At 48.8% G+C, this 70,924-nt stretch overlaps 2 protein-coding genes across 2 annotated transcripts in view; both read right to left on the bottom strand.

Moving 5' to 3' along the window:
- Window positions 1-11,594: 11,594 nt before the first annotated feature.
- Window positions 11,595-37,827, bottom strand: MX2 (MX dynamin-like GTPase 2). The gene is made up of 13 exons (XM_008571218.1): window positions 37,579-37,827; window positions 36,787-36,979; window positions 34,933-35,070; window positions 29,053-29,207; window positions 27,308-27,446; window positions 23,282-23,480; window positions 21,277-21,355; window positions 18,890-19,012; window positions 18,548-18,689; window positions 16,810-16,968; window positions 16,099-16,175; window positions 13,394-13,639; window positions 11,595-12,608 (listed from the first exon to the last, which is right to left on the bottom strand). Exons 1-13 carry the CDS (start codon window positions 37,825-37,827, stop codon window positions 12,366-12,368), a joined length of 2,142 nt encoding a protein of 713 aa, XP_008569440.1. The 3' UTR covers window positions 11,595-12,365.
- A 19,883-nt stretch (window positions 37,828-57,710) lies between these two features.
- Window positions 57,711-70,924, bottom strand: part of FAM3B (family with sequence similarity 3, member B) — a 37,622-nt gene continuing 24,408 nt past the window's right edge. Inside the window, exons 5-9 of the mRNA XM_008571219.1 lie at window positions 69,185-69,243; window positions 68,159-68,209; window positions 66,838-66,925; window positions 65,532-65,664; window positions 57,711-57,844 (exon numbers count right to left, since the gene is read on the bottom strand). Of these exons, the coding sequence (XP_008569441.1) occupies window positions 57,755-57,844; window positions 65,532-65,664; window positions 66,838-66,925; window positions 68,159-68,209; window positions 69,185-69,243 (421 nt within the window). The 3' untranslated portion in view covers window positions 57,711-57,754. The remainder of the gene's footprint in view (window positions 57,845-65,531; window positions 65,665-66,837; window positions 66,926-68,158; window positions 68,210-69,184; window positions 69,244-70,924) is intronic.

Genomic DNA, 70,924 nt, shown 5'->3' with positions numbered 1-70,924 from the left:
ATCTAACTAGTTCAAACCAATTTCTTACTTATCCATGACACTCAACATCCAGCTGCAGTCATCAGACAGAACTGAGTGCATCCACCAATTTTGGCTTTGGTAGAGTCAAGAGGTGGTGACCCCTGGTTCTCAGCCCCCAATTGCTCACAGAATGTGTAACCTGCACCTTGTGTTTGCAGATGAGACTGCAGGGGGCCAGGCATGCCTCCCATCTCTCTCCCTTTCAGCTCTCTACCCCGTTACTGCTGCACAGCCCCACTGGTCAGAGCCTAAAGTGGTAGCTGGTCATACTTTACCCATGGGTGGGGCTAGGTCAGAGGCTCTTCTCTGACTTCTAAGGTTAGAGTCAGGGAGGGGAGCCATTGCCTATTAGGCCTCATGGCTGGCTTAACCTCAGCACAGCCAGGTTAAGCACTTTCCCCCTTCTCCCCCTCACCTTTCCCTTTTCTGCTCTGGGAATGGGTCAGTGAAATTCCTCTCCTGGGAAGGGTAAACATGACTGTTATCATCAAAGGAACGTCTTGTGGGCTGTGTTAGCCAGCTTTGAGCTGGAATGCCTTGTACTAATATAGTAGTGACACTAATTAGAAAAGCCTATGCCCTAACTGATGAGATATTAGTGGACCACGAGGGCTATGTCACCTTGCATAGCACTGATTTTGAAGTTGCCCATTACTCTGCCAGAACCCTCAAAGGCTTATATGCCTCCTGTTTTCTTTCCTTTGAAGGAACTGATCTGGTTCAGTCTCCCTTCCATGTTAGCGGAACAAAGCTTTGGCTGAAATGGTGCCTGGCTTGGATCTCTCTCTCCCTTTTCTCCATCTCATCAAATCTAACACTGCCTAGGTGCAGGGGTCTCTTTCTGTCCTGCCCAAGGCTTGCCTGTGCCCACCCGGGTTCCTGTTTCCCTTGGCTGCCCCTTCCACTCCAGATTTAGGGAGTGGGAGTTTGCCTGTGGCTGGCTTCCAGACCCAGACCCCATCTACCAGCAGTTTGGGCCACAAAATCCCTGCGGGGGCTGGGGGTGGGGGCAGCGGAGAGCAAAGTTTGCCAGGGGGTTTCTATCCTTGTGAGGAAGCTTCCTCAGCTCACACTCCACAATGAGACGGGGATGGAAAATAGGATTCAGCGCCCCTCCTCCAATCCTTAATAAAGACCACTGACCAAGCACATCCGAGAAAATGCTTAATGTGTGGAGAGTCTGCAACTTTCTCAACACAATTCATTTTAGTTTTTAAAATAACCCTTGCAGGCCTTACATTCACTTTTTCTCCTGCAAGTGTTTATGCACCCCAAAAGCCACTGGCATTTAAATTTTTTATGAATAAAAGGGAGAGCATCTTGCACTTTAGACCAAATGCACTGCTACCTACCAAATCCTCCTAGGCTGCGTGTGAAGTCTGGGGAAGGACGGAACGAGGAACGGGATGTGAAGCCTGTTCACACCGCACTCCTGGAGGGCTGGACCAGCAGCTCTGTTCCAAGCAGAAAGGTGACACATTAGACATTTAGGAGCCTTTTGTGACTGGCAATTGAAAGTTAGCATTGCTTGACCCTGCTACCACTAAAAAATTTGATTTAAAATTTGAACAAACAATTCCGAGAATCCCATGTACACAGCTCAGTCGTTGTCCACTGGCGGGGGGTGGGGGAGAGGGACGTCTCAGCAGCGCCCACGTTCCCTCTGTCAGTGCCCAGGGCTGGCCTGCTTCCTTCCATCCCGTGTCTAGTCCATGTCTAGTCCACGTGATCTCGGGGGTCTGCTACACCCGGTTGCACCCAGGGCACTATCTGCAGGAGTCCCCAGGGGAGGAGCTCGCGGGCATTTCTGCTAGTGCCTTGTCTCTGCCGGCCCTTCCTTCCTAAGCCGGGCTCGGGACGCCCCTGATTCAGCAGCACCCACCAGCTAAGACCTGGTACCCCAGCTTGCAAGTGCCCAGCCTACCCCTGACTTGTCAGGCTTGCTCGTTAGCAGGAAATACAAACCGACGCAAAGCGACAGTCGGCCTCTGGGGTGGGCTCACGGCCCACACGGCGGTGGATCTGAAACTTTCTCAGGGCCCCGCTCCCTCCACCTGTGGCCCTGGGAAACCCCCCCCCCCACACTCCCGGCCCTCATCCTCCCCAAGCAGAAACGCCGCAGATGGGGGGCTGTTTTCCATGGGTCACCCGCGAGCCTCAGCACCTTGGTGGTAGGACTAGAACAAGTGGTCTGAGCTCACCCACAGTCGCCGTGGCTGATATTATCACCATGACGAGCACCCGAGCAAGGGCCCACCCCCCGGAGCGTCGTGTCCACGGCGAATGCCCCTCTCTGTGTCCCCGCTCCTGGCTGCCGGGCGCGGCCCGGGCAGCTAAACTCACCAGTCCCTGCGCAGCGCGGGAGTGCGGGGCCTCCGCCCACTCCGCGGCTTTAAGCGGCGCCCGACCCCGCCCCGCGCCCACCCCGGCCCCGCCCCACGCGCATCCCAGCCGGCGCCGAGAAACGAAACTCCGCGAGGACCCGCAGGAGGCGCCGGCGCGGAAACGAAACCTAGAGCACCCGCCGCGTCCCGGGGCTCGCGGGGAATGCAGATCCTGGGACTGGGCAATCCCATGCAAGGGTGGTCTGGTGGGGGAACACAAACTGCCGCAGCAATTAGCAGTCAACCCTCCCCCAAACCCTGCTCAACCTCTCTGGGCCTGTTACTTCCTGGTGGAGGAGAAGAGGGACGCCCGGCCAGGTGGGCTGCGAGCACGGGGCTGCCACCCTCTTGTTGGAGTGAGCACGACTGAAGCCTTGTTGGGACCTAAAGCTGCCTGGATTGCAGAGGAGGGGAGGATTTTTAAAAGGACAGTTTTTTTTCTCTCCACTCTTGCTTCCCATCCCCTGACTTTCTTATCTCACTCGCTAATAGGAAAACAAGGCCGAGAAGCTAATTAGTACTTTGCAAAGCTAAGAGTTCTTTCTTTGAGACTTGCAGAGTTTTGAGAAATGATCAAGGCCAAATGACGGAAGCTGACCTTGGGTACCAGCCAAGTACACTGGCGCAAATCAAAATCTTGCAGGGTCCTGAGATTATAGCGAAGATAAGAACAGAAACCAGATGAGGCTTGGCAAGACCTTGTACCTGACACATGGAAATGGACCCCTCGTAACTCACATCTTCCTCTCTCCTGCTTTTCACCTCCCACATTCCATTCCCTCAACCCTTCCTTTTAATAACCCCTCAGTAAATGCAAATCTTTGAGATAGGGTAGCCTACCATCTCCTTCAGCTGAACACATCTGCTTTTTTAACATCAACCGTTTGTCTTCCGAATTTTTTTCTTTCCTTTTCAAGGGGGCAGGCAGCTGGACCTGAGTCCGGTAACACTCTGAAGGAGAAAAGGTGCCATTGGATGGCAGGGGCAGGTACGAGCAAGGCGCCACATTCAGCAGAGACTTCACTCTGGGTGCTGCCACTGCTTCTTCAAACCACAGGAGGCGCTCCCCAGTGATTCCGGTTCATGCGCGAATTCAGAAAGAGCAGGGGCAAAATGAAACCTTGGCAGAGTCCCAGCCTTAGCCAATGTGGGATGAGGGGAAGGCAGTGGGGTGTCTGGATGCACAATGGCAGGAGCTGCCCACCCTCAGTTGGTGCAAGGATGTACTAGTCCATTTCTGTTGCTTATCACAAAACACCTGGAACTGGGTGATTCATAAAGAAAGCAAAATTTATTGTGTAGTTTTGGAGGCTGGGAAGTCCAAAGTCCAGGGAATGCATCTGGTGAGAGTGTTCTTTGGTGGTGGCTTTACAGCAATGCAGGGGGTCTTATATGGCAGAAAATGTCAGAGCAGAGAGAGGCTCTCACGGGTTCCCCTTTTAAAGCCCTCAGAACCAGACCCATGACCACCATTATTAATCCATTCATTAGGGCATGGTCCTATAATCTAATCATGTCTTCAAGGCCCCACCTTTCAATTACCATAGTAGGATTTCCCACCCTCTTAACAGTCACAGTGGGGATCAAGCTTCTAATACATAAAACTTTGGGGACACAATTCAATCCATATCAAAGGGCCTCCTTTGATTGGATGCCTGGAAGCCTCACTTGCCTGCCTCAGTCCCTCCCTGGCCTTCTATTTTGGTACCTTATTGCTTCTAATATGCACAATATACGGCAGTGCCCTGCAGAGCACAAGTGCTTGTTTTGGGGTGTAATTCAGTAGTAATACAATAATAGATCATATGTACTGAGCCCCTACTATGTTGGGTGCCAGCCTGAGACATTCATGTGCAATTGCTCACCTTTACAACCACCCCACAAAGGGAGTAAGGTGATCACACCCATTGTACACATGAGAAGACTGAGGCCCAAGGACCGGAGTCCCATAGCTAGGAAGTGGTAGTGCTACCATTCCAACCCACATTTTTATTCCCCAAGCCTGCACGCTTCAGCATCTTCTCCCCATGCTAAACTCTAGAAGCAGCTCCTGTCCTCAGGAAGCTCACAGCCTCCCACGTGAATTGCTAATGATGTATTCCCTCTTAAAGATAAGTTCATTACTCTTCTCTTAACCAAATAAATTTCAGACTCTTAGTCCTTGAGAATTGCCCCCTCCCGTCCTCCAGGCAATTCTCTTCAAGTCTCAGCACCCTACTTGCTGTCCTGACCATGGCACACACTTCATGCTACTGAGACTTTGTTTATGCCCCTCCTGCTGGGCTATCCTTTCCCAGTAGACTCCCAGAGGAATTCTCCTCCCCTGCCAAGGCTCAACTTCCATGTCTCCTCGTCTATGCAGCTGCTCCTGGGAGCTCCTTCCAAACCCTGGGTCAGGTCTCTTCCAGGCCCCCACTGGCCTTAGCTCAGGCTACTGCACTTCTGGTGATGTTCTGGGCAGTGTGGGATGTGGCCACCTCTTTGACGGGGCTGTCATCTTCATGAAGGCAGGGTGAGGTCCTATCAAGCTTGTATTCCTTCAGTGCCTGGGGCCCTGCACACTACAGTAGTGCTCAGTACGCGTGGGCTGAACTTAACTGGACTGAAGTGCCCTGCTGTCTGCCTTAGGCCCCACATGGCACAGCCCTGGTCCTGCCTTTTTGGTACTCCTACCTCCACTAAAAAGTATCTGGCAAAAACAATGCAGCCACAGGGGAAGCACTAGCGGTCAAACAATCACACTGACCCTTGACCCCTATTGCCCGTGCAGTCGTGGGTGTCCCAGGGGACTCCAGGTCTCTCTGGTCCTTGTCCAGCCCTCTCACACCGCATGCCCTGGCCTGCCCTGGGCTGGACTTGCCAAAGAGAGCTGAGCTGGTGTTCATGAAAAGCCATCGCTGGCTAGATGTATGGCCTCTGCTCCCTACCTCAAAATTGGTGCACTTCCTGTAACACCTGTGGGAAGCTGACAGCGCGCTGTTTAAATGGAGCGGGGGGCGTGGCTGCGGGGACAGCGGTATTCCAAACTGCTCAGTATGATGTGCAGGACCCTTCTAATCTCGCGCCACTCCCACTTCCTACGGGACCCTCCTACGGCTCAGGGCACCCCTTCTCCAAAGCAATGTCTTCCCCGGTTCCCCTCCAGGCCTGGCGGACTTGCTTCCTGCAGCTTGACATCGCACGCCGGTGGCAGGCAGGGCAGGACGCCATCGCCCCATCACCTCCTCCGCCCTGGAACACGGCCTTATCACACTGCCTTGGCCTCCGCCACCAGGCTGAGGACGGGCCATGGCCCGCACCAGGTCCGTGCTGTTTGCTGCTGCACGTGGGATCCAGCACGGTTCCCGGCAGCTGAGTGTTCCCGTGTCTCTGGGATGAACGCAGCGAATGGCAAGGCTGGTCCCGTCCTGCAGTCACGACCCGCGAAGGACTGTCCCGGGCTGCTTCCTCTTTTCATGCCCCGCGTCGGTTCACCAATCAACTCAGGTTCGGCTTCAGTTTCGTTTCTTCTTCAGGGTTTCCAGAATGGAAAGTCAGGCGGCGCTACGCTAGATTCCGGCATCCAGGGGGCGGTGCCCGGGGAGGGGGCGGTGCCTGGGGAGGGGGCGGTGTCAGGACCTCCCTCCACGTCCCCCACTGGCCGCCCGGCGCATTGAGCGTCCTGCCAACGCTGCCATTCGAGGCTGGACACGGTTCTGCGGTGCCCGGGGGGCTGGCGGGACTGCGGAGCAGCCGGAACCACCTCCCGGGCCCAGGCAGAACAGCGCGTCCCCGCCGCGCGCCCCCTCTGTTCGACCCAGGCGCTCATTCAGGTTCTTATTTGTTTTGTCGGATTTCATTTTCTCTTCCGTGCATGTGACAAAACCCGGTGTTTCTCAAAGGGTGGATCTTGGACCAGTAGCGTTGGCTTCACCTGGGAACTTGTTAGAAATGCAAGGGCTGGAGGTCGACCCCGTGGCTCACTCGGGGGAGTGCGGCGCTGGGAGCGCCGAGGCCGCGGGTTCAGATCCTCTATGGGGATGGCCAGTGCGCTCACTGGCTGAGCGCGGTGCGGTGACACCAAGCCAAGGGCTACGATCCCCTTACCGGTCACAAAAAAGAAAAAAAGAAATGCAGGGTCTGGGGGGCACCTCAGTCCACTGTGTTAGAATCTCTATTTTAAAGGGATTTCCCAGGTGGTGCCTGATAGCGTTTGGATGTGTTGTCCCCTCCAAAACTCATGTGGAAATCTGATCTCCAGTGTGGCAGTGTTGGAAACCGATTGAGTCATGGGGGCGGATCCCTCATGAATGGATTAATGCTCTCCCTAGGTTGGGGGAGTAATGAGTGAGTTCTTGCTCTATTAGTTTCCACCAGAGCTTGTTGTTTATAGGACCTTGGCACCTCCTCTCTTCTCTTGCTTCCTCTCACCATGTGATCTGCTTGTACCTGCCAGCTGCCTGCTGCTTTCCCCCATGAGTAGAAGCAGCCTGAGGTCCATGCCAGATGCAGCTGTCCCAGAATTGTAAGCCAAATAAACCTCTGTTCTTTATAAATTACCCAGTCTCAGGCATTTCTGTTATAGCAACACAAAACGGGCTGATACAGTGCCTTTGCAACTAAAGCAGGAGAAGCCTGGGTGTGGGTGCTGTTTGTCTGGTCTTGTCTGCCCTGGGGCCCAGCCGAGAGCTCTGCCAGGAGGGCACAGATGCTGAAAGCCCACTGGAGCTGCGGGGAGTAGGGGGGGCTGAGCTGATGGCCCTGGGCCCTTGCTTGGTGTACAAGTGGCCTAACCCAATCTCACTGGTATTTACAATACTGGGAAAGGTCCAGTGGCCTTTCCAAAATCGTATTTCCTGGATAGGGCCAGCTGTGCACTGGCATTCACACACAGAAAAGAAATGTGACATTGTAGTGGGTTAGAAATCATGATTCTCATTTGATTTTAGAATAAGGTTTTTAGGTAAATGCATGTATGGGGCAAAAGCCCTCGGACAGGGGGCTACAGCCCATAGATAGTGAGGCCAAAGCCCATCTAATCAACTCTTAATCACTGGTAAGGTACAGGACTGTATACTTTAATTATTTTAGAGATGACAGGTAGTTGTCATACCGGTTCTGTTAAGAGATTTTAAGAATTGCTGAAGGAAAAGTTGTGGAAAAAATGTTTTCTAGGGGCAAACTGTCTGTTGGGGGAAACTTTAGAGATAATTGTATTTAGATTTTATCATTAAAGTGTAACTTTTGTTTAAGGAGAGGTCATACTTTAGATAATGAGCCAGTTTGACAATTAATAGTTCTTTACTAATTGTACTTTGGAATGTCACTTTAATTTACTGATGTTACTAGTTTCCATTGTTAAGCTATACTTAGCCATGGACAACTTTTGTCACACTGGCCATGTCCTTATGTCCTACTTTGATGATTGAATCCACTGGAAGTTTCTTGTAAAACTTCCTTGTCTTGTCAATAAAAAGAAAGGCTGATTTTGGATCGGGGCTGCTCCCCTGATGGGTGGCAGTCCCTCCAGGCCTCATTGATTGTATTTTGAGCGAATTCTTTCTTTCTCTTTTCTCGGTTACACAGAGGAAAGTGTAACATGACATTATGACAAATCCCATAAGAGGGGATCCACTGAGCAAAAGCAATTCTTCTTCCTCCCTTTCTCCCTTTTGTGGACTGAAATCAAGCTTGTCAGAGCAGAAATAATTTTATAAGGGTTTATTGAAAGCCAACCTGAAGGATCCACCTAGAAACCAACAGAATTGGGAAGTGCTTGGAAGTCTATCACTGGGAAGATTTTATAGGAAAGTTTGGAAAAGGGAGGGGGCCTCCTCATACCAGAGTTGTCCCATATTTGTTGGTGTGTGAGATACAAAAGCTGCAGTTATTGGTACAGGTTACAACATACAGGCTAAAAGGTGTCTGTGAATAGAACAGGCAGTAAACTTCATGCCTCAATAGCTCATTGTTTCACTTAAGGTCAGGAGGTTGTACATTAATTGGTATGTCAACCATTTCAGGAACTTACACACATTCTTTACTTAGGGGCAGGTGGTCCATCCACATCAGCTCATAAGACCTTGCCCCAACGTTAAGTGTTAGACAGCCTGCTTGAACCCATGTCATCATTCATCACCTTCTTCCTCCCTCCCTCCTTTCTTGTTCCCTGAACATTTATCACACACCATGCTAGGTTCCGTGCTGGATGCTTGGGATATACGAGTAAATTAGACAAAGTCACTGCCCCTAAAGAGACAGGTGAGTAAACTGAGGAATGAGCTACTCTCAAGAAAGTGCTGCTTTGAATAAACTTAGGGGTGTGGGGGGTGGGGGAGGGGATGGTGGGGCACCTGGGGAACAATTGCAATCTGAGGTGGTGGGCATGCTGATGGTATTGATCTGATCACCACATCTTGGGCACAGGTGCTAATGGTAGGTAGCTCTGCACCCCATGAATACGTATAATCAATAAAAAAAAGAGTTCATGGAAAAATTTGTATTACCTTTTAATTCTATTTTTCCACAAACTCTTTGGGACCTTCAGATTATGACTGACACACTGTCAGCTGCGCTAACCACAAACTTTTTGAAGTACCCTGTATATGTATGAAGTAAATGTGGCAGGTAGCATCGCTATTCTATTCTAAACATATTCTGACCTTTATTTAGATGAATACACTTTCCTGTTGATAAGGATCCCTGCCATGCTAGGGGAACTCTATCCTATTGGTAAAAGGGAGTTATTATATATATATTAAAGGGTTTTAATATATATGCTTATTTAAAAGCTGTAATGTTGATCTGTACCACTTCATCCTTCTTCTGGATGTACACACAGGTCATTCATTAGGCCAGGAGTTCACAAACTGCAGCACACAAGCCAAATCCAGTTTGATGCCTGTTTTTGTAAATAAAGTTTTATTGGGATAGAAAACAAAACAAAACAAAAACAAAGTACTGCTCTAGCGGCTTACTGGGGAGCTCTGGAGGGCCAGGAGAGGGCCTTTGGGGGGTGGGGGAGTGGGAGGGGTGGGCCAAGGGAAAAGTCCTCAGGAAAGGATTCGCGGATGAGGTGAACCCTTCCAAAGCTCATTTTCAGTTTCCTGATAAAAAGGAGAAACGGTGAAAAGTAACAGTAATGTCTGACTTTCAGACTTTCCTTGATCCTTGTTTGAGTCACACATGTTAGCTCAGCTGAGCCCCACAGAGCTCAACTTTTGTGCTGTAGGTTTCTATTCCCCCAGTGCTGAGCACCCCAGTCCATGCTTGGCAGGTGCTCAGGTGAGCGCAAGAATACTCGCGCAAGGCTGTGAGAGAAGAGCTCAGGAAGGGTCGGGCTCAGTTCTGGAGATCCGGGCACACTTCTCCTGTGTATCCGTTCTGGAGAATGGTACTTCAGGTTGTCCCTCCTTTATTCTCATTCCTTCCACCTGAGACACAAGTGCTTACCTGTGCTGGCACCTCTCATGCTAGAAGCCCATGCAAGAAGCATCTGGGGCTGAGAAGAAGAGAGAGGATGGAGCTGAGGACAGTTTCCACCCTCCCCTGCTGAACTCAGAGAAAGAGCCACTTGGAGCTGGGTCTCCCTGTTCCTCGCCAGACCCTCTGAGCAGGGAGGGAGATGTACAGGTAAGTATGCTATTTCCGATAGTCCCACAGTACTGAAAATGTGTGAGTGTCCGTGAACTTCATCCTAAAGAGACTGGGCCTGCCTAACCAGCTTCCAAAGCCACAGTAAGAGGCACTGCAGACACAGGTAGCCGGGCAGCCTTCCTCCACTGTTCTGAATTTTGAAATCCAGTGCTAAGGGAGCCCAAGTTTTCCGTATGGAGCTGTAGTTTTGGGAGTGAACCCCCCTCGGGCCTTCCAGCCTTGTCTAGCTTCCATGGGACTGGGACCCATGGGTGAAACCAGGCGGGACCAGAAGAAAAAACACCCAGACATGCCACAAAAGCCAGAGAAAGAACATGTCACTTGTATCTTAAGCCATTAAATTTCGGGGTGCTTGTTCCTCAGCAGTAGGTAATTGAACCACACCCCAGCTTCCGTGCACTGGGTGTTCAGCAGTAAATCAATGTCAGCCTTCATGATGGAGTTTGGATATTTTGTCCTCCCAGAACTCATGTGGAAATTTGATCCCCAATGTGGCAGTGCTGGAAACTGTTTGAGTCATAGGCACAGATCCCTCATGAATGGATTAGTGCTCTCCCTAGGTGGGGGAGTAATGAGTGAGTTCTCCCTCTATTAGTTCCCGCAAGAGCTGGTTGTTGATAGGACCCTGGCACCTCCCCTCTCTCTCTCTTGCTTCCTCTCACCATGTGATCATCTTTTACCCGCCGCTGCATGCTGCTTTCCGCCAAGAGTACAAGCAGCCTGAGGCCTGCACCAGATGCAGCTGTCCCAGAACAGTAAGCCAAATAAACCTCTGTTCTTTATAAATTACCCAGTCTCAGGTATTCTGTTATAGCAACAGCAATGGACTAATACACTTCACATGATCATTTAGTTTGTTTCAGGCCAGACCTGCTGGCTTTTGAATTAGAGATAAATTCTCTCAAACTTGTGGTCATTGGTCAAATTTTGTGTTTAGAGTCCATGTGCTTATTTTCTCATTAGCTGTTATGGACTGATTTATGCTCCCCCCCACACCATCCATATGTTGAAGCCCTGGCTCCTGATGTGACTGCATTTGGAGATAGGGTCTTTAAAGAGAAAATCAAGGTTAAATGAGGTCATAAGGGGAGGGTCCAGGTCCAGTATGACTGGTGTCCTCATGAGAAGAAAAGAGACAGGCCATATGAGGACACAGTGAGAAGGTGGCCATCTACCAGCCAAGAGAAGAGGCCTCAGGAGAGACCAGACCTGACACACCCACACCTTGGACTTCCAACCTTCAGAAGTGTGAGAAAATACTATTTCAGTTGTTAAAGTCAGCCAGTCTATGTTATTTTGTTATGGCAACTGTAGGAGACTAAAACACTAGCATTTTAATAGAAATCTGCAGGAGACTTCTTGGGGAACACTAGTCAAGCTGTGATTTTCACTGGAACTTTCTTTTCCAACTTCTTTTACAGCAAGTGATGAAGAAAATTTCATGTGTACCCTCCTTGTCTGTACCAAAACTGAATGTTTTCAAGGCACTCTTTCCATCTCAAACTTGGGTTTAAAAATAAAAAATAATATTTATCGTATTGTCTTTTTATTAAGGAACCTATGCTCTTTGTTTGGAAAATACAGAAAAGCATGAAGAAGAAAATAAAATTGCCCACAACTCTCCAATCTAGAGATGATCACTGGTGTGAAGCTCCATATGTTTTAAAAAGTGTTTTTCCTTATTAAATTCCTCAACAGGAGTTAACAGAGGAATGGAAGCCCATCACAATGAGAGAAGCAACTCGGGGAGAGAACATTATCACTCAGGCTCATTCCTCCAGCAAGGCCAAGAAACAGGATCCAGCCAACAACAGGAAGCAGGTGGCATGGCCGAACTCATCTGAAAGTGACCAGCTAAGGGACACTAAACAACAGAGGCCTGGGCTTAAGTGATGGCTTCCGGTGGTGTCCATCCCTTCACAGCACTCATTGTTCAGTGAGACATCATTCATTAAGTGGTCACTCTATGCCAGGTGTCATGCAAGATTCTGGAAGTACAAAAGAATATGATACAGATGCTCCTCCAGGGAGCATAATCTAAAGGGAGGAAACTGCAAATACAAATTAACAGAGAATGCTAACAGTATTTAAGATCACTGTAACTGTGCTACTGGGCCCAAGGACTGGACAGTCGTCACCTTTTCATGGAGGTGGAGGTGGAGGTGACGGCTGAGCCCGCATCTGTGGTGCTTAGTGTGGCACCGCAAAGGTGGACGCGGACAGCAACAGAAGAGTCTGGTTCCAAACCCCAAGCAACGTCCTGCACCAGCTCCACTTACAATGAACGAATGCGTGTAAGAAAACAACCCAAAGCACTGGCGCCCTTCAACGGAACTGCTCCATGGAGAATTTGCAGAGTGCCTGCCGTGCCTGTGTGAGCCGGTAAATTCTCTCCTTAAGGAATCTTCTCTTGGTGGCGGTTTCGCTCTGTTCTTGCAGCAACCAGGAATAGTGGTCTTTTTCCTGTAGTATCTGCATCATGGCTTTCTGCAGCCAGTCGCCATTCTCTCGGAGTATGAAAAACTGAATTATGAATGGGATCTGGTTGGCGAGACGTTTGCTGGTTTCCTGGAAGAGGGAGCAAGAGGGGTTAGCTGGAGGGGTCTCAGCCAAGGCCTGTGGCTGTAGAGAGAAGCCGGGGCTCTTGGATACATGCATGGTTGCCTTGCTAAGTCCTGGTGGTCCACCTCCACAGCAGTGAGTGCTCGGTGTTAAACAACAGGAGGGTTCTATCTGGGCTGTACCCTTTTTACTTCCAGACATCTCTTCTGGAACTAGGAACCCTCCTGGTAGCCCAGGCCACTTTCTGGGCAGCCTGGCAGAAGCTCCTTCCTCCAGTCCCCTGGAGAGACCTGCTGGCCCCGTGACTCCCCCGGCTCCCTTCTGGGAGTTTATTGGGACCCACTGCCAATGCTCGCCTCGTCTCTTGTCTTTATAGGCACTGCTAGTATGCCTGACAGCCGTACCCCCACCACTGGGTAACACACTCCAGTTAGTGTCTGTTGTTCTTGCTGTATTCTGATAATAGTAATTTTGTAATTCACATATTGCATATAAAATACAAAGAACGTGAGAGTAGAAATTAATTTTGAGTACACGCTCTGCTACATTAAAAAACTGATTTTGGGCAAATTAAAGTACCTTCACAGGGTTCCTGAAAAAGTATAAATAATATATGAGTGATTTATCACAGCACAAAAGGGCACAATACGTAGCGAGGATTCTCTCCCTTCTTCCTCAGTTCTGCCCCCCTTCCATCAGAACACCTCTCCTATCAGAACACCCCCTCCATCAGAACACCCCCTCCACTCAGCAAATCCAGAGAGCTCCAATCGGCACACATGGGAACATACCGAGAAGTAGGCATTCAGGTGGACACCTATCTCAGTAATGGAGGAAACTGAAGAGGAATCATTGAAAACAGAGGAATTCAGCTGTGGGGGCTTTCCCAATGGGTTGAACAGCTCTTCTCGGGCCTTCTTCAGATCATCGCTGTAAATCTGATCTTGACAATAAACCAGCTGCTCCATTTGGAACTGAAGTTGGATCATCCTCTCTGCCTTTTCTGCCTGTCTCCTTTTTACGTCTTCAATCTTGTTCTGGTTAGAGAAGAAAGATAGACACGTGACTTATTTTTTTCTACTGTTGCTTAAACATGTTAGGAAGGGCTATTATGTTTATTTATTTTTTTTTAAAGATGACCGGTAAGGGGATCTTAACCCTTGACTTGGTGTTGTCAGCACCACGCTCACCCGGTGAGCGAACCGGCCATCCCTATATGGGATCCGAACCCGTGGCCTTGGTGTTATCAGCACCGCACTCTCCCGAGTGAGCCACGGGCCGGCCCAGGAAGGGCTATTATGTTGAGCCCAGAATTAGAAACAAACCCTCGTCATAAAGGCCTGAGGCTTTAAGTGGTGATGTTCAGAAGGCCCCTTGACCCTTTCCGCTCCCTCGGCCACCTGCTTCTGCTGTCGCATGTCACCGTCCCCACTTCCCTCCCTCACCACAAGCATTCTGCTCCCTCAGTCGGGGTAGCCTACTTTCGAGGGCATCGGTCACTCTTGGGGCTCTACTCTGCTTGGATCTGAGCCTTCAGGAATGACTCCAGTGCTAATGAACATGGTGGGATGACAGCTGCTATATGTATTTCCCAGAAATCCAGATGCCTGCGTCACCTGCACAGTTAAAGGAATGCTGGAAAAGAAAGGGTCGCTATAGCAGAGCAAAGTCACCACAATGGACTGAATGTTCGTGTCCCCCAAATTCCTATGTTGAAATCTTTTTTTTTTTTTTTTTTGTCTTTTTGTCTTTTTTCGTGACCAGCAACGGATCGCAGCCCTCAGTGTTGCACCCGTACCGGACCGGGACCGGCAACGGGATTGCAACCCTCAGTGTTGCCCCCGCTCCACACTCAGCCAGTGAGCGGCCGGTCTGTATGTGGGATCCGAACCCTCGGCGGGAGCGCTGCCGCGCTTCCCAAGCGGCGCACTGTAGCAGCGCGCCACCGGGCCGGCCCCCTGTGTTGAAATCTTCACCTCCACAGTGACGGTATTAGGAGGTGGGGCCTTTGGGTGATGACTAGGTCACAGGGGTGGAGGCTTCATGAATGGGATTAGTGCCCTCATGGAAGGGATCCCAGAGAGCCCTCTCACCCTTTCCCACCATGTGAGGGTACACAAGAAGGTGGTGGCTGTCTAGCCTGGGAGAGGGCCCTCCTCAGACCCTAACCGCGCTGACACCCTGATGTCAGAATCCCAGCAGCCTCCAGAACTGTGAGAGAGCAATTTCTGTTGTTGATAAGCCACGTGGTCTATGCTACTTTGTCATAGCAGCCCGAACTAAGACAGTCACTTCCTGATCTTTGAGTTTAAACAGACTTTTGTAAGCGGAAGGCAGAGGCGGGACAGGTCATGGGCGCTGGTTTTTCTTCTCTTTTGGAATGTATGTGGCAACAGTAGATAATAGACCCTCTCACAGGTTTGGGGCCTGAGAGCAGATATGGCCTGTGCCTCCATGTCTTAAGAGGAGTGACACGGGAGGTGACCAACTCGAGGCTCTGATGTGGCTCATGAGGGGAGTGTGTGGACCATGGCCTTGGAGAGCCCCACAGGCCCTGGTGTGGTCCAGGGTGCCGTAGTGAGGCTGTGTCTATCTGAGGGCAGCGCAAAAGAGGTGAGGTCCCCACCTGAGTTTCTGTGGCCCCAGAGTGACCGGGGCCTGCAGTAGAGGGTTTCCTGTGCCCTGGTGGAGTGGGCAAGGGCTCAGAGGATCCAGGCCTGTAGTCAGGAGCACGGGGGACCCAGGGGACCCAGGTGACCAATGACTAGGGCCTGGGGAGGACAGCGAACACCTTGGAAGCCACCAGCCCGGAGAAATGGGGATTGAAGACCAGGCACATCACCCACCCCATGATGAGACACCCGGGACTCAGACACAGCCCTGGAGAAAGTTGGCAAGATTTGGACCTGAGATTTAATTTTCACCAACTGGCAAAGGATTGTGAAAGGAGACATTAAGTTACATTATGGAAAAATGACAGAAATGATTTTTCTTGCTCTCCTGAATTGTGGAATGAGATTTTAACCAAGCAGCCCAGGCCTGGCAGAGCAGGATTTTATCTAGAGCCCAGGTGGGAGCAGGAGCATCCTCTCTCTTCCTTTTACTGAGAGACGGTTTGGGGCAGAGTTGCTAAGTGGAAACCCACAGAGCTTTTGCAGTAGGACTACTCGACAAAGCTGTCCTTTACGCTTGAAAAAGACTCAAACTACCAACCAGGCACTAGGTGTACTCATAGATTCAGGTTATCTCTGCCAAGCCCACATTCCAGCCATACTGCGTAAGGTCACGTAGAACAGACAGTGAGGTCCTGTGCCTGGTTTCACTTCTCCTGGGGGCTGAAGAAGACTCCCCAGCAGAAGTAAAGAGGGCTGAAGCTCCTGGTGTCGCCAGCTCAGCAACCCACCTTTTCAACCCTGACCTCACAGTTCCAAATGACAGCAGATACCCAACTTCTTTCAGGGGTCAGGTGACTGGCATGTGAACTCTGGGTGCTTACCTGGGCCATTTGATTGAGGTTGGAAAATTCGGTAAAATGTTTTTTGGCCATGTCAGTGAAACCTTGATGGACAATTTCTGACCAAAGTAAGAATAAAACATCAGTAAAATGCAAGTAGGAATAAAATGGGTTAAAGACACAGGTCAGGACACATCGATCCCATTCCAGGGCCGAGCTCCCCAGAACCAGAGACCAAGAGAGAAGGAGAGGGTGGTACCTAATCCCGAGGAGAAAGAAACCCAGCCACCACCCACCCCAGCAGCGCCTGTCAATTTCCCGTCCTCTCATGGGTGCATGCTCGCTCCATGGTCAACACCCGACTGTTCCCTCCATGGCTGTACCGAGGGTTGTGTGTGATGTAGACCAAGCTCGTGTGCACTCTTCTGCTTCCTCCAAAGACAGGAGAAACCATCGCTCTACCCTACCCCTTCATGCATGTGAAGGACAGGGATGGAAGGTTCCTATCACACTAGAGGGCAGTCTTCTCAAAACTAACGTGCTTTCAAGTCACCTGGAGACATTGGTACAAGTTCTCATTTGGGAGGTCAGAATCTGTGGTTCTGACCAGCTCCCAGGCCAGGCCCATGGACCACACCAGAAAGAAGATCTCAGGCTGTGTTTGGTAATTCCATTCCCATCTCTCCCTCCCAGGCAGTGGGATCCTTGGAAAGGGCTGGGGACCATTCAAGGGGCACACACAGAGGTCCTCACCAACAGCTTTCTGGAGCATGTTCAACGCAGGCTCTACCAGCTGCTGGATGTACTGCTGCACTATGGCCTCGAACGTCTTGTAGCTGACAAACCCATGGAGCTCTTTGCCACGATACTGCTTTTCATATTTCGAGACTTCTTCATGAATAATTTTTTTAACTGCAACATTAAGCAAACCACCACAGTGAATTCTAATAATCCCACAGACATTCTAAAGGTAGGGACAGTTTTTTGAAAGTCTTATTCCCAGGGCCGGCCCGGTGGCGCACTGCTACAGTGCGCCGCTTGGGAGCGCGGTGGCGCTCCCGCCGAGGGTTCGGATCCCACATACAGACCAGTTCCCGCTCACTGGCTGAGCGAGGTGTGGGAGCAACACCAAGGGTTGCGATCCCATTGCCGGTCCCGGTCCGGTACGGGCGCGACACTGAGGGTTGCGATCCGTTGCCGGACACGGAAAAAGACAAAAAAAAAGGAAAAAAAAAAAAGAAAGTCTTATTCCCACTGTACCCTAAAGTAGTGTTTCAAAATGGAGTTTTGTTCATAATGAAAACATATTCATAGTCTGATAATGGCGGTTTGAGAAATATTGACTTTTGACAAACAAAAATCTTATTTTATGAAAATGTAATTCAATTGAGAATTATCACTCCTAGAGGGAAGTTCGGTGTTTATTTTCAGTAAAAAAAAAAAAAAAAAAATCTGATTAGTTAAATGAAAACAGAAACTTAAAGATTCCTGTACCACTTACAGACCCTCAAGCACACATCCACAGACCACAGCTGGAGGAATCCTACCACAGGAGTAAACAGCAATGTTTTTATCAAGTGCCAAACAAACAAAGATACAACCATCACCACACACAAGCGCACACATGCACATGTCCTGCTGGCGTCTGCGCTGGAGCACGTGGAAGTTGCAACTCTGCTAGGCCAAGCACAGAGGCTCTTGTCAAACCATTAACCTCTCTCATCTTGGGTTAGGGGTAAAGAGAAGGGAGGAAATGGGGTAAGTGGAATTGTTTAGTCAACCTGGGCACTTTTTGGAAGTTAAACCATCACTTCTTTTAGCCTTTTCTTTGCTTATTGCTAAAACCAGATCATTGCACTCTAGACTGTCCACAGGGGGGAGATGTTGAATGGAACAACATCATGGAACTCCCGCCTCGAATGTCTTGTAGCTGACAAGACAAGACATGGCAGCCGTGCTGTGTTCTGTCTGAACACCACCAAGATGCCAGGTTACCTTTTCTACCAGGCCAAACTCAAACGCTGATGTTCAGCTACTACTAATGAAGGCTCTGTGCCCGGGCGCCACCTGTTACCCCCACTGCCGGCTTGTGTGCTCCCGACACAGCCACACTGAAGAGCTTTCACCTGGGTCTCCCGGGGTCACCTGGACCTGCCTTTGGTGGGTGCTGCCCCACAGGCACACAGGATTGCCTGCCTTGCACCACCACAGGCGGCTCTGCACATTTCTCAGATGGGCATCAAATGACATTTAGCCTCAGAACATAGAAGCAAGAAGTCGGAGGCTGTGGCATTGCCTTTGGTTCAGTTGGCAAGGGCAGTGCTTGGCATGGAAGGTCTTGATGGCCGGGAAGTGGCGACCGATTCCTAAGGCGCCCTGGCCTCTTGCATGGGCACACTCAGCTCTTTGCCCACTTTTTATGCTCCAGAAGTAGCTTCTAGCCTTGGTAAACATGACACTGCTTTTAGGGAGAGCCCCGCCCAGAACTTACCTTTTTTGTTATTGGCATTAAGTACGAGTACCCAGGTTTTAAATTCCTCTCTGATTTTGTTATATAAGCGGGTCTCTGTCTCCTTTACAACTTCTTCTCCTTCTATTAACTTTTCAATGTCCTGATTAAACATCTTAACTTTCTGAAAAGGAGAAAAAGTCATTAGTGTGTGCTGTAAGCGTAATAAAGAGCGGGACCTGGGGCAGGTGTGTGGTATTGGGGCCGGGGCTGTAAGTGGAGCACCCACCTAACCCCCTCTTCCTACGGGTGAGACAAAGGAAGGGCAGGTGCGGGTCCTGGCACCGCGGCCAGCCAGGGGGTCTGGTGGCCCAGAACTCTCACCTCAATCAGAAAGAACATTTTATCGGAGTCCTGGCTGGGGATGTCTGCTCCACACTGACGCAGTTCCTCTGTCGCCCTCTGGTGGTTCTCCCTTATTTGATTTTCTAACAACGGGAGTGATTTCTGCAATTTTTGATAATTGCAAACAGTGAAACTGCAGCTTAATGAAATTATCTGACAGATTTCTCAGATGTAGTGGTAGAATCCCATTTTAAAGCATTCAAGAAGATCTGGAATTTCTATTTCTTGTTGGAATCTCGTTAGGATGGTGCTGTGATTGAATGTCCCCCCGAAAACTCATTGAAGCTTGACCCCCATAGTAACAGTGTTAAGAGGGAGATAAATCCAATTATGGTATTTGAAAGGTATGGCCTTTAAGAGGTGATTAGACGGTGGGACTGTGTCCTTGTGAATGGATTGATCCATTCATGGAGTCATGGGAATGTTTCTGATGCCTTCATAAGGAGAGCGAGTGAGAAGTTTAGCTCTCTGGCTCAGCCCATTCCCACCACATGATACCCAGGTCACCATGCATCCCGCTAAGAAGAAGACCCTCACCAGATGTGCTCCCTGGACCATGGACTTCCTAGCCTCTGAACTGTAAGAAATAAATTTCATTTCTTTATAAATTTCCCAGTTTCAAGTATTCTATTATAAGCAACAGAAATGGACTAATACAGATGGAAACGTGCTAAGGAGCCCAAAGAAGGCATTGCATGCCAGGTGTGAACTGCAGCTTGAATGGCCTGGTTTGGCACTTGGCAGTTCTCCAATGCAATTGCAGTGGTGAGGAATCAGGTGGTGGCCTGTTTCTGTTTTTGTTTTGCTGTTGCTATTTGATTTGGCTTGGTGCCTTGTATTTAGAGAACAAGTACACTTGAATATAATGTAAGATTTCTTAATTCTTAAGTAAGATGCTCTTTTGGTGGTCATTTTGAGTGGTATAAACTGGTCATTTACTGGTGTGTCATGGATGTTGGTGATACACTCCACATCTCATTGAATCCCCACGCTGCAGCACTCTGCCTCTTTTTTGCAAGAGAGGAAACTACAGCTCAGAGAACCTAATCACCTGTCATAGTCACTGAGCTGAAAAGTGGCAGCTTTGATTCCCACCCTGCTCGCCAGCTCTGCAGCCCCCGCTGGTAAACACAGCAAGTAAAGATGCCTGGGGAGCAGTGGCCCCACTCCCACTTTGGTGGATGAGGACCTGCAGCCAGCCGGGTGGAAGAGTTGGCTGGGACTTGGAGGTGGTTTGTGGATTAGCACACCAAGGCTAGATAAGATGGATCACACCAAGAAGTTAATAAGGTCTCACAGGCTTTTTTTTTTTGGTCAGTTTGTACCTGTAGTCAGAAATATATTAAATCTTTCCTGATATTTCAAATTATCATTATCATAATTGAGTCTTGATTTAAATTTTAAAAACTAATTTAAAATATAACAAATTTTAAATTAAAATATTTAAGTGTCGAGAAAAGAGTTATCAAAGAAGTTATCAACATGGAATGTATGTCTTGCAAAACAGATGTTTTTCTCAGGGATATATTTTTCGGAGCCCTCTTTTGCAAACGTAGGGGATTCCACTAGAATCAGTGCTCCTCAGTCTGTTCCTGATCACCTGGGAACTTAAAAATGCAAATTGATGGGCTGTACCCCAGACTTACTGAATCAGAAACTCTTGGGCTAAGGCCCAGGAATCTGAGTTTTAACAAATTTCGGGATGATTCTTGTGTGCACTAAAGTTTGAGAACCATTGATTCCTTCCAAACAAATATTCTTTGAATATGTGCTTCTGGCTCAAAGGATTCCTCGCTTTTGTCTGACACACAATTTAGCAGGGACCAAGACCCAGGATCTGGAATCAGCTCTGTTCTCAGAGTAAACTTACATCTTCCCTGCTGCACAACCGCATTTGCAAAGGCTCAGGCAAGCAGAAAAATATTCTATGTCTCAATAAGCACCAAGCTGCAGTTTTCCTATGGTCAATGATATTCTGATAACCTTGTCTGTAGTTGCCTATTTTTGAGAATCAGTAAAAATGAATTTAATTCTTACAGACGAATTATTTCTTGCAAGTTTGAAGCTGGGAAAATGTTTTTTCTACTCTGAAGTGTTAACAATCTGTTGAAAAAGAAAAATATACCAACTCAGGGGTCATTCCTTTTTGCACAACTAAGCTGGTATCATCATTTTCTTGCTTCCCTTTTTGCTTTTCCCAAACTGACTGCTTCAACTCTTTGTTTCAACATAGTGTTGTTGTTGCTTCCCATTTAGGAAGGGCTCCTGTGAGCCTGTGCCCATGAGCCATGTGGCACGGGGCATCTTAGCCACCCCAGGACTGAGAGAGGGATGTGGGCGGGCTGCTGCCCAGCCTGCTGGCTCACATTGATGTGTACGATGAGCTCGGCGGTGAGTTTCTCTGCCACGCAGGGCACTGTTGCTTTCCCTTCCTCCAGGAGGACTCTGGAACGAGACAGAGAGCTCATGAATTCAGGAAGGACTTGTGGCTATTTTTCCAGCACTGGGCTTTGTGAGTGGGCCAGTGGGCTCAGCTCCCAGGACAACCATTGGACAGTCGGGGAGGGGGACGGGCGTGAGGAAGACATCAGCTACTTATGGATCCAGCCCATTCCTGTGTGAACCTGTCTAGGGAGTTTCCATTCATTTTCTCTTTCTACAATCCCAACAGCTCATGAGTTTTCACTATCTCCTCTGCTCAAGGAGGCTCTCCTGCTGCTTCACAGGATGGTGTTAGGGGTAAATAATATGACATACACAGAGGTCCTGAGGCAAACAGACAGCACTCAGTAAATACCACCCTGGTTCCTTCTGTAAGGGAAAAAAAGATGAACTCAACCTCAGAGGTTATGTGACCTGCCCAGATTGGTATTTTATTTCTTGTATCAAAACTTTATATGGTGCTTACAAAGTGCCAGGCACCATTCTAAAGACTTTGCAAATGTTAATGTATTTAATCATTGAACAACCTGTTTTAGAGAGAGAAAGGCCAAGGCACAGAAAGGAGAAGTAGCCTGGCACTGGGCAGTTGGGCAGCAGGTATTTGCTGTTACCATGAATTCAGGAAGGGAGGAGCCCATGGGGTCACTTTCCCAGGACTGTGCCCTGCACCTCTCACTGCAGGGCTGACTCCCAGCAAGTGGATGCTCAAGGATTTAAATTCTAGTATTCAACAAGACACTTCCTCATGCTTTCTCATGCAAGACTTAAGTCTCTCAAAGATCTTGAGCCTGGTTTCAATGTGGTGCCTGCCTTCACTGGCAACATCGGCCTCAACTGGGAACTTGTTAGAAACACAATTTCTTGGGCTGCATCCCAGACCTCAGGGCAGCACATAGCCAGCTGGATGTTAACAAACTTTCTAACAGATTTTGCCACTTGCTCAGGGTTGAGAACCACGGGCCCGATTATTATGGAATAATCTCCCTGCTCAGTGAGGAGCATTTTCTTCTCTTCATGACCCCCAATGCTATTGTTTCCCCTGTTTTGAGCAGGAGCAGAGAGAGAAAGAAGGAACTGGAGTGGTATTTACTGAGTGCTGGCAGTTGGTGTCCCAGGACCTCTGTGTATGTCATATTATTTGACCCTAACCACAATCCTGTGAAGCAGTAGGAAGGTCTCCTTGAGCAGAAGAGAAAGTGAAAACTCAGAGAAGGTGACCCATTTAATCCCAAGAACACATAGTTAGCAAGTAGCAACCTGGTCTGCTCAAATTCACCATTTTCCCAGTACGTGTATCTCTCCTTAAAGCTGGAGTGACTTCTGTCTTATTATTATGTTCCCAAATTGTTCAGGAATAGCAATTTCCTGAATAAAATGAAGGAAAAAAGTGTCCAATTCAGTGGGGAAAATCCCAACGTCCTGCAAACTGTGGAGTCTTTGCAGGGTAATTTATATTTAATAAAACCAGTTAAGTTGTAGGCTCTAAACATGTGGAGAGTTCCATAAAGCAGATTTTAATGAGGGCCATCATAGTCACAGTTTCTGGAAGTTAGGAGATCTGTTTCAAGTCCTGTTTTCATTCACTAACAATCTGTCCTCATTATCTTTATCTATAAAAATGAGAAGAACCTCACCTGCCTTATGTATCTCTTAAGATTTTGTAGGACCCAAATGAGAAAGGAAGGGAAAACATTTTGGGAAACCAAGGTGCTTCATGCAACATCACATTTTAATTTTTAATCAGCAACATTATTAGAATCCAAGGAACAATAATTTGTTTAAATTTCTTTAAATAAGCCGATAAATTTAACACTAAAATAAAGGCGAGGACAGGTAATGCTATGTAGTATAATTTCTACATATGATTTGGTGTCATCTTGGCCAATTCTTGTGGGAGGGGATGGGTTCCCTGGAGTCTGAGAGTCTCACCTGAAGTACGGATGTGTTTGGAAGAATGCCATTTCTTTCTTGGTCGCCTCTGCCAAGCTCAGCTTGTTGGTGATATCCTGCTGGCCCCGGCACTTCACTATCATGTAGCCCTTCTTGAGATGGTATGTGAGGTTACGGGCCACATTCATGACACCTTTCTCGGTGCCCTTGTCCACTAGATCTGGTTTGGTCAGGATCCCTGCGAGATGGTTAGGAAGGGCAGTGGGAAGGTCAATTCTCCCCTCAGATGTGTTTGAAGAATGCTAGGCTGTGGGCTCCTTTTCTGGCCAGGACCATAGGGTCTCTGTAGCCTTGATCCCGCAATGCCTGACAGCCATTCATTCATTTCATCTGCATTCCCTTGTTACCCTCTTACTTGCGTTTCTATTGGCTCAGCCACTCACCCTCTCAATTCATTCATTGCCTTGTATAATTGATTTGACAGCTGTATCTTGGGTGCCTGCTGGGCGCCAGGGACCAGGCCGGCAAGCAACATGAGAACAGACTTGCTCGCCCACCCTGTTTTCAAGAACACCTTGCTTCCTGCTGCAGGGAGGCCTGCGTCTGTCCCTCTCTAGTGTCTTCTGCACAGACTGGCTCTGCCCCCTCTTGTGGGCACCTCCCTTCATCTCCTCCTTGCTTTCCTCTCCCACTGTCCTGCCCCACACCATCCTGCTCACATTGGATCGAAGGCTTTGAGTTCCAAGTGCTTATTTTTGTCTGTGCTGTTTGAGTGTCAGATCGCCACTGCATCTTCTGTCTGTTTCGGTTGAAAACCTGAATGTCGTCTTCTGATATTCTGTCTTTGGTTTTAATTTGTGGTTAAGTCTGGCTGGCTGGTCTACCATTTCCTAAAACTTTCCTGGCACCCCAGCTAAGCAGTTGTCTTTCTCTCTTGTGTTTTAATCTGTTACCAGAAGTTGTCATTTAAGAGTATATCCTCATAGTCACTAAAATATTTGTATGAGCACAGACTTACATGTTACCAACAGAGCCAAGGTGTCTCTGAATATACCTTTGCACCTTCCATTGGTAAAAGAGAGGGGAAAAAGCAGTCAAGAAGGAGGCCCTTCCCCAGAACGAGCAATCATTCACAGTTGTCTAGGTCATTGCACTTTATTCTGAGATGAGGAAGTAAGATAATAAAAACAGGCTCACCATTAGGATTCACCCTAGCCTGCGAGAGAGAGGTTTCTCACACATTCTCTGCCTCCATTTAAAATAGAGGACTCAGTTCAGAAAATACACACGCGTCCGTCATAGCATCGGCTCTGAGGCATCTTTTAATGTTCCAGCTTAGTACTGGGCCACAGAGGAGAGCACTGTCAGCAATTTTCAGATGCTTTTACTTTTTTTCTCTTTTTAAATTAATTAATTCGTGCATTCATTGTATGCACTTACTGAATTAACAGATCCTCATTAAGCATACTGATCCAGGTGTTGAGGAGGTAGCAGTGAATGGAATTGCAAAATCCCTGGCTTCCTGAGTATCCCCACCCTCCCATGGGAAGAAGCCAGGTAAATTAACCTAGTAATATACAAGAACTCCAGAAGAATGTCTGATATTGCTAAGCGCTATGCAGAGAATTAAAGTAAATGGAGGTGCTGGCAAATGTCTGTGGGCAGGGGTGGATGGTGCAGTTTTAGGTTGGGTGGACAGAGAGGGCTGCTCTGGGAAGCGACATTTGGGCTGAGATATGAATGAGAGGAAGGAACCTGCACAGTGAGGACAGAGGAGGAAGACTCCAGCCCTTGGGTGAGAGTGAGCTCGGACGACTGAGCCATGCTGGACATTGGTGGGAACCATGATCAGAGAGGCAAGCAGGAGCAGGTCACACAGGGCTTTGGTGTCCAGGTCAAGAAGTCTGGGGTTTATATACATGTGAGATGGGAGCATTAGTGAGTGTGAGCATGTTTAAAGGCCAGTGGAGGGCGCAGTGTCATGGCAAGGTGAATACCAGGAGACCAGCCGGAGGAAGCTGGAGTCGTCCGGGAAGGAGATGATGGTGGCTTGGCCTACGTGGTGATGGTGGGGATGGGGAGGAGTGGATGGACTTGGTACTAGTTTTGCAGGTAGAGTCACCAGGACTTCAGATAAATTAGGCATGAAGACAAGGGAAGGAGGACTCAAGTGTGACTCTCAGATTTGGTTTAGACCTGGGCAGGAAGATGTGGTGCTGAATATGAGGTGGGGAAGCCTTGGGACAGAGGAGACTTATGATGGTTGGAGAAACAAGGGTTCTGTTTTGGTCGTGTTAAGTTGGAGACATTCACTAGATATCCAGGTAGAGAGGTCAAGTCTAGCAAAGGTCAGGGTTACAGATATAGATTTGGTAGTCACTGGGGTATAGATGGAATTCTAAACCATGGACGGATAAGATCACTTAAGAAGAATGTGTTGATAGAATGGAGAACCTATAACTAAGATTTCAATATTTAGAGGTCAGAGAACTGAAGAGGACAACCAGACGAGGACACCAAGAACGTGACCTCCAGCTGGCTAGTGAAGGAGAAGGTTTCAGGAAGGGTTCCTGCTGCAGAGAAAGGGAAGGTGAGCACAGAGACTGCCTGCTCATTCATCAGCAGTGACCGTGACAAGAGCAGTCTCTGCCACGTGGGGAGGACAGGAGCTCAGCTGGAGCTGACTGAGTAGACAATGTGCGTTTAGCAATGTACAGATAGGGAACCAGCTTAGTGGAGAGCCTGCCAACGTTTGACTCACTGTTCTTTCTGAAACTTGATATTTTAGAAACCACCATTATGTCTGCATTTTTTTCATTCTTTGTAAGTACTGTATAGATAGATACCTATTCAATTTCCTTGTTTAGAAAAATTGTGGTAAAATACACAGAACTCATGTCTTCAAGTGAATAACTCAATGAAAATATGATCCTCCCACTCTGCCTTCCGTTACCTAACTTGAATTTTTAAAAAATTATTTACTTTTTAAATTTGTGATAAAATGTACATGACATAAAATTTACCATTTTAACCAGTTTTAAGTTTATAGTGAATGGCATTAAGTACATTTGCATTGTTGTACAACCATCACCACTATCCATCTCCAGAGCTTTTTCATCTTCCTAAATGGAAACTCTGTCCCCATTAACAATAATTCCCCATTTCCCCTCCCCCAACCCCTGGCACCCACCATTCTACTTTCTGTCTCTATGAATTTGACTACTCTAAGTTCATCTTCCTAAATGGAAACTCTGTCCCCATTAACAATAATTCCCCATTTCCCCTCCCCCAGCCCCTGGCACCCACCATTCTACTTTCTGTCTCTATGAATTTGACTACTCTAAGTGGAATCACATAGTATCTGTCCTTTTGTTACTGACTTGTTTCACTTAGCACAATGTCCTTGAGGTTCATCTATGTCGTGGCATGTGTCAGGATTTCCTTCCTTTTTAAGGTTGAATAATATTCCAGGATATGTGTATGCCACATCTTGTTTATCTCTTCACCCACTGTCAGACACCTGCATGGCTCCCACCTTTCAGCTCTTGTGACTAATGCTGCCACGAATGTGGGCATATATTCATTTTCCTTTTAAACCTATTACACTTTTCTCTATTTCTATTCTTGAGCTAGAGCATAGAAAATTTGCATTTATGTTATACTATTGTTTTGGGCTACACTGAGATCTTATTGTGTACCTTATGACTACAGCGATACCTTATGACGACAGTGATTTGCCGAAGTCATAATAACAATAGCTGATATTTATTGAGAACTTTTGGTTATCTGAGTTTGTGGCAAATGAAAGGACCAGAAAACTGTCTATTAATAAGAAGCAGAACTAAATCTCTATAGAGATTTTAGCATCCAGATAGCTCTGTCTTCTGGGCAGATGATATTACCTACTCCAGCCGTTAAGAAGACATCCCTGATAAACAAGTGGAACTTAAATTCAATGCAAGATGCAGGGCATCTCTAATAGTGCTACATTCCAGAACCTTCTGGAGATATGAGGAGTCTCTCCCTCCCTTCCCTTCCTCTGGAAGGTTGGTTCCTTCTTCTTACCTATGGTCCTGTCTCCATCGGGGTCCACCTCCTGAGCCATGCTCAGTGCCTCCGTGGTGGCGATGTCCACGTTGCAGGGGACCACAACCAAGTTGATAGTCTGCTGCCTCTGGATGTACTTCTTGATGAGAGCCTTGACCTGATGCCAAAGAATCACACACAGAAAGAGCACACGTCTCAGTCACCTCAGTCGGAAGGGCAGGTGTGGCGGTGCAGAAGCAGTGTGGTCCTGGGGCGTGTCCTCTGGGCTATGGCCTGGCCTCTCCCTTTCCTCTGCCACACCCGCCCCCACCCTGCCCTGTTCTCGTGGGTTTCCTGCTTATCCTTCAAAGCCCACTGCTGGCATTTCTTCTTTCCTGAATTCCCTCTTTCCTGCAACCATGTGTGACCCTTCCTGCCTCTCCAGATCTCACCCAAGACACCTCAGAGACTCTGCCTTCTATTAGAGTGATTTGTGTGTCATATCTGCCCCCAAAGCCAAGAAGTTCCTTTGTGACCAAGAGTGACATCTTATTCATCTCCGTGTCCCCACGCAGAATCCAGCACAGCTCCTGAAGAGCGGGTGCTTGGGATGAACAGTGCCTCCGACCACATGGTTGCTCTAGTGGCAGGTCCTCAGGTGTCTGGTGTCAGTGATATCTCTACTCATATTTATTCCTAATACTACACTTCACTAATGAAACACATTTCTTTTGTAATAATTTAAACAAGAATTTAATAAAGAGAAGAAACGTGGGGTAGGAAATCTGTTTTCCTAATTAATTTTTGCAAAAAATTTTTTTGTTCATTGGCAGTGTTTTCACACACTGTAGCTTTATTAGATATAACCCTTTCTAATCGCCTGGTTGAGGTTTGGTGCCTTTGAGCTGTACACAGTGTTACAGAACTCACTGGTAGTAACCAACCAACCCCATACTGTCCATGACAGGAATGAGGAGCTAGGAATTAATTAGAAGTAAAAGAATGCAGAGAAATGAAACCCTTAAGAATTCTGAGACACGGATGAAAATCTTAGACTGTGCACACAGTTTTCCAATATTTAAAACACCAGCAATATTCTGCCAACTCAACCAACTTGCTTTTGATGAAACTATTTGAGATTAAAGTGCTTTTGGTCAGATTGTCTGATCAAAGAGGAGAAGGTGGAGTGGCCGGAGGGAGCGGCTTGCTCTGACTCCACCCAAATGTCCTGCTCTGGGAAACCCCACCGATTCCTGAGCCAGCTGCCCTCCTAGGGGGGTAAGAAGTGTTGAGTTAATCACTGAATTCGTAAGAGAGGTGAGCTAATTACCCTGCTCCTAGGGAGACAGGGAATGGCGACCTGGATGTTGAGGAAGAAAGCAGAATTTAACTGCCTGAGATTTTGCACAGAACAGCAGAGCTGGCAGAGACCCCACCCAGGAGGATCTCAGGGCTGCCATACCCTTAATTTGGCTCTGGTTGGGTTCCTGACACTGGCAACGACCCCATAAAAGGGAAGAGGGCAGGCCAGTAACCCCAGTCCTAGGACAGGAGGGTCCCCTCTTCTCCCGTCCCGCCCCCACCCTGGCATCCACCCTGCTCCTGAGGCCACCCTGTCTTCTTGCTTTCTTCAAAAGCTCCACAGGGCAGTGTCCAGACAGGCCCAGCCACACAGAAGGTAAGGGCTCGGAGAGGCACACCAGGATCCTTGGGGCTACCAGCAGAGACCTCTGAAGTCTCCCCAACTTCAGCGTGGCCTGTTCCCAAGTTCCAGAAAGGCTCACCTGCTGTCCGATGTCCTGGGGCTGGTTTCCCACAGCCACCCTGGTGATGCCGGGAAGATCAATGAGGGTCAGATCCGGAACCTCGGGGGAGGTGATCTCCAGACTAATGAGCTCATGGCTAATCCCAACACCATTCCCAGCGATGGTGTTCTGGGCTATGGAGCCAAGAGGGGAGAAACCCAGAGTTCAAATTAATGACCTATTTGAGAGGAAGTAGCTGTTCTAGAAGGTCAGTGACTGCTTATTTCCAGGGTATGGGAGCTTTCAAAAGTCCCTGGTGTTTAGAAACATTTCCTAGAAGACTGTTGCATGATCTTGGAAGCGTGTCGGCTGTTTAATGTGTGGGTAACAGGCACATAAACTCTCCAAAAGACTAGAGGAAAACATCCCAATATGCTAGCAATGGGATTACAGATGGGTTCTGTCCTCTTTCTTCATGCTTCCCAACATCATCCAGTGGGTGCTATGTTAGATTTAAAATTTGTGTACAAATTCTTCAATACGCCTGCCTCTGAAAGATGGAGGCTTGACTGTGGCCTGGACATAGAGACTTGTTTATAATAAATAGATATGGTGCAGGTGACAGAGTGTGACCAGGCCATAAAAGGGTGATGGTAATTTTTTATGTAGCAATAGATACCTAATACAGATATATTACTTTTATGACTACAAACTATATATTCATCCACACACACACACACACACAAATCCTTGTACCAGGACAGTTTTGCAGTATGTCCTCTGACTCTTTGCATCCATCTCTCTAAAACACACAAATGTACACACACAGACTAACACATACACATGAACACACATGCAAATATATACACATACACACACACTAATACATGCATATGAACACAAACTAACACATACACATAAACCACACACTAATACACACATAAACATGTACACTCAACAAACACCACACACTAAATTTCAGCTGTTCACTGTGTTTATGGGCATTGTAGATGCTCCTAAAGGTCTGGAGTCAATCTGGAGCTGAGCAGACCCTGGGAGAGAAGCTTCTGCCCTCGACTCCCAGCAGCCCCAGGCCTGCCGGACGGACTGCAGGGAAACGTGAGGGGCAGGACTCGTAGGCTGAACAAGGTCACATAAACAAACGTGCTTTATCAATAATAGGTATTGCCACTATTTAACACTGTTTGCTGTTATTTTTGGTCCTGACATACTTTGCAGTAGTCCTGCTGTGCTGTCTGACGGGAGGAATGAGGGACAAACTACACCTGCACTGCAGAAGGAGAGGGAAACGAATTCTTTCCCTAGTTTCTATCAAAAAATGGATGATTTCCCTACATAGGGTCTTTATAGGGGGCCTAATGGTTTTCTTTTTGAGAATTAGATATAATGTATTACGTACCTAATGTACACTCCACACTCCACACAAATAATACACAGGGATTTCTATCACATGTCTCAAGTGTCCCATCACTATGGAACCAGAGATAACCTTCAATCTCTGCAGATAGAGAAGTTCTGCATTATTCTGTGTGCCCCATAAAAGTTTGTAAAACAATGAACTCTAATGATAGGTATGATAAAAACAATCTGTAATAGTGTTCAAAAGCAAAAAAAAAAAATTTATTTTTCAGCTGGACATGAGCTCTGCTCATACACGTTCTCCTAGAATATAACCAACGATGGTGGTTCAGAATGCATGCAGAGCTGGCAAAGAACATCCCAACAACAATAAAAATGGCCTTTAGGGCCATCAACAGATAGTTTCCATCAGAGCGACAACCAAAGTCTCGGTTGGTGGGGAAAGGACAGACTCAACTGTGGAGAACTGAGCTCTGGAGACGTCCAGGAGACCTTCTGCAGAGCACATCTCAAGGCCAGAAGGAGGACATGTGTGCAGAGCTCAGGAAGTCTCCTGTCCCCGCTCCCATCATCATGTCTGAGCACTTCCGCTCTATATTGGGTTTGCGTGTGCATCCCTTACTCACAGTGATGCCCAGATGCCCACGGTGGGTAGTGGGCACCACACACAGCAAGGATGCCTCACCCCTTCCTGATAGCCCCTGTCTCACCCCTGCAGGTGGGCTGGAAAAATCCAAGTTTTCTCAAGAGGGTGTTCATGTTCAAAACCAGAAGATGGACCAATTGAGTCATCCTGTGCATCCACACTCAGAGCCAGGGCCAGCCCCGTAGGCGCGCCACCTGGGCAGAAGGGCTGAAGTTGGTTTAAAGTCTTGCTTTCACTGTTGTGAAATTCTTCATAATTTTGAAGAGGACCTGCACTTTTATTTTACACAGGGCCCCGGAAAGCATGTAGTTGGTCCTGCTCTAAGCAGGACTTCTCAGATTTTATGTGCCTATTTTAGGACCCCCATTGGGGCATCTGGTTAAAGTCCAGATTCTGGCTAAGCCGGTGGGGGTAGAGCCTGAGATTCTGCAATTCTGACCAGCCCCCGGTGATGCCCCTGCTGCTGACACAGAAGCCACTGTGAGTAGCCAGGACCTAGCAGGCCCATTAAAATCTTGAAACGAATCTCTGACGGTCTAGGAGAAGGAGAGGCATTGACAGCAAAATCAGACGTGTAGATGTACTTGCTAAGGATATGGATATCACTGGTAACAGCTGAAGGGGAAGCATGGAGACATAAGGATAATGCTTCCTTGGGCCTCCCCAGATACCCCGCTCTGTCAGTGAAGAGTCTCCAGTATCCTCGGTAGCTCCCACCTTCCTTCCCCTCTCAGAATCTGCCTTTGGGTCCACCATGGATCAGAAGGTGTAAATCCTGGAATCTCAGGGGTGAAGGGCATTACAACCAGCCTGCTGTCTCTCCAGCATCCTTGCCTGGTTGTCTTCCAACCTCCACCTGCAATGCAATAAGCTCACTGAATGGTGCAATTGATCTGTGACTGGTTCTTCCTGGTGATGGCTGTGGGACTGGGGAGAGGATCCATCCATTTTGATAGAATCCAAAGCTTTAGTTAAAGAGCCCCTGGAAAGGTTGTGCCATTGTGACTTTAGAGGCACTATTGACACTGCAAGTTACCAAAGTGCCTGCACCGGAGGACCCGAGTAGATTCTCTACAGGTGGGATGCTGAGCCTCAGTTGAGAAGAAAAGCTGTGGTGTCTTTCTGGAGCACCAGAAATGAAATCTGCAGGGAATTGCATATTTCACCTACATTCGGGAGTGGCCCAGGTTGGAGGAACAGGGAAGTGGCCCAAGCAACAGCCCCAGTCAATTGCCTAATCTTTCAGAGAGAGTTGAAACCAGGGTTACTTCCTTGCAAATCCTTCCTGTGTTAAGTATCACTTCATAACAACTATTTAAAGCATGATATCTGAAACTTTTTACGGCAGTGTGACAAACTGATAGGAATGTACCCATTGTCACAGTGTGCAGTGCCATGATTTTCACAGGTGAATACCAGCAACAACACCCACAGGAAACAGAACATGACCAGCCTCCCGTGGCCCCTTGCACTCCCTGCCGGTCACTGACCGCACCCCCCAGGAGTGACTGCTGTCCTGATGTCTAATGGGATCCATCACTTCTGCTTGTTTGTGTACTCTCCACTTGGTTCAGCCAAGTAAAATTGCTGATATGTGACCATTTTTGACATGCAAGAACAGTGATTTCATGGGGTTCCATCTGTTTATAAATGGCATCATAAATTATGCACCCCTTTGCCCCTGGCTTCTGTGCTCAGCATTGTAGGATTCACCCATATTGTTGCTCAGAGCTGAGGACCGTGTTGCTGTGTGTTACTCCATGCTGCGCCCATGTATTCATGTCCTGATCCAATCTACTGTTGGTGGACATTTGGGTCTATGGCAGTAGTGCTGCTATGAACATGCTAGAGCCTGTCCTTTGGTGCACACATGCTGGAGTGGAGGTGAGGAGAGTTGTAGGGTGCTCACACCTCCAGCTTTGGAGGAGATGGTCAGTTCTCCAAGGTGATTGCACCAACTTTCACTCCTGCCAGAAGCAGACGGGCTCCAAGATGCTGTTACAAAGATGTCTTAGCTGTGGTCCCTGGCAGCTTCTATATTCAAGGGGTGAACACTAAAATTGGGGCAAGACTTCTCAATTTTGGAAGGGATTCCTCTGAAGAGCCATTTGACTAAGGCAGACAGGGGGTCTTGGGAAGGGCTAAGCCCGGGAGGTCACCTAAAGGCCTCCCGCTCAGATACTGAGTTTGCTATTCAGTACTGCAGAAAACCTCTCCCTTGAACTGAGTTTGTTGCTGCAGAGATTCTCAGTATATTCAGGGTTAATTTTTGCCTGTCCTGGCTGAGCCCAGGGATGGGCAGTGAGAGCAGGAGGGTGAGAAGTCTCACAGGGGTGCACGAGCAGGCTCCAGGGTTGGGGGCAGTTAGGGCTGTGTGGTCTGAGGGGGCATGGCTGGGGACTTTAGGAGCAGTGGAATCTTTTTATGATTTTGCCATTGCCAAGAAGAAGCACTGATAAGCTTTTTTTCAACAGCCAGCTGCTGGCTGTGCTTTTAGGAGAGATGGGTAAGTAGGGCCTGTGTTTGGGGGGGGTCTGGGTGGAGGCTTTCCACAAGATGGCCAGCCAGGTTCAGAGCCTTGCCTCAGGACCAGGAGAGAGAAGCAGCTTGGATCCGGGGCTGAGGCATGGCTGGGGGGAGGATGGGGGTCCTGCCTACAGGCTTGGGGGGAGTGGAGCTTCTAGGAGGAAGAGCAGGTAAACTGGGACCCAAAGAATGAGTTGGAATTAGGCAGGCAGAGAGGAAGAGAAAGCATGCAAGTCCATGGGTGAGCATGGAAAAGCCTAGAAGGAAGAGAGGGCATGCTCCCCTGTGTAGGCAGGAAGCCCCAAGCTGGGGAGGAGACGGAGAGGATGGGGTGAAGTCAGGCATGTGTCTGCAGGGTCACTAGGGGAAGCAGCGAGGGTCTTTAGCAGGGAAATGACTGTGAGACAGGAGGTGCTCTGTTTCCCTGGGTTCAGGTTTCATGACACACCTCTGAGTTTCAAGTCCCTCCCCCTTGGTCTCAGGCCCTCTTCTAGGCCCTCCCCTGGAAGAGAGTCATTGCTGCTCATTACACCTATTTCTGGCACCAACATGGGGAAATTGAGACCTACAGGAGCAGACTTATACAACTCTTGTGTGTGCTGAGCATGCTCAGTAAAGTGGAATTTATCCTTTGAATGACCTTCTACTGGGGGCGCTGGAGAGCACTGAATATTTTTAAATGTATTCGGTGCATGTGATGGAATTTGACCAATGGGCATGCTCTGAAAGGAACCAACTGAGCACATGCAGGACTAGATAATATAACTGGGAACCAGCCCCTTAACTGAATATTCATTAGATAGCATGAATATATATTAGAAAGAGAAACTGTAAAAATTGAATCTGGGAAGAAGGCTGGGCCGCTACTCACTCTCTCTGCAGGCTGTCCATGCTTCCCCTGAGGTGTGTATTTCTTACTTTGTGTTAAACTTGTCTTTAGCAGGCTGCTGTTCACTCTGGAACCATCCACCCTTTGTCTGTGAAGTGCCTAGTTCTTACTTTTATATTAAATTTGGTGCAACTGCTGCTGTCTCTGGAGCTGGGCTGCACTTTCCCTGTGAAGTCTGTATCTCTCATCATTACATTAAACCTGCTTTCATTTTCTACCGTGACTCTGCTCTTGAATTCTTTTTTCTGGTGAAGTCAAGAAACATTTAGAGGACGGGGTGGGTTGAGGCTGGCTATTGGGCTTTCCCAGACCCTCTCCTCTGGTATCAACTGGATGAGAGGTGACTTGGACGAGGATCTGGAGGAATGGCGGAGGTGGCACCAGTGGGCACGGCCCCTGCAGGGAGTGCACATGTCTGGGGGTAGAGCTGCCACCACGGGGAGGGACATGGTGAAGAGCAGGAGCCGCGCAGGCCTACCTTTGTGTATCTCCTTCTCGACCTGGGAGGGGTCCTGCAGCAGGAGCTCTGTGTGGCGGTAGCTGATCTTCCCCTTCCACCCATCCTCCTGCAGATGCTTCTTCAGTTTCAGCACCAGCGGACACCTGGTCACAATTCCTGAGATACAGTTCCCCAAACATCCTAAGTTTCCTTTAAAAGAAGTGTCGCTGTTCCCTTCACACTTGCTTACCTCCCAGGACCTGCCCCAGTGTCCCCAAAGGCCTTGTCTGAACTCTCTGGCCCTTTCTGGGGCTGGAAGTAAGCGAAGGAGGTTCTGGATTGGGCACGTGCAAAGGAGCTCGAGGCTCAGGATGCTGCTGTCCTTGGGAAGCGTTTGCAGCTGTAGAGAGTGCCCTGGGCTCAGGTGGTCACTGAGTGGGTGCCTGCTGGCTGTGGCCACAGTTCCACCTTGCTGCTCTGTAAGTGACTCAAGAGATATCGGGGCTCTGGTGCATCTCCAGGCTCCTGGTGTTCCTGGGCTGGAGTCACACCTCGGTGTCTGCCCCAGGCTTGCATTTGTCTGGGCGGGCAGCTCAGGGAAGGGTGGGCAGAGGGAGTGTGAGGCATGAGACCCACCAGGGGGCCACCTTCCCACTCCCGTTGCTCCCCCACCTCAGGATTGGAGGATGTGGGGAGAAGGTGGCAAGAACCTGGAGGAGAAGCTGGGCACCCAAAAGAGGGGCTCAAAGGAAATTCTAAGGGTGCAGTTTGAGGTAGGAGCCTCTAGATGTGGCTGGAGCTTGGGAAGGCTGGAGCTGTGCTGAGCTTCTTGGGGCTGGGAGCCCCAGGCCACACTCCTGCCCCGAAAGGGAGGTGTTATCCTCTTCTCCAGAGACTTGCCCAGGGTCCCACACCTGCCCCCTGGTGTTCAGACTCTCTTCCCTATTGTCTCTTTCCCCAAAATACTGAACTCAGAGCATAGATGAGGAATGACCATCCCAGATTTTTAATGTCTCCTGGGTCAGGTGCTCGGGCTGATGAGGATCTCACAGGACACTCTGGAGTAAAGGACCAGGCTTCCTGTGGCAAGGTGGGGCCCCTGGCTGGGGCTCCTTAGCCTTGTGGTTGCTGCTGGGGCCTGTTTAGGGTCAGGGCAGCCCTCCAGTGGCCCCCCCCTGCTCTGTGCCCAGGACAGCCCTGGAGGGATTGCATCGGTATCCTGGCCCTGGGTTCTGGTTGCATGTGATGGTGAGCAGCTTTGGCAGGAGAGGGAGCCAGGGGAAGGCAGGATGGGCTCCCTCTGTGCCTCTGCTCCCGTCAGGGCCTGAATACTGCTCCCTGCTCCCCTTCCGCCAGCCCCTCTCCGTGCCAGCCCCACTGTAAAAACCCCTTCACTAACCCTTTCAAGTGCCCACTTTGGAGATTCCATCTATTTCCTTTTTTTCCTTTATAATTGTTTTATCAAATTATAAACGTACAGCAGCTTCTGCACTGTACACACACATTGAAAAGTTTTTTTTAAAGGACACTGCTGTGTTGTCTTACAGCATAATCCTTGCTAATGGCTTTTCAAAGCATTGAGAACATTATTTAAAAAGGCATCATGTGTCACCTGAAACTTGCCAATTTAACCTGATCAAAGAAGAAAGGCTTCTAGGCTCTTACAAAGACCACTAGAAAGAACTAGCAAAGTCCTGCAGGCCTTGGCTCATTCGGGAAGCAATGGCAATTTAAATGGGAATGGGAATCAGGCCGTGTAGGCCCGTGGGAGCTGTCCACCTGGGCCTCCTAGCAGCCTGTTTCTGCAACCACTTGGTGCCCCAAAGTTGAGTGTGGCCTGCAGGTGGCTGCTGCTCGCTGCAGAGCAAAGCTGGCCCTCCCATCCACGCTTACCACTGCCTCTGGGAAGAGCGACTCCCGACAGAGCTTCCAGCACAGAGCTCTTGCCTGAGCTCTGGTCCCCAATGACAGCGATGGCGGGCAGGGCCAGGTCCTGCTCCACGCCCAGGGCCCGCAGGGAGTCGATGAGGTCGATGCAGGGGCGCACCCTCTGCTCGTAATGGCTGAACAGGTTGTTCTCAGGCTCCTGGGGAAGGCAGAGCAGACGTCACCACCTCAGCCTCTGACAGGGCTCCCACTGCCCTTGGGAATCGTGCAGCTCCCGAAGTTGGGTTGCAGACAGGATGCATGAGAAGTGGAAGGGTGGGCCTCGGCTGTGTCCCTTTGTTCTGCTCCTATGGAGGGAGGCCTGTTGTCTGCTGATGCTGGAGGACCTGGCTGCGGGCGTGCCTGCCAGAGGAGGGGCTGAGGGATGTCTATAGGTGGAGGCTCCCAGCCAGAGGGAGGAGGGTGCTGGGCCCTGGGTTTCAGAGCTGGGGGAGGTGAGGAGTGGGGGTGGGCTGGCTATGGTGACAGCAGCAGTGGTAGCTGGAGGAAAAGCTCCCAGGAAGAAGACCCCAGTACATAGAAGAGAAGCCCCCAGACCCATGTCTCAGAGGCTCATTGCAGCTGCAGTCTACATGTCCCTGGGACTTGTCGGACGTGACCATGGGAGCTGGGTACCCAGCTGTGCTGTGCAGGTTGAGGCAGACTGGACGGATCTATTACCATGGTGGGCTTACCCACCAGCCACTTGTGCTGCTGGCCAGAATATGCCCTTTCGGAACATTCCTCCACTGGACTTACCTTTTCCCACTGTTGGCTCCAGTTCCTGGCTGGCGGCTGCTGGTTCAATGTCAGAAAGTTGAAGTCCTGGGCGAGGTTAACAGGGTCCTTCTCTCCCACCTGCCAGTTAGGGGGAAACATCATTTGTCTTGGTGCTGCGCCAAATGCGGGTGGCTGTTGCTGGAAGAAATTCATCTCTTGTTTTGGGTGGTGTTGGGAAGGAAATGGATTTTCCCTCTTGTGGGCCCAAGACCTGTGCATCTTAGACATCTGCTATTTCCTGTTCAGAGCTGGTGGGTGCTTTCTCTGTTGCTCGGTGGTACCTGCAGTCTTCTTGACACGCTCTGCAAAGACACAAGATGAGAGAGGGGCTTGCACATCACCTGGAAATCTTGGCAGCCACAGAGCACAGGTGAGGCTCTGTGGGCTCAGGGTTTGAGGCCAGGGGAGAGCTTCAGTGTCCTCTTTCACATCTGATGGTCTGTGTGCTCTATGGCGTCAGCCTCTCATGGCTCAGGATAAAGCAGGAGAACCGTGCGGCATGGAGAGGTGACAGTAGCACCTTGTCTCTTGGGCTGGCTGGAAACCAGACCTGGGCCTGCAGCCACCATCTCACACCCAGGCCTGGGGAGTCTGGGACAAGCAGGTGTCTGTGGCCGGTGTTCGGATGATGTCAGCACGATTAACAAAGCTGTAGGCACTGAGAGCTGGTCTCACCCAACACCATCTAAAGCACACGTTTCATTTCACAGCAGACATGTGCATGAGCTCCTTGCCTGTGTTTCCAGGTCAGGAGACTGACGTATGAGAGGTCAGGGACTGGCCTAGGCTGGGACTAAGAGCCAGGCCAGAAGTCTGAGCAGGAACCCCCCCTGCTCCCTAGTAATAAAGTGGATCTAGTTGGCTGAATGGTGTCCCCACCCCTCCAAAAATACTTATGTCCACCTGAAAACCGTGCACATGACCTTTGTTGGAAAAAGGCTCTTTACAAGATGTAATTAAGGTAAAGATCTCAAGATGAGATCATCCTGGATTTAGAGTTGGCCCCAAATCTCATGCTAGGTGTCCTTCTAAGAGACAGGCAGAGGGATATTTGGGACACAGAGACGCCCAGGAAGAGGGTGATGTGAGGATGGAGGCAGAGATGGCAGTGATGCAAGCTGAGGGACGCTGAGGTTGGCCACAGCCCTTGGAAGCCGGGAGGGAGGTGAGGACAGATCCCCCTTGGTCTCCAGAGGGAAGAGCCCTGCTGACACCTTGATCTTGGACTTCCAGCCACTAGAACTGTGAGACAACAAATATCTGTTGTTTAAGCTGCCCAGTCTGTGGCACTTTGTTATGGCAGACTAAGCAGACTTATACGAGGACCTGCTATGTGCCGGACACTTTCCGCCATGTGGATGCTGTGGTGACCAAATCAGATGAAGGCCATGCTTCTGGCACATCATTCTAGCAGGGAGATTCCAAAACAAGTGAGCCAACCAGGAACTCTATAATAGCACAACTCCAGGCGATGAAGGAAGGAGGACGGGTGGGGGTTGCAGCACTGGGGTGGGGTTAATTGGGGTGTCTGTCTGAGGTCTTGCCTGTGAATAGGACGTGGTGGGAGGAGGGCAGGGTGGGGAGGAGCTGGGGAGGAGCCCTCCCGGCAGAGGAGTGCAAGTGTGGAGGTCGTGAGGTTGGTGAGCTCAGGGAACGTGAGAAGGTCACCGCGACTATGGGAAGAGAGCGGGAAGATGCAGACCAGGGACTCTAGATTATAGGGTGGGTTGTGGGAAGCCTGTGGAGGGCACACAGCCAGAGTACTGAAGGTTCAGGACCAACAGCTGGGCCGGGTGGTGGGACTCAGACCCTACCATGGTAATGGGCACTTCCAGAGCTCTCCCTCCGTTCCTGGCAATTACCTTTCTGAGCACTTTGCATGTTACTGTGCTGAGTTTCCACCAACACGCATGCCTATTAGGCACGTGTACTCACAGGCGAGGGAGAGGGAGTTGGCAGCTTCCCTGCCAGCCCCGGGAGAGGACGGGGGAGCCATGGGAGGGGGCAATGGGGAAGGCAGGGGAGCGTGTCACATGAACCCGCCTCTGCTGCCTGTGCACCTGGAGGAGCAGGAAGGTAACCCCCCGGGGCAACCTCTGACCCCTGGAGGCCTGTGACGACTTCTCTCTTCTCCCTCCTCTCAGATGGACACGTCCCCACACGTCCTTAGAGGGTCCTTGTGGGATGGAGCCTGGTCATCCTCATGGGATCTGCTGTATCAGCCTTCCCCTGTCCCTGTTCACCAGCCCAGTCCCCCCTCCTGCTCCCAGGGACCCCTGCCCCCACAAATCCATGCACAAGCCCCTACGTGTGCTCTACTTTGCCAGGGATGGGGGGATCAGGCTCAAGCAAAGAGTATCAGTGACAGGCAGGCAGCAGCACCATCTCTTAAGAGAAGGTCCACAATCCAGTTTCAGGACAAATGATTAGAAAGCCGGGTCAGCTCTGACACCTTTCAGCAATGGAGGGGCCGCCCGGCACAGGGAACGTGTGTGGCCCTGAGGCAAGTGCCAGGACCTCTCTGGGTGTCCATTTCCACATCTAGAAAACAGGGATGACAGTACCTCCTGAGGATGTCAGGAGGGTCAGATGCGATTATTTCTGCAAGGCACATGAGTCTCAGACTGGCACCTGGTGCCCATGCTGCCACGCACAGTGTTGGCTTCGGGGGTGGGGACCGCCAGCGTCTTGCCACCCCTTTTCCCAGGGAGGGCAGGAACCCTGGGGAGTATGTGGGAATCTCTCCTGCTCTCTCTCATGTGCCACGAAGGTCTGCAAGACATGCCACTGAGGTCCACCTGGGAGAAGGCCTGCCCATCTCTGTCCTGCTTCACTTCTTTAAATTTGAGAATCTGGAGAAGCAAGGTGCAACCTGATGCTCAGTGCCGGCCTTTCTCTGTCTTTCAGATCCCCCTTGCTGCTGGGGGGTTTGGAAAGACAAGCCAGGGACAGTGGCCTCTGGAGGCGGGCCACGACCATGGCTCCCAGCCTCCCTCTGACCCCCACCTTCTTTGGCTCAGCTGTGCTCTGGCCTTTCCTGTCATCACTGGGGCCAGACCCCACATTTGGATCTGGGCTGGGAGGCGGCAGAGATGCCTTCCAGCCTGTCCTCCTCCCTGCTGATCAGCCCACTGATGTGGAGACCTCCAGGAAAGGGGTGTGCCCCTGGTGTGGCCCAGCTCCCTCGGATGTCTGCTGTGGGCTCTCAGGTGCAGGGGTGCGTGCACCTGTGGGCCACTCTCTGTTCACCTGATTGTCACCTGTTGTTTCATGAGAGTGGGCACTTTGGGTTTCTGCACTGCTGGGTCCCTGGCTTCCCAGAGGGCGCCGGGCATGGGGCAAGCACTCACTAAGCAGTATCTGCGTGAGCGAATGACCTGTGGGATGTATTTCCTGCAGCTTGTTCAACTTCCCAGTCTCGCCCATCTCAGAGAGGCCACCTCCACTCATCGAGCTGCTCTGGCCAAAGCTCTTCCTGCACTCTCTGAGTCCTCTGTGCCCCTCAGCCCCACTGCCTGCCACTAGCAAACCTGTTGACCATAACTTCACAGCAGCCAGAATCCAATGTCTCTCACCACCCCTGCTGCTACCACTTTGATCCAGGCCACCATCGTCTCTCAACTCAGTGCTGACCTGGCCACCTGGCCTGGTAACTTTTACCAGACACAACTCCTAGGGCCACAGTCTTGAAGTGGTCACTGCTCATGGGGTGCCGAGGTGGAAGAGCCTTCCTCTTTAGACAGCCTCTCAGCTTTGCGTACTCCCCACTCTGCCAGACCCTTTTCTGGGCTCGTTGGTGAAAGACAAGATAACTTACGAGTGCTAACTCACAGAGCTGCTAACACCAGCAGTCCCTGGCCGATCTCAACTGTCCCTTGATCCAGGGCTAAGTCACCCCCTTTGTTTATAGGCAAAAGCAGGGCAGCTTCTATAATTGTAATCTCTCCCCCTATGGTGTCTGCTGTCCCCAGAACTCGATTGTATGCTCTGTGGTCCTCGTTACTTCCAGACTGCTCATCTGACTGTTTCTGTCATTTCGCGTTCCACATAACTCATATCCTAAGCCAGCACCCACATTCCCTCTTGTGGATGAAAGTCCACCACCAGATTATTTAGCAGAAACTCAAGAGTTAATTATGCCAAAGTCCAACCTCACAGCCAGCCCTTTAGGTGACCCTGGTGTTTGATATTGCACACGATGGCTCTTCTTTTAAAAAGGATGAAGCCATTTCCTGTGCAGGAAACACTGTCATGCACCCGCCAAAAGTGCTCCACTGCCTGATGCGAGGTTTAACCCAGTGACTAAGCTTACAGCCCCGACTCAAGGCAAAAGAGTAAATGTTTATACAGAGTGTTCATGATTTGGGGATGGTATGGAAACCTTTACCCTAGATCCCTGCATGTAGGATGTGACCTAGTAGCAATCCCAAATCTATACATCATGTACAACCAATAGAAAACCTGAAGTAATTGGGTGGGGCTGTCCTCTCTCTCTCTCTCCCCTTTGACCCTTCCCCCTTCTTGTGATTATAAAATGCTAAGCTCTGCTGGCCCTCTTTGGAACACATTTCTCAGAGTGACCTGATCTGTATGTCTCTCTGGTTGCAATCATCATATTGGCTCAATAAACCCTTGCTATATGTATTTGGACTCCTTTCTTTTTTAGGTCAACATTAAAGTCTTGTGCCCAAAGGGAATACCATCCAACTTGTTCCAACCTCCAGCCTGGTGACTGCATCTGCTAGAAGAGACATCAAGGTTTTAGACCTCTCCTGACAACTGCCAGGACAGTCAAGCTCTGAGGTGTTGACCCACGTATTCACCAGTCACAGTAGAAAAAGGCTACAAACCCAGACCAATGAGTCTGCTCACAAAAATGACCCCAAACTGAGGCTAACCACAAGCTCCCAGAAGCAAAAACACAGACCTATGGATCAAGCAGACAGCTTCAGAAGCGTGCAGCCGCCACTCAAGACAATAGGACGAGGCAGCAATCAGACTTATTGCAATTTCCACTCAAATTGGTTTCTTGGTGTGTCTTTTTCTCAACTTGTTACTGATGACAATTGTTCTCTCCTTTTCAAGATCATATCTCAATGCTGCAACCATGTTCTGTGAATTTACTTTTTTTCATTTTTTCCCTCCCTAACTCACCCCTGAGAATGACCCTGACAATAGTCCATTTGGTAATCTGAGCTCTTGCTTCATTTGCTGCCTGGATCAGTCTGTCCCTGTTGCTTATAACAGAAATACATGTAACTGGGTCATTTGAAAGAAACAAAATTTATACTTATGATTTCAGAGGCTGGGAAGTACCAAGTCCAGGTAACACATCTGGTGAAAGCTTTGGTGGTGGTGACAGTTACACAGGGGTCTCATATGGCAGGAAATGGCAGAGCAGAGACTCTCATGTACTTTCCTTCTAAAGCCCTCAGGACCACACCCTTGACCACCATTATTAATTCACTAGCACATGGTCCTCAGAATAGAATCACCTCTTCAAGGCCCCACCCTTCAATGACCATAATAGGATTTCCCACCCTCACCAGTTACAGTGGGGATTAAGCTTCAGTGAGTTTGGGGGGGTACTCAATCCACGCCACCACCCATTTCCAAACTGAGACCTCAAAAATCATGGGAATTCCCTTACTGAATTCCACTCCTTATTCTTTCCAACATATGATTTGAGTGTCTCTTAATTCCCATAGACCATACAATAAGTATCCTTACACCCACAGACACAAACAGGAGGCCATAATTACACCTATCGTAAAACACAACCAGCTCATGGCAGAGGCATGGGGAGAAAGACCAGCCTCCCACACTCCTGCCTGATGTCTTTAGCATCCTTAAGATCTGACTGTAGTTTCACTGAGAACAATACCACCACATACTCAGATTTCTCATCAGTAGTCATGATTTTTGCTTCCAGCTCTTCTCCACAGACTTGGTACAATTATACAAACAATAGAACCATCTGCAAGAGAAACGTGAAAAAAGGAGAATGCCCATGTGGAGGGAGGCAGGACTGTGAGTTTCCCACAAAAGTGGTCATTCTCACGAGGAGCTTTTCTCTAATAACACTTCCACACTGCCCTACGTGACCTTCCCCTGTGACTGCCACTTTCCTTCTACGGTACTGATGCACCCCCAGCCAGCCTAAAGACCCTAAAGACCACAGTTGCACTCTGGGGGCCCCTAGCAACACAATTGCAGGGTTTGGTTTGATTTTTCTCCTGTCTCACCTTCTAATACCCTTCAAAGATTTTACAGAGGTAACTTTCCTGGAAGAGTTAGAGCCACAGGATTCCAGCAATCTACTAGGTGGTCTTTAACCTGGGGCAGGAGATCCTGACTTAAGAGACATCACAAGCTGGTCCCTTGTTTGGGCTGAAATGACACAGGCTGGGCAACAGAGCCTGCCCTCACTAGAGGTTGTAGGTGAACAATCACCCAGCGCCTGTGCCCTGGTGAACACGTCCTGGTGTTCCGTCCCTCTCACCAGGTCTGGTAGAATGACCTCTTCAAAATATGGACGCTGGCTTTCAGAGTTAGAGAACTGAGCATTAATCTTTTCTGGCTAACGATGGGCTGAGGAGGATGCTGGCTTCCTCATAATTTTCAGACTTTACCGAGGGGTTGTCAGCTGTTTGCTCTGGTTGTTGCATGGTCAATCAGGGCTATGGCACAGCCAGGTGGCTGATTAAAAGCGGAGTGCTGGATGCCAGTGTCAAGCCCTGGTGGTATGGCTGCTGGGAGCACCCTGCAGGGAAGGCCGCTGGGGCCCACAGTCCCAGGGCAGCCTCTCACCTAGGAGGGGACAAGCCCTCAACTAGAAACCCCGTCGGCCCACTCAGTGCTCCCATGAGCCCAGCCAAGTGGCCCAGATCCTGCATCATTCAGTGGTTCTCCTGCCTTGGCATGGAGACTGCTTGCAGTTTTTGGCTGACAACCTGCCTGTTCCCTGCCCAGCCTCATTCCCAGGGCACAACCTCTGTGCTGGCCTGGACTCTTCTCTCTGCAGTTCAATGCTCATGTGGGGCCTACTTTTTTTTTTTTTTTTTTACTGTTTCCTAAGTGAGCTCCCTGACTGAGTCTTTGCCTATCCACATTTTATCCTTGCCCAACATTTGGGAGACCTGTGGATTCCAGGCAGAGCAGGTGGTCCCTGCTCAACACCCCACCCTGGGGCCCCACACCACTCAGAGCAAAGAGCAGAGTCCTTACAGTGGCCCCATTGTGCTCACCCTGCACATCCTGGCATTCCGACCTTGCTCCCTGAGGCCCTGCCATGCTGACCTTCCACGGCCCCTCCTCCCCTGGGATGCAAAGGTCTTCCTTTTCTAAGAGCTGATCCCTGGGTTGAAAAATGTTTCTTGATGTGAGAACATAAAACCAGAAGGGCCGGGCAGCAGTCTTATGGATCTGCTCCACCTCTGGAGGGAAGCTTTCCGGGGGTGATGATGGTGGAGTCTGGGGAGGATTCAGCAGCCCAGAGGTGGCCACCCTGCCTGTGGTGGTCTCAGGCGGCCCCCTAGCTCAGCTGTCTTGTGGGGAGCTTGGGGCCTCACCTCCCAGCCACCTTCATCCTCCAGAGGCTGAGAGCTGAGCCTAAAAGCTGAGCCTTTGGGGGTGAAGTCGGGAGCCCAGCAGCAAGTCTGAGTGCGGCGGGAGTGGAGTCTAAGGTAATGACTCTGCCTTGACTTTTTCTGCTCCGTGGGAAGAGAGAAAAACCGAAAGGAGAGTTCTTCGCATGGAGCACAAAATTCCTCATTTCTTGCTCTTTTGTTTGGCTATTTAAAATGGTTCCCCCCCTGCCCCTTGCTTTCATGGAGGGTGGGTCTCGGGAATCAACACGATGAACTTGGGTATGCACCTTTGGAGAGACAGGAGGGGACACAGACAGGTTGTTCAGCAAAGTAAAGGGAAGAAGGAGTGAGCAGGGGCGGCCATGTGGGAGAAGATGAGAAGTCCCTTGGTCCTCCATCCCCACCGTAGCTTAGGGAGAATTTTGCGATGCAGGCCTGGGTTGTCATGTGGTGTGTGCCTGGTGAACCATCTCTCTCCCCCACAAAATCCTCAGGAACGTCAACCTGTACTTCTTTTTTTTTTCCTTTTTGTCTTTTTTCGTGACCAGCAACGGGATCACAACCCTTGGTGTCGCGCCCACACCGTGCTCAACCAGTGAGCGGACCAGTCTCTATACGGGATCCGAACCCTCGGCGGGAGCGCCACCACGCTCCCAAGTGCCACACTCTACCGAGTGCGCCACCAGGCCGGCCCCAACCTGTACTTCTGAGTGAGTGGATTCTCTAGGGGAGCTGTGGACCCTCTGGGTACCTGGGCAGACCCATGGGGAAACACAGGAGCCAGGTGACGTGTGGATAGGTAGAATGTGGGTCACTCATGTAGGCACCAGGACACGAAAGTGGGGAGGCTCAGGGATGGGGACCCTCTGTCCCCCACCTTGCCCTGCTTGAACAAAAATCAGTGACCAAGACGCTTCTGTATTCAGCAATCACTGTGCTGTGGGTTCTGTCCCCAAGTGGAAGCTTCCAGAAGCCCAGTACAAATACAAAGCACTGGAGCCCGTGGACCTCAACTTGAAGAGGAAGAGCAGGTCTTGTGAGAAAGAGGAACTGAAAAACCAAGAGGACAGCTGGTGAGAGGAGAGGAGAGAAAAGGAGAAAATGGGGCGACTGTCAGGGTTCAGGATGTAGGTCTAAGGGCAGTGGCTCTGAGGAAGGGCAGCGAGGCCTTGACAAAGGAGCTGGAGCCCAGAGGAGAAGGTGAGCTGGTTGAGCTGAAGCATGACCCCGTGTGCTGTTCAGTGAAAGATCTGCAGAGCTTTCAACTTCAAGGCAGCTATTAAACCAGCGAGCTGCCAAAAACCCTCAAGGCACGACCGGGCTAGGAGCCCATAAGATGAGGAACATGCATTTTGGGTAAATCAGAAATCATTAAGGGAACAGGTGGGGGACCCTTCCTTCCTGCAGAAAAAAGCTCCTGGAAGTGCCTCTCTCTGACTGGGGAACAAACAAGAGATTCTGGTTAGTTAAGTCTCCCTGAGAGTAGGCTGTTTGCATCTTCCCGTTGAGTCCCTGAGTTTTACCCTTTGTTCAGCATCTGACAATTTCCTACAATGTTACCATCTTATTCTGCTCCCCCTGTGGAGTCATTCATTCTACAAAACAGCCACTTGACGTCATGCATGCCTTTCTTTTTTTTTTTTTTCCTTTTTGTCTTTTTTACTGACCGGCAACGGGATCGCAACCCTCGGTGTCGCGCCCGTACCGGGGACTGGCAACGGGATTGCAACCCTCGGTGTTGCGCCCGCACTGCGCTCAGCCAGTGAGCGGGAACCGGTCTCCACATGGGATCCGAACCCTCGGCGGGAGCACCGCTGCACTCCCAAGCGGTGCACTCTCCAGTACGCCACCGGGCCGGCCCCATGCATGCCTTTCAGTGTCAAGAAAAAATATGACCTTGTGTAAAAGGTCTCTGCATTTTTAAAAAATAAAATCGCCCTCAAGAACATATCCATTGACTTAATTGCCTTAATTTAAGAAAATTATATTGAGGTTATATTCATCTCCTTAATATAAAACCACCACAAATTACTCTGCAGAAGTCCAGCTAGTGAGTCAAGGAGCTCCCTTTAGTGAAAGGGTAAGAGAGACCATCGTCCCACTCACCCTTTGCCTTGGCCACAAGGAGGCTCAGAACCAAATTCTCTGGTCAGTCGCAGCTGCCCTTAGCTCTCTCTGGCATTGCTGTGCTCCTGTCCTGAGACTCTTATGGGGTTTTATCTTGTTTTATAGTTGTATTGCGGTACTTTTTAAAACAACTTAGAGCAGGTGCACATAAGAGACAGTCTGGAATTCTGTGTGTTCCTTCCTTTCTTTCTTGGGGGGTGGGAGCTGAGGTCCAGGGCAGGGGAGAGGCTGGTTGCTGTGCCAATGTTGAATGGCAGCTGGAGAGGCCCAGAAAGTGAAATATGGAGAAATACCATCATCTGGGCTTCCTGTGGCAGGATGGGTCACCAGAATCACAGCAAGTTAGGAGCATAGGATTGGTCCTTGTTAAGAAGGAGAAAGATGAGGGTCTGTGAGCACGATGACCCAGGTGGCAGGGATGATCAATGTGGGCAAGAGGAGGTTGGGTGGCCTTGTGTAGGCATCGCTGAGGCCGCCCCCACAGAGTGGCTTCCTTTCTTTCCTCTCAATAAGCAGGACTCAAAGCCTCCAAGAGAGACCCCTGCCTGCCCCCACTCCCAGCCTAGACTCCATTGAAGTGCAAATGACTGAAATCCACTTACAGGAGCCTGAGTCAGCAACCCAAAGGAAGAAAAGCCCCCAAGGGAGGGCCAAGTGTGGAACGGCAGAGAGGACCATGACAGGAGGACGGAGGAGAGACCAGGGAGGAGGGCTCCCTGATGCCACAAGGCAGGGCCAGGGCTGACCGACAGCTGAAGGTAAGGGAGAGGATTGCTTTGCAACCCCCAGGACTCTACGGTGTCCCTGGTCATCATCAAGAAAGCATGTCTTGTAACCAATTTGGTTCTGCTCACCTTCCCAGCAAGAGGACAGAGCTGGCGGTGGACCTGCGGAAAAGTCATGGAACCCAGAGGTCTCAGCCAGCGCAGGCCACAGACACCACAACCTCAGGAGAAACAATCTGAGCCAGCCTCCCATGCCACCCCTGAAACCCGACTCTCCCGGTGTTTCTGTCCATGTCCACCAAGTCCGAGACTGGCCGGAGGAGTAGAAGGAGAGAGAAACTGACTGCAAGGAAGAGCGTTGGCTAGAATCTTAGGAGTTAAGGACCATCCCAACAAGAACAGCCTTGCCACTGGGGCCACAGTGACAGTGCCCTCTCTGTGGAGGGCTCCCCCAGATTACCTAGATGAGATTACCTAGTCATAGATGAGCCCCTTGAGTGATGGGTAGGAGAAAAAAGGGAATTAACCAAGAGATGGTTCCCAAACTGTACACTGAGGCACCCTGGAGTACTTCTGCAAACTCACAGAGGCTCTATGAGATATTTAAAATTTCCCAAAGAAATCATATGTAGATATCTACTGTTGAGTTGTTTGCACCTAGCTAATTAATAAATACCACTGCCACGTACTTCTTTTGAGTAGGGGGCACCATGAAAGAATTACTAAGATGCTCAGGGTGCCCCTCACGGAGAAAGTTGGGGAATCTGCACTAAAAGCAAACACAGAAGGTGCGGCCGCTGCTGAGGCCACGTGAGGGTGTGCGCATGTGGAGAGGCGAGGAGAACGGCTGAAACCAGTCCAGGCTGAGTAACAGGTAGGGAGTGGAGTGGTGGGACAGACTGATGGGCAGATGGACAGAGGGACTGGGAAGGCTGGGCAGGGGAGGGGCCCGCAGGGTCAGGCAGAATTCCCAGGGGCTTGTGGCCATGTGATCACCACGTTACGCTTCTCACATGCCTGGACAAGTGGAGTGGCTGGGACGCGGTCCCACAGCTAGAAAGCAACAGACGTGGGATTCTAAAGGACAGTGTGTTGCTTTGACAAAGACCAAACAGTGAAGCTATTAAGGTTTTGCAAGTGTGTCATGGAGGCCCCCATAAATGATGGCTGGTGTCAGGAATGTGATCAGGAAGACCAGCCCCTCCCCACTGGGTCTCTTCCTTTTTGACCATGTTTTATTTGTTTATGTTTCAGGCTCTCTGCACACTTCAGGAAGCCCAGAAGATTCTTGGTAGGTCCATGTGGCCTGACCCCAGCATGCTGTACCCACCCCTGGCTTTCTGGCCCCACGCTGGCCCCAGGTTCCCTGAGGAGTCCCACAGTGGCATAGACATGCACCCTCGTTGTGGAGGGCTCTGAAGTCACTTCTAAAGCATTTCTTTCCCTCTTTGTCTTGACATCTTGCTGTGTTTTGGGGGTCATTGTTTTAAATCAGAAAGATTGTGCTGGGTCTGTATAACACTCAGACAGACCTGTGCTGATCTTTTGTCTCCTTTCACACTAACTAGGAAAGTAGTTTTTCCTAAAAGTAGAATACCACAAAAATAACCTGGTTCACTGAGATTTGTTCATCGTTTCCAGGAAAGAGGAAGGAAGATGCTGTTACCACTGATCTGAGTCTGAGCCTTCACCCCATCCTCTGCTTGATGCCATGGTCCCATAGGAATGGTGGAGGAAGAGTTAAGTGTCTGATGGCCAGAGCTGGTCATCGTCACGGGTGACTGGGTGGCCCTGGATTTCCTCTTCCTGCTTGTCGTGTGACTGGGTTGGCTACCACGGCTTCTTGAAGTATTTTTCCACCAGGTGCCTTCTCCACAGGGAGCCAACGGGTGTGCCATCGTGAGGATAGGTGGGGTGGGGGACCAGTACACCCGACAGAGGACATGGTTCATGTCGAGGACCTCTGAGGGAGGCTGGAAACAGGGGACACATGCCGGGAGGGGGTGGAGGGTGAAGCAGTCATTAAATAGCCTCCTCCTTGGGGTGGAGTCGGGGGAGGGGGTGGTGATTACAGCTGGAAAAAAAGCATAGCTTCAAACGTTCATCTTCAACCCCTTCTGCTGAAGAGATGGGATTCTCCTGAATGGCAGCTCCTGTGGTCGTCTTCTCACAAAAACTTTGCATGAGGTTTCTGAGCTTGGCAGCATAATTTCTGCTTTATTCACATGTTGTTAGAGGTGGGCAGTGGGGGTCAGGGGTCAGGTGCAGTGCCATTAGCTGTTTCTGCAGAGCAGGATTAGGAATAAAGCGATCCTTGCTGCCCCTTGAACTTAATCCACATGTAAAGATGTCCTTTGTAGGTACAACCCTGACACAGATAATCGTGTATTTTGCTTTTTTAAAAATTTGCTTACGAAGAGCGAGGAACCAGAACAGTTCCCTGGAGCATCAGCAGAGCATGGCACCAGCAGAGCATGGCACCAGCAGCCTTTGTAGGTACAACCCTGACACAGATAATCGTGTATTTTGCTTTTTTAAAAATTTGCTTATGAAGAGCGAGGAACCAGAACAGTTCCCTGGAGCATCAGCAGAGCATGGCACCAGCAGAGCATGGCACCAGCAGAGCATGGAACTAGCACAGCATGGCACCAGCACAGCATGGTGGCAGGAAGGCCCTGAGGCCATAGGCTCTGCTTTTGTGTGAAGGAGTGGACTGTCCCTGGCATGGCCTGTGTCCCCTTACGTTGCTCTCAGACCACGTTCCAAGCAAGGAAATTGGCCAGTACCTCTTATAACGAAGTGTCAAATTACTATGCCTTCAAATTTTATTTAGAGGGAAATGTTGATGCTTAAAAGAGGCATCTTGGGGCACAGATGAGGTATAAACCAAGGTGCACTAGTTTCCTGGGGCTGCTCTACAAAGTTCCACAAACTGGGTGGCTTAGAGAAACAGAGATTTATTCTCTCCCAGTTTTGGAGGCTGGAAATCCAGGATCAGGCTGTCAGCAGGGCTGTCCTCCCTCTGAAGGTGCTCCAGGCCCCTCTCTTAGTCTGCAGTAGTTCCTTGCTCATGTGAGTCGAACTCTGGTCTTCACCTGGCATCCTTCCTGTGTGTGTCCACATGGCCCCTTTTTATAAGGACACTAGTCACATTGCACTAGAAACACATCGTACTCTAATACTACCTCATCTTGAATAACATCTACAAGGGCCCGATCTCCAGATAAAGTCACATTCTGAGGCCCTGGAGGTTAGGACTGGAGCACATGAATGTTGGGGAAACACAGTTCCACCTATAACAAGTGGGCAATGGCTGAAAGTAGCCCAGTAGAAAGGTAAGCCCACAGGCCAGCCTCCTTCCACACAGTGGCTCTTGGGGGTCCGGGAAGGCAGCCCTGCTCTGCCATCTGCTCCCAGGATGCCCTGTCCAAGGACAGTGCCTGACCACCTCTGCCAGGCCCACCTGCCCTTCTGTCTTCTACCATGGGCCCTAGGGGCAGTGAAGGGACTTGGAAAAGTTCAGCCTTTTCACCTGAGTTTGTCTCCATGGAGGGCTGGGAAAAGTCCAACAACTATAGCGGGGAGGCAACTTTCCTGTATCTGCGTAAAGCCACAACTTCGTAATCCCAAAGCCCTTTGCAGAGAGAAGTCCTCTTCCCAGGCGCATCCCTGGGAGGGAAGGCCCTGCTGGGTGAAGGTGCAGAAAGCTGGTGGTTACTGAACCAGGGTGCCTGAGTGGACAGTGCCAGGGTGTGGGGACCAGGCGGGGTGCAGGATAAGGATGAATTAGTGACATCCTGCATCTGGTCAGAACCTCTGGCTCCCAAGATGCTTTTGTTTGTTCTCTCCCTGAATTCTCGAGAGAGCCTGAGAAGTGGAGGGGCAGAGAGACTTGCCCCATCCTGCGGATGAGGAAACTGGACCAGGGAGGGATGTCGAGGCATGCTGGGGTCACAGCAGGACTGGGGTCTGCTTCAGTGCTCTGCACTGATGTCACTCCCCAGGGCCTTGCAATTAGCACAAAAGCACACAGTGTGGAAGTGTGATCAAGACAACTGCCAGGATGAGAGTCACAAAGAATGATGATGTTTTCTAATGATGAATAGATTATCTGGATTTGAGCATCACATATTGTACATAGGTTTGATATTCAACTCTGTACCCCACAAATATATATCACCTATTATGTTTCAATTAAAAAATATTTTAGAAAAAGGCTGCCAGGATGAAAGTAAACACAATTCCCCAGAAAGGCAGAAATGCTGTGGGGGCGGGGCCGAACCCGATGAGCAGTGGCTGTGTCTAAGGCCACCTGTGTGCCACAGGGAATGTCCACCGCTGCCGACTCACACACCGTCCAAGACTCTCCCCGGCCCTGGGCACCGGGAGCTTCTCCACTCTGTGCCTCCGATGGCTCCAGCCCAGCGTCATTCACACGGCACAGGGCAACGTCTGCCAAATCAGTAGGCAAAAATCGCAACCCTATCACCTAGTGCTCCCTCCTGTTTTTTTTATAAGATCTGGTTGTTATTCAGTCAGTCAGTCAGAAGCACTTATTGAACAATCTGTCCTTGCAATACTTATGTGAGTCAAGCAGACACAGACCCTGGGGAACTTAAACTCTAGGGCAGGAGCCAGATAGTACACACAAAGCTTAACAAAGAAACCACTTCCTAAGTTAGGAGCTCCTAAGTGCTCGCGAGGAAGACAGGAGAGCAGGGCAAAGGAGACGGGGAGTGAGAAAGGACGGCTTGAAACCTTCCCCGTTTTAAAATGCTGTGGACGACATTCTAGTTGTGATGAGTTTTAAAAATGTGTCATGAGTACAAGGATGGCTCCTTTCTGCCCAGTAGCAGTTATAAAATGGACTTCTGTCCTGAGAGCGTAGTTGTCCAGGGTGCTGGAGTTGGCAGAGAATCGGCCACGGGGGGAGTATTTATATCACCAGAACCGGCAAAGGCCAAAAATCAGGACCCCCCCCCGCCGCCCCAACCTTTCCCTTTGCACGAGAGCCAGTTTTCCAGCACATCACTGAGGCTACAAACACCACAAGTGAGAGGACATTTGAAGCCCCTCAGAGACCAGGCTCTGGGGCAGGCAGCTCCCCACCGCACCTTTAGTCAGACTCGAGTTGGGCCCCCTGTCCTTCCTTGGGGCCAGCCACTGCCCCTCTGGAATTCACCCTCTGTGCACAGGGCTGGCTCTACATCTCACCCTGAGCAGTGTCAGAAGCTTATCTTTATGGCCCCTGCCTTCTCGCTTACTAGGCAAATGTCCTGTCACTCAGGACATATTTTTGAAAGGCACATCTGTACTTCCGATGTTAAGCAGCCCTCCCCCACCGGCCCTGCACTTACCTGGGCAGGTTCAGGATGGAGACCAGGCAAATCCCCTCTTCCCTTCTACCATTTCACTTTTATGTGGCATATGAACCACTCCCCCACCCCCTGCCCCCGTCAATAAAAGTGAGAAATGAAACTAAACTGTCCAGCCACGGAAATGAAACTGAATGATCAAAATGCTCCCAGATGACTCAGACAAGAATCCTTAAACTCCAGCTGCATCAGACTCCCCAGGGTGGGGGTTGGGGGCTGTGGAAACAGGGGTCTGGGCCCACCCTGGAGTCTGGGACATTGCTGACAAGTTTCCAGATGAGGCTGACGTGGGCAACCGTGGAGAGCCAGTGACTCCAGGCAGTGCTGTCCCAGGGCACTTTCTGCCAAGATGGGAGTGCTCTGTCATGATGTCCAACAGGGTGCATGGGCTCCTGAGCACCTGGAATGTGGCTACTGCCACTGAAGAACTGGGTTCTGGGTTCCGTGCAGAGTTCATTTAAGTAGCACCATGTGGCTCCCACATGGACCGTGCAGATAGACGCAGCACTGACATGGGCAGCTGGGGGTGCGTTCTCAGGGATGCGATCTGAAAGTTCAGAGTCATCGCTTGGATTCATACCTGAGCCACACTAGACAAAATGTTGGCTCTCCCCTTCTTTGGTGCTGAGCCCCCAAAGAAAGGATGTAAACAGCTTCCTGGAAGCAGAGATCCTGGAATGTCTAATGACCAAGATCGTTTTCTTCCCGTTGGAGATGACTCACTCCATGGGCCAGGCAAACGCCAGGCTCTGAACTTCTGGTCTTCGGCTGCCTCACCTGCAAAAATGAAAATGCGCAGCCCAGGGGTCCCTAAGGCCCCACCTCTGTGACCAAAGTCGAGGAGAGCCAGGCATCACCCTCACCAGGGCCTAGAGTTCTGGAAACCACAGGAGCCCTCAGGACTCTGGGTGGAGGGAGCGAGCACCCAAGGGTGGGGGCGGCTGGGGGAGGAAGCCGGCTCCTAGCTCCTCTCCCCACTCCACTGTCGTCTGCAAAACAAAAACTAACATCATCGCAAACTTAAAACTCCCGAGCACCTCTTTGCTAATTCGTTTTACTTACTAACTTTGAAGGCAGGTTAACTGTAAAGAAAGAATTTAGAGACTTAAAAATGTTTTTCAAAAGCTGGCATCAGAAATTACCAGGGGATGAGCTAAGCTCACGTCCTTGAACCATGGCGTGGGCAGCAGGGGTGCAGAGGCTGGGTGAGGGGAGAACTTGGGGTGCCAGACTCGGCAGCGCCACGCCATGTCTTGTTCCACAGGAATGTCTTTCATAACAGGCCTGGGGTGCGTCTGCTGCTTCAAGAAAGGCTCCAGAGGAGCTGGACAGAGGGACCCTCTCTAGCAGCTCAGGTTGGCTCAGAGGCCCTCCATCCCCCGCCCTCACCAGCATTCCCAGCAGGGACCAGGGGCACCTGTGTTCAAAGACAGGGTCCTTGCCCTCAGGCTGGGCTGGGCACTAAGCCCCATAGCGGATGGCATACCTTAAACAGAACGAGTACAGGAGCTGGTTCTTGGAGAGGGAGGAGCCACAGTGACTCCCAGCCTCTGTGTCACAACAGCTTCTGGGCAGGAGATCCTCACTCAGCTCCAAGGAAGGCCAAACAAGATCCAGAAACACGGACCCCACCCGCCGCCCTGTCCTACTGACCCTCCTTTATGAGCTGATAAATCCCCCAGCCCTCTGGAGCCCTGGGGAGTCCTGGGGAGCCCTGGGGAGCCAGTGAGCACCACCCTCCCACAGAGCTCTTGCTCTGAGTTTGCTTTCTTAATTGCAGAAACAGAGATCACGTGAACATCTCCTCAGATTAATGAGACAGAGGAAACTGCAAAGTACTGGGGACAGGCAAAGTTCTCAACCGGGGTGTACGAGGGTACTTCACAGAGTTTGTGGAAAGATACGTATGATCTTTCAATTGTATTTTTCCGAAAACTTTGTGAATTACCCGCATATTGGTCCCAGCAGAGCCCAGGAAGAAGCCCACTTTCTCTGCCCTGTGTGACCAGGTGTTTTGCTCCCGGCCTCTCTGTCGGGGGCTGGGGTGGGGCGTGAGGGTGACCAACAGGGTCTCTGTCAAGCATGCTCCGTGGCACTGCCAGCCCTCATGCACAATGTCCATCGAGGGGGGCTGGCCTGGGGGCTGGCAGGCCCCGTGATTTCAGGGATGAGGTGACAACTTCCACACGAAAGACAACGCAGGGTGAATGACAACTCGCAGTTCTGTGGCCGAGGGGCAGACGCAGCGTGAGAGCCACAGGGACAGCAGAGGGCAGAGGGGCTGGGCGGTCACTGGGTGGGAGGGGCCGACACAAGGACTTCGCATCCCAAAGCCAGATTCCTGGACTGTGCCTGGCCAGGAGCATCCCTGAGGCCTGTCCACTACAGTGAATTAAGATCAATGATGCCATGAAAATACAGTGATTTCAATCAGAGTTAAAGTGTGCTCCCCAACTCTTTTTTTTTTACACAAAAATATCTATGTGTCCCTAAGAGCTTAGAACCTAAAGGGGCTTGTAGCTTCCTGTGGCTGCCATAACAAAGGGCCACAAACTGAGTGGCTTACACTACAGAAATTTATTTTCTCACAACTCTGGAGGCCAGAAGTCCAAAACCGGAGTGTCAGCAGGGCTGTGCTCCCTCTGAAGTCTCTAGGGAATAATGTTCCAGGTCCCTCTCCAGCTTCTTGTGGTTGCTGACAGTCTTCGGTGTTCCTCGGCCTGTAGAAGAATCACCCCAATTTCTGCCTTCATCTTCACATGGCGTTCTGTGTGTGTCTGTGTCCAAATTTCCCCTTTTTATAATGACACCAGTCATGTTGGATTAGGGTCCACCTTACTGCAGTATGACTTAGTCTTAACTAACTACATCTGCAACTACCCTATCTCCAAATAAGATCACATTCTGAGATACAAGAAGTCAGGACTTCAACAAATGAATTTTGGGGGACACAATTCAGCCCATACCAGGATCCCATTCAGTGCTTTGCAGACTCCTCTGTGGAGACTCGGGCTCCCTGAGGGGCCTCTGCCAGGAGAGGGGTCAATGGGGCCAATGTCCCTCGCTGGGCCAGAACATGCTAGGCTCTCAGCAGTCCTTGGGACATTGTATTTTCACTTACAAATATTCACACTGTTCCCTGGAAGATGACTGTCACTCCACCCTCTGCCACAAGGTTTGCTGTGCCTCTGAGGGAGGAATTGATGTCCCCCAAGCTGGGATGACCTGGAACCTGGTTTATGGGGCATGAGCAGGTGGAGCTGACCCTTTCTGGAAGGAGCTTGGGGGAGGGAGTTGGATTTCTGCTCTTTCTCTGGCTTCCATGCCTGACAGGGGATACTCCCTCAGTCTGGCTCCCCTTACCCGGGGCTGAGCCATGGGTGACCGGTGGCCTACATGTGGCAAAAACGAGAAATCAATGCTGTTGTGAGCCATGGAGATTTGGGGCTCTTTGTTACTGCAAAGATGCTGAAATTCAGGGTGCCATGTGCCACTCAGAGAAGCGATCTCAACCTGGTATGAACATCTCACAGCTTTTCTGGGGGCCAGGCCCAGGAGGTAGGTTAGAATGGACAGTTGGAGCTACTTGTTGCCCCAGAGACTTTATTTTCTTAACGCCGAATCACACGCATCATCCCACGGGTCGTGTCACTGTGCATGGCGTATCCTGGGATGATGTGTCTTCCAGAGTTGCAGACGTACTGCTGCCCATGGGAAAGCGACCCTGCTCACCGCAGCACCCCTTCTAACATTCCAGCAGGGAGGCAGGTCTGGGTCTTGTCCACTGCTGTGCTCCTGGAGCCAGAAGCAGGAGGCGCCCAGATGTGTGGGGTGAATGAACAAATTCTCACACCCACAGGAAGAACTATAGGTCTGCACTTGAACGGATCCAGGAAGTTGGCTAGACTGCTGCTTGTTCCCCTAGGAGACAACTGTCCAAAATCAGGGTGTGCATGGTGACAGTGGCATCAAGGTTTTCCCTCTGCAGAGCTGTCTAGACTGCACAGGGGTCAAACTTAGATCTGATCATAACACAGCCCCACACCAGGACAAGCAGCACCTGCACCCCCCACCCTCTCCTCACCAGGTTAGAGCACTTCATCTCCTTTAACGATTCCCATTCGCTTAGGTTTTTCTGCTCATCCACATCTTCACTATATAAATCCGGGTATAAAAGTACTGTGTGCCAATGTCTTACACAACCAGCAAAGTTTGTTGGTTTACAACAAACCCCAAATACTTATCAAATATTGACTGTTGGATTTAAAAGGATAAGGTTCTCGGGCCATTCCAGCTGCATTCGTCTATACAAAACACATTTATTAAGCACCATACACGGTCAGCTTGATTCTTTTGGTATGCAGCCTTCTATCTGTATTTCTGCAGGCCAGCCAGAATACCTGTTCTTCGTATTATCAGAGTGGTTGATCTGTGTGAAGGAAAGAGAAGAGCTTTATTTATTCAGTAAGCTAATCAACGAATATTTAATCTATGTCAGCTGTGAAAAAAGTCATGTAAACAGAGTCACCTCCTAGAATGGGATTTGCTCCAACTTCAGCTGGGTGTTTGATCTTCTCTCGACTTGTTTCTTAACGTTTGAACCAAGTGTTAATGCAGCTCTAGAACTGTCCGCAACGATGGAAATATTCTATAACCTGTGGTGCCCAGTAGAACAGCCTCTAGCCACATTTGGCCACTGAGTACATGAAATGTGGCCAGTGCAAAAGATGGACTGAATTTTAAATTAAATTAAATTTTAATAAATTTAAATGTAAATGCAAATTTGGCTAGTAGCCAGCATATTGGACAGCATAGCTCTAATGTTTAGTTTACAGCTCTGGGAGTAGGACTACACTTGTATTTTCAGAGTACTTGTAGAGTTCCTTGCTCAGCAAATGTGTGTTCATACCAGAGTGAGCTGTAGTCCCCTACATCCTCAACTCTTTCACAGATAATGCAGCACCTCAGCCCAATGCTTAAATAAAATAATGTGCATTCTAACTTTGGAATTCTAGGTATATATCCCTGTTTTACATAACAGCTATATTGAGATATAATTCACACACTATAAAATTCATACATTTAAAGTATATAATTCAATGGTTTTTAGTACAGAGATGTACAACTATCATCACAGTCAATTTCAAAACATTTTCATCACCTGAACAAGAAACTCATGACCAATCACTCTCCATCCCCCACCCTAAGCAGCCACTAACTACCTTCTGTGTCTATGGATTTGCTTATTCTGAAAAGTTGGTGTAAATGGAATCACACAATATGTAAGTTTTTGTGTGTGTGTGTGTGTGTTTTTCTTCACTTAGCACAATGTTTTCAAGGTTCATCCATGTTGTAGCATGTGTCAGAATTTCATTTCTTTATGTGGCTGAATAGTATTCCATTGCCTGGCTATACCATATTTTATTTATGTATTTTTTATCCATGAATCAGACACTTGGGTTGATTCTGCTTTTTGGGTATTAGGAATAATGCTGCTATGCACATTTGTGCACAAGTTTTAGTATGAACATAGGAGGATACTACAAAAAGTTCATGTAAAAACAGAATTAAAAAATAGTATGAATCTTTCCATGCATTTTTTAAAGTACCCTCGTATATTTTCATTCTCTTGGGTATATACCTACAAGTGGAATTGCTGGGTCACATGGTAACTGTATGTTTAACTTTTTGAGAAATAGCCAGAATGCTTCCCAAAGCAGCTGTGACATTTTACATTTCCTCCAGCAGTGAGTGAGGGTTCCAATTTCTTCAAATTCTCAACACTTTGTATCTGTCTTTTAAAAGCCATCCCAATGAGCAGAAGGTGGTATCTCACTGTAGTTTTGATTTGCATTTTCCTGATAACTGATGATGCTGGGGATCTTTTCATGTGCTTTATTGGCAATCTGTATATCTTCTTTAAAGAAACATCTACTCAGATCCTTCGCCCACTTAAAAATTTATTTTTCATTGAATTGTAAGAGTTCTTTATATATTCTGTATAAAAACCCTTTATTGGAAAATATTTTCTCCCATTCTGTGGGTTATCTTTCCTCTTTCTTTATGATGTCCTTTGAAGCATGAAGGTTTTTAATTTTGATGCAGTGTAATTTATTTTTCTGTTGTTGTTAGTGGTGTCATATCTAAGAAACCACTGCTTAATTCAAGGTCACGAAGATTTACGCCCATGTTTTCCTCCAAGAGTTTAATATTTCTGGCTCTTACATTTAGGTATTTGATCCATTTTGAGCTAATTTTTGTATATGGTGTGAAGTAGTGGCCCAAATCCATTGTCTTCCATGTGGAAATCCATTTTACCCAACACCTTTGTTGAAGAGACTATTCACTCACCATTAAATGGTCTTGGTAGTCTTGTCAAAAATAAATTGACCAAAAAATGTGAGGACCCTCACATTTTTCTGGACTCTCAATTCTATTTCATTAATCTATATGTCTATTCTTATGTCAGTACCACACTGTCTTAATTACTGTAACTTTGTAGTAAGTTTTGAAATTGAGATATGTGAGTCCTGCAACTCTGTTCTTCTTTTCCAAGACTGTTTTTCCTATCTGAGTCCCTTGAATTTCCATATGAATTTTAGGTTGAACTTGTTAATTTCTATTTTTAAAAGTCAGCTGGTATTCTAATAGGAATTCATTAAATCTGTAGATTGATTTAAAGAGTATTGACATTATTAAATCTTCTGATCCATGAACATTGAATATCTTGCCCCTTTTTTTAGGTCCTCTTAATTTCTTTCAACAATGTTTTATTATTTTCAGTGTATAAGTCTTGCATCTCCTAGGTTGTTAAGGGGTTAGAAATCTTGATTCTCCTTTGATCTTAGAATTGGATTTTTAGGTAAATGCATGCATAGGGCTATAGCCCTCGAGTAGGGGACAATAGTCCACGGATAAGTTTGGCAAAAGTCATCTAATCAATTCTAATCACTGTTTAGGGATGGTATTGTGTACTTTGACTATTTTAGGTTGCTGGTTTGATTCCCACTGGAAGGACTATTGACTAACCTACTGATTGTTCTTAAGATATGCTAAGGAAACTGCTTGAATGCTGTTTGAATATGCTAAGGAAATCACTGTAGGGGAGTATGTGGAAAAGAAAATGTTTGCTAAGGACAAGCTGTCTGGTGGATTGACTTAGCTTTTTACAAATTGCATTGTGGAATTTCAATTGTTAATTTTACTGCTGTTACTATTTCAGTTGTTTAAAGCTATACTTAACCATAATTTACTTCTGTAATGTGGGGGACAATGCGTTCCCTCTTTAGTCCCCAGAGGAGGCTTAGCCCCTCAGGGCCCCCAGGCCCTTAAGCCACCTGCCAAGCAGGAAGCATGGGTTGACTAAGCACAAGAAGGCATCCGGCCAAAACTCTGTATCTGAGAACAACACATATTTCTTGAGAACATTCCGCCCTAGTTGTAGCTGCTGATATAGATCAAAATGCTTAACCGCAATGAGCTATCTGTACTGCAAAGTTTGCTGAAGCTGTCAAAAGTAGAACATAAGGTTTTTTCCGATATGCCAAATGTACTTTCCATAACCCCCACCTTTTTTCTGTAAATGTGACAGTATAAAAACCCTTTTACCCTGCTTAATAAACGAGGCTTGATCAGACTCCTGTCTTGCCTCCTTTCTTCGCGTCTCTTGTTCCACCCACTCCTCCCTCCAGGTTCCACTGACGGTCCCTAAAATTCCCGTGGGAAGGGACACTGTAACACTGCCTGTTTTTATGTCCTTCTTTGATGGTTGAATCAACTGATTCTTCTTGTGAAACTTCCTTGTCTTGTCAATAAAAAGAAAGGCTGATTTTGAATCAGGGCTGCTGCTCCCCTGATGGGCTGCAGTCCCTCCAGGCCTCATTCATGGTGTTTTGAGTGATTCCTTCTTTTTTCATCTAGGTTACACAGAGGGAAGTGTAACACTAGGTTAAATTTATTCCTAGGTATTTTATTCTTTTTGATGCTATTAAACATGAAATTGTTTTCTATATTTCATTTTCAGATTGTTCATGTGAGTAAAGAGAAGTACAATTCATTTTGTACATTGATCTTGTATTTTGCAACATCACCAAATTTGCTTTTTAGTTCAAACAGTTTTTTAGTGGATTCCTGGATTTTCTATACAAACAATTATGTCATTTGCACATAGAGATAGATTTACTTCCTTCTTTCTAATGTAAATAGCTTTCACATTCTTTTCTTTGCCTAATTGCCCTGGCTTGACCTCTACCGCAATGTTGAAAAAAGTGGTAAGGATAAACACCCTTGCCTCATTCCTGATCTTACAGGAAACCCTTCTGTTTTCACCATTAAGTATGATGTTAGCTGTGGGTTTTTGTAGATACTGTTTAATAGGTTAAGAAAGTTCCCTTTGATTCTTAGCTTGTTGAATGCTTTTATCACAAAAGAGTGTTGAGTTTTGTCAAAATTTTTTTCTGTGTCTGTTAAGACTGTCATGTAGTTTTTGTTTCTTATTCCACTAGTGCTGTATGTTACATTGATTGATTTTTGAATGTTAAACCAACTTTGTATTCCTGGGATAAATCTTACTTGGTTATACATTCCTTCTTAGATCCACATTTCTGATTAATTTATTCATTGTTGAGACTTTGGGGATCACAATATTGGAGAAAAGGTGGTCCCTGCCTTCAAGAGATTACAATTCAGGCATGAAAAGACAAGTAACACTAATGTAAAGCAAGCACCCAGGCCCACCAAGGGAGGTGTGCAGAGCTGCTGGCGGGTACAGGCAGGGGAGGGGGGTGGAGAGGCTTCTCAAAAGGAACTGCCTGGAGCTGGGTGGTTAAGGAGACTTTGGAAAAAGCACACTTTGGATGGAGCATGGACAAGCTCTGTAGTGTGTGGAGACCAGCAAAGACTGAGGTGGTTTTGCTGGAGCACTGCATCCACAGCACGAAAGACTGTGAGGGTCTTAGCTGGGCTGCATCACCAGGATGACAACAATGACGACACCTCCTGCTGTGTGGGTGCCTGTCACACACATGCCGACTAGGGCAGATGTGACCACCCACAGCTCAGGGTAAAGAAAAGACGCATGGGCATACGCTATACTGGTCCTCAGGTCACATGGCCAGGATGACTGAGCTAGATCTAAACCCAGGTTACCCACACTTCAAACACTTCTATCCTCATGTATTTCTCAGTGTGTGGGTCTCAGATTCTTCTCCTCTTATAAAACCAGAGGGTTGGACAGAATCATCTTTAAAGTTTCTTATATTTTAAAATCCAATTCAGTAGGTGGTAGGGTCATTAAAAACTCTGAGCATGGGAATGACCCATAAGCCATGCCTAGGAAGCTAACTCCTGGCATAGCAGGTGGAACGGGTGTGACGAGGTGGCTGGGGACCACCAAGGACTCAGGAGGCCCTCCCAACACAGGCACACCATGCTCAGGGACGTCAACGGCAAACAGGACTGAACATTGAAAACGAGGAGGATGAATGATCCCTTCAACGACTCTTGACTGCAGCTCTCAGTCCTGAGGCTCTGGCTACCAGTTCAGGCCTCTCCAACATTTGAGCAAACACCCTTTAGTGACCCCGTACCATGGCAGCTCTGATCACTCTTGCATGAAGTGCTTGCTGCGTCCAGGTCCAGCCTTTATGCTTCTGTGGTAACTTGGACAGTGATACTCAACTGACACATGTAGGCAGGAGGGACATTTCCCGAGACCCACCTAGAGCCACCGTTTCAAAACACATCCATTGTCTAGACTCAGTGAAGTGCTTTGTGACCCCTCTTTTCCTTGATTCTTCCAGAAACTTTGATTCTTGTGAAGAAAATCAGAAAGCAAGGATCATGCCACTACAGCTCAAACAAGGTTTTGCTCTATATGTCTTAGCTCAATATAAATAGAGAACCTGTTGGTTGAGATGTTTACATTCTAGTTAAAGGAGGAGAGACTCACTTCTCAGCTTTTCTGATACAGTCTGGACACATTCATAAATTGGATGGGAGTAACAGTGCTGGTAACAGCACCAGCAACTGGTGCTAGTGCATGCGGCAAGGCTCCGGCTTACTGCCTCTCCCTTCGGTTCAGTAGCCTGGGGCGGCTGGTGTGGGGGCAGGACCAGGCACCTAGAGATGCTGAGGGAGACTGTGGAGGAGGGAAGGAGGGTGAGGGAGGGAATGGGACAAGGCAGCTGGGGAAAGAGCAGACGAATTAGAAGATGTTAGGGGGAAGTGTGGACGTGCACGTGGAACCAGGGCCTCCATTTGCTCATGAAAATCAGTGCAATGGGCTGAACCTTCCCTGTGTATCAGAATCACCAGGCCAGGCTCACCCTCTGAGATTCAGTTTCATTGAGCCTGCACATGGCCTGGACATCAGTTTTTTAAGGAGACTCAGGTTGGGAATGACAATGTTTGCTGAAGCTGTGCAGAGGGATCTGCATTTGGGGTGGACGGATGGAGAAGGAGCAGTGGAAGATTCAGAAGGTTCCAGGATCCACACTCAGCTTGCTGCTGGGCCCCAGGTGTTCCCCTCCCGTAATCCTGATCAATTCTGAGGCAGAGAGGGTTAAGTAACTTGCCCAAGACCACACTGCTAAATTCTGATAGAGCCAGGAGGTCCACAGATGCCACACTGCAGTAGGGCCATCCAAGGGATGCAGGAGAAGGGGGTCCCATGTTCACTCCCCCAGGTCAGCATGAGGAAAGCCAGGTGAAGGGGCACATGTCACCACACAGCCACTGGACCCGGGAGAACTACCTGGCACGAAAACTGCAGCCCAGAGAGGAGAGGTGGCTCGTTCAAGGCCACATGTGTCCCCTGGCAAACATGTGTCCCCTGGACTCTGCGCCCCTGTCTCCCAGTCGCATGCCTGGCTCACTTCACCCCCCTGTGGGTCCAGGAGGTGGGGGGCCCAGACAGCTACCAAGCAGAGCTTGGGGAGCATCTCACTTGTTGGGGAAAACCTACAAGTTCTCAGCTGTACATGGAGGTTTGCAGACACGATCGCCAGTGATGAGGGGACACATTGCCTATGTGTTCTGCAGGGCCGACTTCCCAGCTGTCAGGGAACATGGCAGTCACAAGGAGAGAGCATATGCCATCATGTGGTGAAGGCAGCCATGGTTTCCGAGCCTCTGAAGTGCGAGAACAAAGGGCACAACAGAAGGGCTAGGATCTCTTGGGAGCAGTCACAAGTCATCTGGTTGTGTCATCCACACCAAAGGTGCATTTTATTCAGCTTCCTTCTCCTCCACCGAGGGGGGCCACACCAACGGGAAAGCGCCCAGCTGCTGTTGCTTGTCATCTCCACACCAGATAGTGCTGGGGGGTGGGGACCAAATGTCCCAGCGTGGGACCCAATGCAGCCTGGACTCACCCTGGAGACGCACGTCTGTGCCTTCTCAGAGCTCCCACTGAAGTGGAAAGGAGGCCCTTGTGCTCGGAAGGCATGGCAGGGACCTCCCTGCTTGGCAACGCAGCCCAAGTTCCTCCTCCTCTGCACCAACTCATCTCAGCACTGAGTCAGGGGAGCAGAACTCCCTGAAAGGGGGTGGTGTGACCCTTGCCAGAGGTGTCAGCTTAGGTTCCCATGACATCCTGTCCTGCCCCTCCTCCCCTGAGCTGGGATTTCACAGGCGGCTGTAATTCATAGCTTAAAGCCCCATTCTTTCTTTCTCTTCCCTTTGATAAATAAAGGCTGTAATGGGAGGGCTTTGCAATCAGACATGTGACAAGTTTCTGCAGCAACAGCAGCTGCATTTAGAGAGTTCACCGGTGCCCGCCCTATTCCCAGGGCTCCAGGCACCAGCTCAGCTCACCCTCAGTCCGCTGGAGAGGTGGGCACCGACGCTTCTCCAGAGCAGGGTGTGGAAGGCGCCTCCTGCCCGGGAAGGAGAGGCGTGGGACAGGCCATGCCAGCTGTCGTGTGACACAACATTGCCACCAACAGACCGTTCCGAATTTTATGCTTTCAAAGAGATTTTGAGAAGTTGTAAACTTTAGTCACAATCTAAACATCTTATGTTCGGGGACAGGGAACTATGACCAACTGGCGACCTTTCAAATCACAGCACTTATGATACTAGCCCTGTGTGGGAAGGGACATCTAAAAACCACTCACCTTTTCTCTCTGAATTCCTGAAGGAAGTTCAAAGCCTTTTGCTGCAAGAAACACCCAGCTCGACCGGAACTTCATGTTCCTGATTTCTCTACTCCCAAGCGCTGCTATGGCGTCCTTGGCATCAGCCTGCAGTCTGGGGGCAGAGGTGAAGCTGGTGAGAGCTCATGCGGAGACTGGGGGGAGGGAAGCCCTGCTCAAGATGTCACAGTGCTGTCCTTGGACGGAGGTTTCTAAACCACCAACTGCCCTCCTACAGCACACGGTAGCAGCTAAAGGGGCGCACGTGCCGGTTGAGAACATTAAATTTCTAGTTAACCATATAACGACATCTAGACCCCTTTAGACCTCAATTTTGGGCACAGAATTTTAAATCTCAATTCTGGAAAGCCCTTGCGTTCGGGGGTTCAATCACATTGTTTCACTCAGCCAACCTCATTTTCGGTCCTGGCTGCCCCTTTTGTTTACTGATCGCAAAATGAGGTGGACAGAAGTTGCTGAAAGATGACAGCAAATGTCAAAAATGTCCCTTTTCATGTTCTGGAAAGTAAGCATCAAAAAAGGAAAAAGGTTTTTAAACAATACTACCATTGTAAAATGGTACAATTTAGAGTAAGCAAAGGAAGGAGAGCAGAAAGGAAAACAAAAAAAGTTTACATTCTCCTAAATGGGTCAAATCTGTTTTTCAGTGTGTTCCAAGGAACTTAGAACTGGTAAAATGCTCCATGCAAAAAAGAACCTGACGTCAGACAAATCTGGGCAGTGCTATGGTCAACAGCCCCACCCTGGAAATTCACAATGCAAACAAGCACCTTGAAGGTTCTTAGAAATTCAGCAGTAAAGACAGGTGTTTACTGGGTGGATCACACTTTGAGAAGCACTGAGCTAATGCAACTTCCCCTGGTAAAGTACTGCACCTGTGTGTGTTTCCTGATTCTTCTTTTGCTTCTCATACAGAGAAATTACCTCAATTTCCCGTCGTATTTCTGTAAGTCCCACCCTGGGTTTAGCTTTTCCGGCAGCCGACAGCTAGTTTTTCTGTGCTAATTATGATCAGCTGTGGCTTCATCTTCCTCCCTGGAAGTACCTCTTTGCTTCTAGCAGATATGTGCCCCACTGGTTAGTGATTTTTTTTTCCCCCCAGAAAAGCAGTCTGTTTTGTCATGATCTTCATCCTTTCTTCTTAAAGAAGCATACTGCTCCTTGGACTTTTTGTTCTTCCCTGGAGGATGTTACTGAGGGATGCTGGCACTCTCTACCCCGGCTGGCTTCTCTCGCCCACCTCGGTGACAAATCTATACACACTCACCTGCTGCTTCCATCATCGTGGGTCACCATGAAGAGCAGGGATTTCGGAGGAGCACTCTGAATAAACTTTGTCATTGGTCCAGAGTTATCTGTGGGGTCAACGCAGTCAGCTTTAGGATCTTCTCTGCTAACTGTGGCTCCTGCCCTGGACGCTGAACTTGCCACCGCTTCTGTGTCCACTTTGAGTCCCTGGACCCTCCAGCTCATCCCTCAACCACACAGATGGTGCCCTAGCCCTTTGCTCAAAAATGATTACTAGGGTTCCATGGGCGACCGCCCGAAGTGAGCAGCACAGAAGGAAAAGAGTTGAGCAGAGAATGTACAATAGGTGTTCAGGTTACAGTGAAAAGGGGTCACTATAAGGAGCTTTCTTTGGCTAATTAGCAAGGCAAGTGGAGCTCCCGGTGGAAAGAACCTCCTCAGAAATTAGATCACGAAGAGTCTTCGATTCACCAGACTTGCAACCAGCAGCAGCTTCTGCAGCACAGATGGTGCGTTCCCTGCAGTCACTGACGAAGAGTGACCAGCGCAGCGCAGAGCAGCCCTGTGACCCCACTGACATGTGCGGAACAGAGACACCACAGAACTTAAACACGAGGAGCACAGACCAGCCAGACATGGTGAGTCTTTGCTAAGAGACCTATCTACAGGAAGAAAATGCAGGCTAATCTCAAACCCCAGTATTTACCGCTGTGGCTTACTGTTTACAGTTAACTGCAGAGTCAACAGGCATAGCTCACATCAGGTGGATGTAGGCATTTTCTATTACTCTTCCCATTATCTTTATAGAGACTCGTTTCCAATAACTCTCAGTGTTAAATAAAAATAAGAGGGGCTGGTATATCCTGACCATTCACTGTGGCCAAGACTCAGTGCCTAGAATGGAGAGTGCACTGCAGGAGAAGGGCGCCCGCGCTCCCGGGAGCACCTCTGCCCAGGCCCAGCAGGCCCCTGCACTCACCAGCAGTCCTGAGGACGGCTTTAGCTGATGAGATCCACGGCTGAATGCTCACTACAATATTTTATATTTCATTAGAAAAGAGACTTTTCCTCTTTCTCCTTATCTCATGAAGGCACAAATGAGAAACACTGAGGAAAAGAACAAGCAGACAAAAGATATTTCTAGATGATGCCCTCAAACTTCATTATACGAACTCAGAGCCTAAGAGAAAATATGTAAGACCATTCTAGAAAACTAACGTGACCTGCTGAAGTTTTTTTTAGTAGATAGAATAAGCATGGTTGACATTTCTGTGTTCTTTTTAATATTAACTTTATGTTTAAAATTCATTTTAATTTTAATAAAAGAAGAGTTTTCTTACCGCCTTCATACATATCAAAATACTGTGTAGCTATTACCTTTCCAGTTACATCTGAAAAGAAAAGAAGTTGTTTTTTAAAAAAAGTTCATAAAACCCAGGGTGCGTTTGTGGCATCAGAGTCCAGATTGAAATGACGTCTTTCTTCTCTGTCTCCACAGAAAACATGACTCATGTTGTGACACAGCCTGAAGACGGGGCTGCTTTCCTGGAGTGTCCCCAGTACAGGGGCAAAAGGACAGTGCTGGTGGCTGCCCTAGAACTTCCCTCCTGTCCGCTTTGTGAGATTTCATCTAAGGCTCCTCCTCCTCCAACCTCTCTTCCCACAGACACATCAGAGCCCCTGCCTCAGCCCAGGCCCACCCCCTTTACTCACAGACACCCCAGGGCCCCCGCCTCAGCCCTTTCTACCTCACACTTCAGGTTTTCCCTGGGATTATCAGACTGGGAGTGTTTTGTCTCTGGCCCCTACAGATCTCCTGTCACTGGACTATGCTCTCTGCTCATTCATAGGGACACCATATGACACTCTGTCCCCAGATCTGCTATGGATCTTCTTATCAGGGACCTTGATGGCAACTGTGACAGAATGTTTTCTCCAGACCTGAGAGAAGGCTACGTTTTCTTCTTCCTAAGGCTCTAGGGGCCCTTTATCACACAGAGGTGGAACTGGCTGGTGGTGTCACCCTCTGGTCAGACCCCAGGAATTGCACAGCAGACATAAGGCTCAATCCAGGACCACAGGTCTGTGCCCCCTTGGCCAGCTTATCTGGCTTTAACTCTGCCTTCTGCCTGTCCTTCTTTGTTTTTTGGTAAAGTTGATTTATGTTTGGTTTTAAGTTTTTGTTGGAACCACAAGTAATCTATAAAATGAAACTTGTAAAAATAATTAAATGTATAATTTTAAAATGCATGAAAACATAAACCTAGACTGGATCATGTGCAAAAATCTAGAAAACCAGAGGTATCTTTGAAAATCCAATCAAAGGGCTTTTAGAGAAGTGTTAAAGAAAACATTTAATAACTTACAGTTGACAATGGCGATGTTTATTCCTCTTGCAACATTTCCAGTCTTTTCTCCTATGAGCCTGAAATGTAACTGAGCATTAGTCAAAGATCTTCTTCCTTCCTTACTAAGAAACGAGCAGCCCTCCCTGCTCTGTAAGATCTCTCGGCAGAATCTGTCTTGTCCACTGTCACTTAACTGTTTCCTCACAGATAGGCACAGCCTTCGTGCAACTTTGTAGAAAGTTACCTCCACACTTGCAACACACACATCCATCCCCACATTGCTATAGACTTAGTCCCTCAGGGCACCTGGAAACTGCAATTAATCTTATAATTTTAACAAATGGCCAGGGAGAGGAAAAACTAATATTTGTTTAGCTCAGGCTCTTTGTAAACATTCTTTCACTGAATCTTCAACCAGCTCAGGAGCATTTATTTTTCCATTTTATAAATATAAGGTAGTAAGAGGTGGATCAATAAGAGGTGGATCCAACCCAAGTCTGGTATCCTCAACTTCTACACATCCTCCTCCCCCTCAGAGTTCTGACAGAGGCTTTGCTCAACTCTTGGCAATCCTTTCTCCCAACCACAACTTGTAATCCAGTTCATCTCCTTAAATAAATGCCTTATATTATGTCACTTAAATTTTACTTCTAAGCTGGAGAATATGAAATGCCAAACTCAAGGGGATTGTGCCCTAAAACCAGGAAGACTACATGGCTCTTCTGGAGGTGATAGTTATCACTTAAGTTCACAGGAATTGCGTTATGTCACTTAAATTTTACTTCTAAGCTGGAGAATATGAAATGCCAAACTCAAGGGGATTGCGCCCTAAAACCAGGAAGACTACATGGCTCTTCTGGAGGTGATAGTTATCACTTAAGTTCACAGGAATTGCGTGGGTGTGTGCAGGTATGTGTGTGCATGTACCCTTTGTCAAGCTTTAGAGTCAATGATATGTCAGCTTTATGAAAAGAGTTTGGAAGCTTTCCTTCTTTTTTCATGGTTTGGAATAATGAATATGGCACTTTAACATTCTGCTCTTGACATGTTTACCTGAACTTCTCTATGAGCTAGAAGGCTTAGTGCTTTTTGACAATTTTAGAGAATACTCCATAAGAAAGTGAAAAGAAGCAAAATGAGACTTCCATTTCTGATAATGAAAAATTGGGTAATCTGAACCTATTCTCTCATACAGAAAAACAGAAAACATGGGACAATTTTTTTTTTTTAAAGATCTGCTTGAATATATTAGAGACCTAATAAGGTAGTAAAGAATTTCCCAGGCCAAGATCTGGAAGAAGACTAAATTTCAAGCTGGTGAGTCCAGCATTTAAAACTACTTTCATCCCAGGAGCATTTGTAGATTCCAGAAAAGGTGCCTATGGAGGTGAATAGCACTTCTGACAACCACGTGAGGGCAGGGGACAAAAGTTGGCAGCCAAGGTGAGAGTCATGTTAAGTACCCTACATCCTATTTGGGTTGGGATCAAAAAGGGTTCAATATCCAAAACAAGAGCAAACCAGAAATAAATCAGAACCTGTAGGACTTTAACCCAGTTTTAAGTCAACTGGGTGACCCAGAAAATCTCAACTTTTAAAATTTATTCAGGTCATCCTTTTCTGCTAATGGTTCTACATCCTTGGAAGCAAAGAAAAATTCCAGAAAAATAAGATAATATCTTCCCATGCCTCAATTTCTTTCTTTTTTTTTTTTTTTTTTTTTTTTTTTTTTTTTTTCCGTGTCCGGCAATGGATTGC

Source organism: Galeopterus variegatus, unplaced genomic scaffold, assembly GCF_000696425.1.
Source record: "Galeopterus variegatus unplaced genomic scaffold, G_variegatus-3.0.2 Scaffold668, whole genome shotgun sequence".
NCBI classification, from domain to species: Eukaryota; Metazoa; Chordata; class Mammalia; order Dermoptera; family Cynocephalidae; genus Galeopterus; species Galeopterus variegatus.
Note: the sequence above shows the minus strand (reverse complement) of the source record. Positions and strands in the feature narration are given on the sequence as shown.

Bases quoted from the DNA above. Each gene is read 5' to 3' on its own strand.
- MX2 (XM_008571218.1), bottom strand. From the start codon at position 37,827: ATGTCTAAGATGCACAGGTCTTGGGCCCACAAGAGGGAAAATCCATTT. The intron at 16,176-16,809 runs GTGAGGACCTCT...TACTTTGGTCAG, and splicing joins CATGCTCCAGAAAGCTGTTG to AAATTGTCCATCAAGGTTTC. The intron at 13,640-16,098 runs GTAAGCACCCAG...TTCTCTAACCAG, and splicing joins ACCTCAATCAAATGGCCCAG to AACAAGATTGAAGACGTAAA.